The sequence below is a fragment of the Sus scrofa genome, chromosome 15, assembly GCF_054392235.1.
Source record: "Sus scrofa isolate SSC_HxYL_T2T_F1_AM1 chromosome 15, Sscrofa_HxYL_maternal_Yorkshire_Landrace_v2.0, whole genome shotgun sequence".
Taxonomy (NCBI): Eukaryota; Metazoa; Chordata; class Mammalia; order Artiodactyla; family Suidae; genus Sus; species Sus scrofa.
The window spans coordinates 151,276,766-151,337,713 of record NC_139397.1 but is presented as its reverse complement, the minus strand read 5'-3'; the positions used below and the strand labels follow the sequence as shown (position 1 = coordinate 151,337,713).

General features: G+C 47.0%; 2 long non-coding RNA genes and 1 other non-coding gene across 3 annotated transcripts; 1 reads left to right on the top strand and 2 right to left on the bottom strand.

Moving 5' to 3' along the window:
- Positions 1-10,175: 10,175 nt before the first annotated feature.
- On the top strand, positions 10,176-17,791 carry LOC146396229 (uncharacterized). The gene is made up of 2 exons (XR_014829624.1): positions 10,176-10,472; positions 12,251-17,791. It is a non-coding gene; the product is annotated as an uncharacterized LOC146396229 (long non-coding RNA).
- MIR7141 (microRNA mir-7141) lies at positions 11,709-11,778 on the bottom strand. Its single transcript, NR_128457.1, has one exon. It is a non-coding gene; the product is annotated as a microRNA mir-7141 (primary transcript).
- An 18,232-nt stretch (positions 17,792-36,023) lies between the features above and the next one.
- On the bottom strand, positions 36,024-42,176 carry LOC106506435 (uncharacterized). The gene is made up of 2 exons (XR_014830290.1): positions 42,056-42,176; positions 36,024-41,802 (listed from the first exon to the last, which is right to left on the bottom strand). It is a non-coding gene; the product is annotated as an uncharacterized LOC106506435 (long non-coding RNA).
- Between the last annotated feature and the right edge of the window lie 18,772 nt (positions 42,177-60,948).

The window sequence follows — 60,948 nt, the reverse complement described above, 5'->3', positions numbered from 1 at the left end:
TACCTGAGGCAGAGGATCCCAGGCGGGTAGAGATCTGGGTCAGAGGCTTTCTGCGTCTGGCATGTTGAGTCTGGCAAGTTGGAGCAACAGCAAGGTGGCTAGTGTGTCCCGAGCAAGCTGCGGTGAGGCGTTTTAGGAAGTGCAGCCCTGGTTGGAGATGACGGAGAGGGTGGAGAAGAGAGGATGGATCTGGACTTATTTTAGGAACAGAGTTAAGGAGACTTGCTTATGCCTCAGACATACGGGTAAGGAAAAGGAGCTGAGTGGTTGATGAGTTGCCCTTTACTGAGATGAAGAAAAATGAGGGAGAAATGGTGTTTTTCTGTGCATCACTTGGTTCTTTTTAGAAATGGGTGGTCACATTAAGAATTCCCTCATGTGCAGAGCTGTCTTCATGGCTCAGCAGTTAACAAACCCGACTAGGATCCATGAGGAGGTGGGTTCGATCCCTGGCCCCTTTCAGTGTGTTAAGGATCCAGTGTTGCCTCAAGCTGTGGTGTAGGTGGCAGATGGGGCTCAGATCCTGCGTTGCTGTGGCTGTGGTGTAGGCTGGCACCTGTAGCTCCGATTAGACCCTAGCCTGGGAACCTCCATATGCCAGTGAGTGTGGCCCTAAAAAACCAAAAAAAAAAAAAAAAAAAAAAAGGCAAAAGGAATTCCCTCATGTGCATTTTAATTTGGGATGCCTGTTGAATTTTCACATGGCAATGTCAGGAAGGCAGCTGAAGTGTCTAGGACTAGGATCATAGATCTGACAGTGTGGGGAACACATGGTATTTTAAGCCATGAGATAACCCAGTCTGCGAGTGTAGATAAAGAGGGCCAAGGAGGACAGCATAGAGGCCTCAGCACACTGACGGCGAGAAGTTGACCAGAGGGGCCAGGCCCAGCTGAAGAGTCTGAGACGGATCATCTAGGGAAATTAGAAGACCACCAGGAGGGAACAGTGTCTTGGAAAGCATGAAAAGAAGCCGTTTCAAGAAAAGAGCGTGTTCAGCTGTGTTGCTGAAATGAGGGCAGGGAAATTTCGAGGAGATTTGTGCGGATGTTGACGTGTGTATTAGATGCCCTCGGCAGCCAGGAACTGAAATCCCATCTCACGTGGGCTTTGCCGGTAAAGACAGGTTTCATCCCCATCCCCCAGGGAATCCAGAGCCTGGGCTGCGGGGTTGGCCAATTAGGTGGTTGAATGATGCCACCAAGGACCCAGGTTCTTCGCATCTTTTCTCCACTGTCTTCAGTGTGGGCTCCACCACCAGGCTGGCAAAGAGACGGCCTCATCTGGACACGGTAACATTTCAAGGGAAAGGAAGACCCTCTCCTTCCATGGCTTTCCTGGGAGAGAGCGCATGTCCCAGCAGACCTCCTGGGATTCCAGTGGTAGAACTGGCCTGGGTGGCCTTTCCTAAGCCAATTGTTGGCAAGAAGACAGAGGTGACTCTTAGACCGACGAGCTGATCCCTTCAGGCGCAGGACTCAAAGGTCAGTGGCAGTCTGGTCTGGGGAACGTGGGCTGACTGTACCCATTGCTGTGTGTGCATGGGTTTGTGCGCGTGTCCATAACATAGTGATATGGGCCGTTTAGCAAACCTTGTACACTTCACCAGAGGTGTAAGCTTAATTCTAAATGGACCCTCGATATTTTCCAAAGGGGGAAAAACAATAGAACAGCAGAAAGAAAACTACATAGTTTCTGTTAAAGCTGAAGAGCTATGAAGTTTTGGAACCAGTAGGACTTGCTGACATTGCCTGTCTACTATGGTCCAGGAGAAGTTATGACTGTCAACCTACCCGCCTCAGTGAGACACGACTCCTTTGCTGCATCTCTCGGCCTGGACATCAGTGGTCCTGGTCCATGCCTGACACTCTGCCCATATCGAATTCCCCAAGTTCTTGATTTTTTCTGGTGGCTTTCACTCATTCCTGGGCCAGACCTAATGTGACTCATGGCAATGCTTGGAAAACATGTGTGAAAAAATACTCCAAAAATTTCTCCATGTTTGTTTTTCTGCACTTCAGTGGGCAAACGAGGGCTCTGATATTAGAGGGCTTGGTCCTTATTGACATACAATAAATAGTTTGTTGAATTTTCCACATCATCAAGGGAAATGATGCTGCTTATAAGACACAACTTCAGGACAACAAAGATGAGAATTAACCATCTCCAGAAGCAAAAACTTATGCATGTTTTATACTTTTCAGAATAAAGTCCCAAATTAGAATATACTCTAATTCTATTCTATTCTATTCTGTTCTGTTCTATTCTGTTCTGTTCTGTTCTGTTCTGTTCTGTTCTGTTCCGTTCCGTTCCGTTTCGTTCCGTTCCATTCCATTCTGTTCCATTCATTTTATTCTGTCTTAGGATATATTCAGAAGACTGTTTCCTTCTGCGGGATCGCCCCGGGAAAGGCTTGAGCTGAGACAGGGCCTGTTGAGCATCAAGCTCTAACCCAATGGCCCAACAGCTTGGGTTTGTAAAGTACACGTCTGAGGGATTTACAGGAGTGACTCTCAAGTCACTGCCACGGGCGAATCACACACGCAAGGACAGTCTCTCCTCAGATGACCAGATTGCCCCGTCTATGGGCTCAGACCCTGGTCCCTACCTGCATTTCAGGATAAAACCCTGTTTTCCCCTAAAGGCTGCTTGTCAGGCCACTTGTCCCCGGAGAGCTCCATAGCATGGAGACTGGCCGCGTGCTTGGGGTCCCTGCTCCTGCTCCGTCTGATTTGACATTCTCATGCCTTTTAAGGAAACACTGGGCTTCTGGAAACGGTTCAGCCTCCGCGTTCCAGTCGGCACACATGGATCCCATTGCCTGCCTGCCCTTCAGCAGCAGAGCCTCGCCAGCGTGGCAGAGCAGAGGCTAAAAATAGCGGGCGGGGTGCCGTGGGCTTTGCCTTAGCGGCCCTTCTCGTCTGCTGTGAAAATACAGGATCTGCCTGCCCTGTTCCCCTGGGACTCTGTGATTCCCTCGTTCGGCAGAAGTTGTTACCCAAACCCCGCCCAGAATTAATTTTTTGGTTTCCAGAGAGGAGCTGACTGGCCCAAGGCTCCCAGGCCACACCTTCTTGTAATCCCCTTGACCTTGAGGCTTTGCCTTCCTCAGCCTCTGGGCCCTGGGACCCGCCCTTCTCACAATGGACTTTCAAAGCGGACAGAATGGGACAGTGTGGAGGAAATGCGTTAGCAGCCAGGGTGGCCCCTGTGCCTGCTTCAGAGATCGGCCCCCAGTCTCAGCCAGTGTCTGTTTGGAGTTCATGTAATATGTGGTGAGGGGGTAGTGGGGGCCCTCATGTTTGCAAATGCCAAGAGCCTGGCATGTGCATTTGTTTTCCTTCTTTCTTTCCTTTTTGGCTGCGCCTGAAGGATGTGGAAGTTCCTGGGCCAGGAATCGAACCCAAGGCACTGCAAGTAACGCCAGCTGCAGCAGTGACAGCACTGGATCCTTAACCTGCTGTGCCAGAAGAGAACTCCCTGGAAGTGTCACAGATGGGCAAGGCCAGGGAGGATCTGCTGGGGCTTGAGGCATAGAGGGGGGAGATATCCATTTTACAGGCATTCAGGTTTAAAGGTTTAAAATGCTGCTGTCCAATCCACATCCTCTGGACAAAGCTGGCCCTTGGCCGCCAGGTTGCAATGTCCGCTTTAGAGTTAAAATTCCGTGTTGCTCTGTCCTGCCTGCTGTATGCAACTCCGCAAAACTCTGAGCTGTGGCCTGGAAATAAATCCCAGCTTGAGCCCAGAATCCTTGGGCGGGACCCGCCCAGGAGGACAGGACAGGTGACAAGGTCTGCAGGTCTAGTGGTAAGCACCTGTCTGACTGTGAGCGCTGCCGGAGCCGTCTGAAGATTCCCTGTGTTCATGCAGCAAGGGTGTTTTCCCAAAGGATAAACAGGGTGCCTGACGCAATGCCATGAGTGTCCTGGGTGCTGGGCCGTCGGGGTCACAGGAAAGAGGACACTGACGTGTAACACGAACCAAATGCTCAAGACAGTATCGTGCGCGAAGTGTCCGGAAGAAGAAGCTTCTGGAAGGAACGCTCAGACCAGCTCCTCCCCGCTTGGGCCTTGGGGATTGAGCCCCTCTGGTCTCATCGCATCTGGTAATTACACAGTCCAGGCAGCTTTAGGAAGAGTCTGGCTGGCGTGGAGAGGGTTGGTAAGCGCGAGCTGTAAAGTCTAGCCACGCTCTTGGTGGGTGTGGTACCGGATCCTTGGGGCTGAGTGTACGTGCGCCTCCCTCAGCTGGACTCTGGGTTGCTGGGGAGAGAAACGGCGGAGGCTCTCTGGGTCTGGTCTGCAAGGGGAGACAGAGAGGCGCACGGGATTTGCGGGGCAGTGTGCAAGAGTTTGATGACGTCGTGCTCCCGATGGAGAGGCCGCTGCCAGCCAGGCCCCTGAAGGGCAGTGGGGGTGCAAAAATGAGCAATCCTGGCCCTGTTCTCAGTGGCTGAGGAAACAGGTGATGACATTTGTTCCAGTGGAGGTGAGAAGGAAATGAGTCCCCAAGCAGGTGCAAACACTCAATGGCTTTGGAGAGAGGCAGGTGCTGGGGAGACGTGACCCTTGTCATTGCTGGACCTTCCTGAGATGGTGGCCATGAGGCTGGACTGAGAGCCAGAGAGGAGGTGGTCTTCAGGGGCCCTGCTTGTCATGCAAAGGAGCGTGTGTTTAATGCGGTGAAGGCAGAGGGACTTGGACGCAAACTGTCAGCGGGCAGAAGACACCCCCGGGTTTCGGTGTAGCTGGGCCGTCTCCCCCCACTCTCTGCTGTCATGAACTGTTAGGTTCACGTCAAGGGTAGCAGGGAGGTAGGAAAGGAGCCTGTTCACAGCTCTTCATTTCGTAGGCAGGGGGATGGCGGCTCAGAGAGGTTTTGTGATCACCCTGAGCCCCACAGCTGCTGGTGGACACATTGGATTTTGAATTCAACATGCCTGGACGTCTTAACTGCTGGGCCTCTTTGTCTATTTTGCTTTCGGCCTATTTATTCCATTTTAAAGATTTCTTCATTTATTGAATGACTTTCACAAATATTGTACATTATTTTCTAATTTTTAGGGCTGCACTTATGGCATATGGGCCTTCCCAGGCCAAGGGCCGAATTGGAACTTCAGCTGCCGGCCTACACCACAGCCACAGCAACAAGGGATCCAGGCTGTGTCTACAACCTACACCTCAGCTCATGGCGATACTAGATCCTTAACCCACTGAGCGAGGCCAGGGATTGAACCCGAATCCTCATGGATACTTGTCGGGTTCGTTACTGTTAAGGGCTGCACCAGAGGCACATGGAGGTTCCCAGGCTAAGGGTCAAGTCGGAGCTGCAGCTGCTGCCCTACACCACAGCCACAGCATCGCTAGATCCAAGCCACATCTGCAACCTACACCAGAGCTCACAGCAGCACTGGATCCTTAACCCACTGAGCGAGGCCAGGGATCGAACCCATGTCCTCATGGATTCTAGTCGGGTTCATTACTGCTGAGCTGCCAAGGGAACTCATGGACATTTTTAGAGTCCTTACCATTTTCCCTTTATTGGTGAGGTTTTCCATGTTTCTGAGCTCATATCTATTGTTTTCCGTTTCCCCTTATAAACTTCATCTCTGCTACTGTGCTTATAAAGGCGACCTCTCTTTCCTGGTGAGAAAACGGTGAGGCAGATAACGCTTGGGCACCTGCCCAGGCCCTGGGCCCCTTCTCTGACAACTTCCCTGTGATCTGACGCCCCCTTCCCTGCACAGTGTCAGAAGGTGACCTGACCCTACCCCCAACCCCAAATGTCAGAAGCCATGTCTTCCTCAAGGGGTCATAGCAAAGAGCAAAATCCCCAGGTCCCTGGGTCAGCTATTTATCACTAGGAGCAAAGTGGGTTTTGATGGTCACCTTGGGCAGTGGGGGCTTAGGCATATCTGGCTCAGAGAAGACAGACAGGCCATGGCGTGAACACCTTGGGTACCAGAAACTGAAATGCAGAGGCAGCTCTCCAAGGTTCTGCTGCCAGGGAAACCCCAGGGTCTTGAAGGGAGACCTCAGGTTTCTCAGCATCTCAGGTCCTCCTTGGACCCAAGAACTAAGTGGCAGACCCCAGCTCTAAGTGGCCTGCAGGTGGAAGAAGAGAGGCCTCTGCAAATAGGGGCCCAGCAGGAGTAGCACATGGCGTCACGCGGCGTCTGTTGCAGCCGCAGCCCCCTCCTGCCCAGCCAGTTCCCTCCTGCCTGGACCAGGAGCAGGTCCTTAATTTGGGGCCCGAGAGAAGCGGCCGTGGGTGCCCCTTCTAGCATCTCTTTCTTGATTCTGACACCCCAGGGTTTCAGTTTCTTTTCTTCTTTGTAGGGTCTGGAAGAGGCCCTTATTTGGTTGAAACATGCAGGGCTAGGAGTATTGAACTGGGTTCCTTGTAAGGTTCGCAAGCAGCCCAGAAGCCCCGCTGTAGAAGCTCTGGACGGGCTGCTGTGAGGCTGTCTGACCTCCAGCTCCGTGCGCGGTCCTAGCCACCCCCCTCCCACCCGGGCTTTGTCCTCCCCTCTTCTCTCCGTCCAAATCTCTCCCCAAACCCAAGCCTTCTGGATCACTGCTTTCATCCGAAAACTCCCCTGGTAGCTTCCATAAAGTTTTCAGAGTGATTTTTTTTTAAAGCATTCATAGAACTTTTCTTTTCATTTTAAGCCGCACCTGTGGCGTGTGGAGGTTCCCAGGCTAGGGGCCGAATCAGAGCTGTAGCCGCCGGCGTACACCACAGCCACAGCAATGCCAGATCCGAGCCAGGTCTGTGACCTACACCACAGCTCATGGCAACACCAGATCCTTAACCCACGGAGCAAGTCCTTAAAACTGCATCCTCATGGACACTATGTTGGGTTCTTAACCTGCTGAGCCCCAGTGGGAACCCCCAGAGTGATTTTTTTTTCCTTCTATTTTCCTTACTTGAAAACTGGCCTTCCTCTCTGGGGACTGCTATCTGCCTCTGTCCTTTGGTGGTTTTCTTCAAAGCCCATCAGTGCAGGTGCCAGAGAACGGTTTTTGCTCCCTGTCACTACCTCCCAGAGCCATTCTGCCCTCGCCCTCATGAAAATGCCTCCTTTCCATTTGACTGCTGTCACCTCCTGCCTCTTCGTCACCGTCTTCAGCGACGGTGTTACGGCCCCTCCATCCGCATGACTCTGACATTTCCGGAGAAGGCACAGTTGATCCCCAGAGCACATCCCAGTAACCTTTCTGGGTGCAAATCTCTGCCTCAGACATGGGTTTGGTGCCCCTCACCCTGGCAGCAAGAACACTCCCAGGGGTCGGGCACCAGGAAAGAGACCTGGTGAGCAGGTGTGTGGCAGGGACTTTTTCGTTGAGATGCTCTCTATGTAATGCATTGCCTCCTGTGGCCCATACATTTTGAGTAAAACTATTAAAAAGGGACATTCATTCACAGCTTGCGTGGCCCCAAAGCGAAGTCACACGCACAGGCTGGGAGAAGCTCGGGCTGCAGGTCCATGGGGTGAAGAAAACAGACGTTAGGTTTCAGCGAGTTTCATGTGTAACTTTCCCCCCAATTATCTGAGGGTCTCGAGGGCCAGGATTTGGATTCCTTCCTTTCTGTCCCTCACAGACGGACAGACCCTCTTGCTCAATGCGGATGCCTGGGGCGGCGGGTGAACGAGGGGTCGCTGGCCGCCCGGCAGTGAGAGATAGGCCGTCTCTTGGGACGCGTGCGGCCATGTGCCAAAGGCCCGCTGAGGGCCAAGTGCCTCAACCGCCGAGGCTTCCAGCGTCCACATCCTGGCCGGAGTACAGCAGGGCGCCAAGCGTCTGACTGAGGCCCGTGTGAAGATACGGCCTGGTCTCCGCTCCGCGCTGGACCTCGGAGGGACCGAGGGCCCGTCGGGAGGGTCCGCTTCGTCTTTGCCGGGTAAAGCACTGGAATTCGAATTGCCGTCTTGTTTTGCAGCCATCTCTCTGCCCTCTTCAGCTTTACTCCTCGTCATCCGCCCTTAAGTTATTTTCATTTTATTCATCTTGAATCATTTGAAAACTTGATGTCATCTTTTAATCCTTTTTCACATCATTTTGGCTGTTCATAACCTCGGTTTACGCTACCTCATTTTTCCTTTTTATTTTTAAAAACTAAAAAAAATTAAACTTCTCCCACATAAATTTTTTTAAAAAAAAACTTCAGCAAGCAGACGTGCCCAGGATCAAACCCATGCTGCAGCAATAACCCGAGCCGGGGCGGTGATGACGCTGCTGCATCCTGAACCCCTGGCCACCAGGGAACCCCCCGTTTTTCCTTTTTCAGTGGAAAAACATTTTAGGTTGTTTCCTTACTCTGTCGTTTCTTCCAAAATTAACTTTGGAACCTTCAAAAGTAAACCTACATGTATTTTTACTGCTACGAGCTTATTTTCTTTCAAGGCTTTTGAGTTGCTCTTAGGACCGACACTACCATCTGGGTACCAGCTGGGAGACCCTCACGTGTCTCTTTGATCCAGCACAGCCGGTGCCCCCTGCCCCCAGCTCTGCATGGATGTGAGGGAGCTGTGAGGAGCTGGTGACAAGCCTGGAGTGGAGGGAGGCCCTGCAGAGCTCCAGTGGTTTGGAGCACCCACCTCCCCTCGACCACGTAAGGACTCTCCCTAGGAAGCAGCTCCTGTCATACAGGGAGTGAACGGTGGCCATGCCTCCGGGTTCCCAGTCGTGACTCAGATGCTTCCCAGCCCACCTAGCCACCGAGGCAGGGGAGCACAGCATCACCCCACCACTCGGTGGAAGATCCAGGTCAGTGCAAGCAGGGTGTGCAGACACGGAAACTTGACATGAGCTGGTTGCTCACATGGTCCCTCACAATGCCACCACCTGCTCAGCCTGTGCTTGTAACAGTTCATAACAGCCAAGACATGGAAGAAACTTAAATGTCTATCAACAGAGGGATGGATAAAGAAGATGTGGACTATACATAAAATGGAATATTACTCAGCCATATAAAAGAATGAAATCATGACATTTGCAGCAACATGGGTGGACCTAGAGATTGTCATACTAAGTGAGGAAGTCAGACAGTGAAAGACAAACATCATAGGATATCACTTGTATGTGGAATCTAAAAAAAATGATACCGATGAACTTACTTGCAGAACAGAAACAGACTCGCAGACTTGGAAAAACTCATGGTTGCCAAAGGGGACAGGCTGTGGGGTGGGAGAGGGAAGGACTGGGGGTTTGGGATTGGCATATGCACACTGAGGCATATGGAATAATCGGCTGATGGGGACTTGCTATTGAGCACAGAGAACTCTACCCAAAAGGGGAAGCATCCATCAGGACATTCTCAGCATGTTGGTGAAAATAATCAATAAACAATCTGTAACAGGAAAAAGACGGTTTTATCTGAGCACATCTGAGAACTATAGCCAGGGAGACGGCCTCTCAGATAACTGAGAAACTGCTCCAGAGAAGCATGGTTTTCAGCACAGTCTTATATCTTGTCAGAACAAAGGACATCAAAAAACTCAGAGAGTAGCCTAAATGTCCATCAACAGCTGGGTGGATAAAGAGGATAACACACACACACACATGCACACATGCACCATGGAATACTACTTAGCCGCACAAACAATGGAATGATGCCATTTGCAGCAACATGCATGGACCTAGAGATTCTCATACTAAGTGAAGTCAGACAGAGAAAGACAAATACCATATGGTATCATTTACATGTGAGATCTAACATAAGCTACAAATGAACTTAGCTAAAATCAGAAGAGACTTGTGGTTGCGGGCGGGGCGGGGGTGGATGCAGGGGGAGGGCGACTGAGAGTTTAGGATGAGCAGATGCAAACAATTACATAGAAGATGGACAAGCAACAAGGACCTGCTGTAGAGCATGGGGAACCAAATTCCACATCCTGTGATGAACTGCAATGGAAACGGATATGAAAAAAACCCAAACAAGTCACGGATACACTCCTTCAAGGTTTCAAAAAGAATAAGAAACGTCGAGTCAGCAAGTACCAAGCAAATCCGTGTGGCCTTGGCACCTGGGAAGGGATTCTTATCATGGAAGGAGCACCAGCATTGGTGTCCCGGGAAGGGAAGCATTTAATCTTTGTTTTTCACGTGGCCATTCTTTACTTCTGGCCAACGCACCCTTATTAAAGCAATCTATGTTTGATAGGCTGCTTGAAGTGGCGTAAAAGTCAAGGTCCCTCATGTATAAGCCAGAATGACTTCCCCAGACTCAATATGTGAACATTCTTTTATCAAGTAATAGGGGAGAAAGTGGCAAGAGGTGAGTTAAGACGTTGGAGGGGAGTCTGAGGTTAGAGAGAAAAGGCACAGACTTCGGAGCAGAACAGGTTGGACCTGTATCTCAGCTTGAATGTCTGCGTAGCACCGAGGAAGTTTCCCGACCTCTCTAAGCTTCAGTTTTCTCATCTGAAAAAGGGGTTCATTGAGGTCATGTACGTGGAAGATTCACGGTAAACTGCGTGACTCAGTATACATTTTTGTTTTAACTCTTTACTGTTTACTTTTCTATTACAAGGCAATGTTTTTCTTCGTTATCAAAAGGTATTATAAATATTCCTGTTAAAGCTGGAAGCTGCTTTGCATTTCTGTGATTTCATATTTTAGTGGAGAATGAATGGGCGCCCTGCCCTCTACTTGTAAACGGCTTTTTAAGTTTGGGATTTTGTTATTGCAAGTTCAGATAAGTCAGTTTATTTGGACGGGTTTATACATTACATAAAGTTTTATTTTAACCCAAGGGGGATCTGCTGGGGATTGTGGTATAATGAATGAAAGCGCTGATACCTAAAGAACATTAAGCTTGAGATCAAAAGCCACGTTCAGTCATCCAAGGAAGCTGGTCTTGTATGAATTAGCCATGATTCATCTCAAGGAAAACTTTTGTTGCTGGGTTAGTCATGGAAAAACCTATGGTCTAGTCTGGCTTTGGAGTTGGCAATTTCACATACATTGTCTCACTTAACCCTCACAACTGTTCTATAAAGAAGATGTGGTAGTGGAGACGGGACAGTGAACCCATTTTACAGGTGAGAAAATGAAGTTCTCAGACTGGAATGGCTGGGTCAAGGTCACGCACTTGATGAATGAAGACTCCTGGTCTTTTGTCTCTTATCTTTGTTTCACCACATTTTATCTTCTGTGAGCTCCTCTGTGTGTTCAGAGGAGAACTGGAGGAAACTCAACCGCCTTAGTTACTGAATGACACCAACCAGCAGGTGTGACCCCACATATACGAAAGGAATCCTTTCAGTGTGGTTGGCTAGCTCTTGTCTTTTGACAAACCACCCCAAAGATGTCACGGTTATGGCTTAAGCACCTTCATAAATACACATTAGGTTGCAAGGTATGAAATTTGTTCTATTTTAAAAAAGCAAGATTGCCTTTCTCTTGGGGTCAGTGCTACTAAAGTTTTCAGGTATGCGTATTTCTCTTTTTTTAAACTGAAGAATGGTTAATTTACAATGTGGTAGTTATTTCATGTGTACAGCAAAGTGTCTCAGATTTATATATATACACACACACGCACATATACATACATATATCTGAGTATTTTCAGACTTTTCCATTCTAGGTTAGGACAAGATATTGAATATAGCTCCCTATGCTATATAGTAGATCCTTCTTGTTTATTTTACACACATTAGTTCTAGTTACAATACGTCCCTTAAAAATGCACTTGCTGCCTAGGAACGGTTTGGACGTTAAGAAGGATTCATATAATAAAATATATGAATTGTTCTTAACGTCCAAACCGTCCCTAGGTAGCAGGTGCAGTTTTAAGGAATATATTGCAACTAGATCTCTCCTGAGGTTTGCACCCTGAGGGTATTCCTGAACTGGTTGAGAATGTTGAATCACGGCCATGAAAGTTGTTCTTGGATGATGTCATGATGCCCTTCCACGCACGATGCCCATGGCTTTCACAGCACAAGTTCATTTTCTTGGCTTAACTGACACTCGCTGTGGTCCAGGGAGATAGGCAGAGCAGGTACAGTATCTGTTTCATGGACAGAACGCTCACCTGTCCGAAGGCATGGAAGGGAGACCTGGCTCTGACTCTGCTCTTTCATGCTATAATTTCCACAATATTCAGGAAGATACTTATACTTTTGTGTAAGGCGGCTGGTTTGAGATCATTCCTCCTGCTGCATTTCAGTAAGGGGAAGATCTGGGGAAAATAACTACAGTACAGCTGCCACTACTCAGTTCTCCTGTCTCTCTTTCACAGGCGTTTGTCTGGGAACTGTGGTGAGCACGGCGAGCCATCTGCTCCTTGTCAAGCCAGTTGACTAGCTCCTTGTGACCTCCTTATGGATGTGCTTATGGAGAAATAGGGGGTGGAGCCTAGTGGAATGAGGTGAATTACTAGCTGACTAATGATGTCCAAAGGGACTGTTGACTCAGTCACCTCGAGGTCTCCAGGCTTTGTGCTGCTGCTCTCTGTCTCCAATTCTAGACTGCTCAGCATTTTTATAAGTGCCACGGATGGAAACACAGAAATCACTATTTTCACACTTATGAATAGCCTGGAACGGGAGGGAAGGTGATGAGAACTGGCTTGAAGGGGGCTGAATCTGTAAAAACCCACTCTAGAGGCATGAATGAAACACTTCTGTTTGGGTCTGTTTTCTACCTCCTTCCCATATAAGATGAAGGAATAATAGTTTGTAGCAGCGTGTGGCTAACATCTTAATAACTTTAATCAATGTGAATATCAGTTGAATCGGAGTAAACGCTGTGGTCTGCCCCCTGAGAAGCTGGTGTGAGATCTACGAGTTGGTAGAAACATGGCATTGAGGTGGAGGTCTTGTCAGACCAAAGGAACTGCCGCTCCATAAGGAGCCCATTGGTAAGCGGTGTCTGGTGCCTAGAGTGTGGGTGTGGTGCCAGGCCCTGGCCCGTGAGGTTGCTTCAAAGAAACACAGCTCTCCCACTTGGCAAAGAGAAGATGTGGGAATAAGAGGTCAGTGGTTCCTTCCTGAGTATCTGTGAAAAGCTTTCCTGTAGAATAAAGATTATTCCTGTTCTTTTTCACTCCTAAGGCTTAAAACCAGATGGGTAGATGGTTGACGATGAAGTGGGCTGTGTGGGTTCCAGTTTTTCCAGACTCTACAAACACTCGGAAGGGCAGACTGCAGATGTGGGTTGGACCGTGGCTTTGATGCTCACGGGGAGCGTTTACTCAGGAAATGCTCCACGGCAGAGATGAAAGCCACGCTGAGCTTTGAAGAAGGAAGAGGTTTTGGGTGCAGGCTTGAAGAGTCCCAAGAAGTCATTCAAGGGGCAGGAAGAGATGGTTATGCATAGGAGTTTTGTAGTTGAATTTGCATTTGAATGCCAGCTCTGCAGCGTGTTAGCTGTGCAACCTTGATGCCAACAGAGTGATGCTCCCCAAAGGTGAGCACCCACGTCCTAACCCCTGCAGCCAGGGAATATGTTACATCCCGTGGCAAAGGGGACCTGCGGTTGCAGTTGGAACTAAGTTGCTGTAAGTGGCTAGGGAGATGCTTTTGGATTATCCAGGTGGATCCAATATAATCACAGAGGTCTTTAGAAGTGGAAGAGGAAGCTGGAGATCAGAACCAGACTCGGGGATATAACGGAAACAAGGTCAGAGAGAGAATGTGTACTTAGCTTTGAAGGCAGAGGAAGGAGACCATGAGCCAAGGAGTGCGAGCCGCCTCTGAAGAAGGAAAGGGCAAGAGAACTGTCTCTCCTCGAGCGCCCAGGAAGGACCCAGTCCTGCCACATCTTGATTTTCACATGGGAAGATCTACTTCTGACTTCTGATTTCCAAACTGTGAAATGATAAATTCGTGTGGTTTTCAGCTACCGTGTCTGTGGTATTTGTCATAGCTGCAATGGAAAACCAGCACATTTGGTAAGACATTCTGGAGAGGGTGGAAAAAAGGGCACCTCCTACGCTGCTGGCAGGAATGTAAACTGGCACAACCACTCTGGAGGACAGTATGGAGGTTCCTCAGAAAACTAGATATAGAACTACCATATGAGCCTGCAATCCCGCTCCTGGGCATCTATCCGGACAAAACTCTAATCCAAAATATACATGCACCGCTATAGAAGCGCTATTCCAAAGAGCCAAGACGTGGAAGTAACCTAAGTGTCCACTGACAGATGAAGGGATTCAGAAGATGAGGTGAGGAGCTGCCATTGCAGCATCAGAAACGAATCCGACTAGTATCCATGAGGATGCAGGTTCGATCTCTGGCCTCGCTCAGGGGGTTAAGGATCCAGTGTTGCCGTGAGCTGTGGTGTAGGTGGCAGATGTGGCTCAGATCTGGCACTGCTGTGGCTGTGGCTGTGGTGTAGGCTGGCAGCTGCAGCTCTGATTCAACCCCTAGCCTGGGAACCTCCATATGCTGTGGGCACGGCCCTAAAAAGACAAAACGGGGGGGGGGGGACATATATATGGCTGAGTTACTTTCCTGTACAGCAAAAATTGGCATATCACTGCAAATCAACTAGAATAATAGAAAAAGAAAACTAGCACATTTGGGTTAGCCTGACTTCTCAGAGCCAGTTTATTTTTTATTTTAAAAATTAAATTGTCTTTATTTTATATTTTTTCCATTTTTAAACTTTTATCGCAGTATAGTTGATTTACAAGTTTGCGATAATTTCTTCTGTACAACAAAGTGAGTCAGGTACACATATACACACTTAGAATCAGTTTTTTTAATGTGTAAACTAGAGCTATAATAAAACCTATTTCCTGGGAGTTCCCTGGTGGCCTGGAGGGTTAAGGATCTGGCATTGATACTGTGGTGCACGTTCGATCCCTGGCTGGGGAACTTCTGCATGCCACAGGTGCACCCCAACAAACAAAAATACCTACTTCCTAGAATTCTTGCGAGTAAAGTTCCTAGTAGCCTACTTGACATAGTGTGTGTTTTCAGTAAAACAGCAGCCATCGTCACATTCTGAAAGACTGTTTTATGTGTGAGTTTTCCCCAGCATCATTAGCTGTCACACAGCGCCGTACCAGTGATTTGCTTAATCCTTTCCATCTTACGGGACCTCCCAACACATCCCTCGCTTCCCCTGCCTCAGAAAACATCACCACTAGGATACAGCCCCTCGGTTACTGGCTCTCTCATTTCAATTTCTAGGAAAAGACTCATTGACCCAGCTGCCCTGTTTGGGTCAAGGACCTACATACCCACTTCTAATATGATTGTGTAGATAACAGGAAACGGAAATTTCTAGAAAAGTGGGGCTAAGCATGTTGTGCAGTTTAGTCTAGAGTCCACTGCTTGGCTGCCTAGTACACAGGCGTGCGTGCAAGTGTGCACACACATATGCATACTCATAGCATCCAGAGGTAAATCACAGAGCTAGAGCTGCTGCTGCCAAGGGCAAGGTCTCTGGTCAAACCCACTTCTCCCCACACACAGCCTGACGAGCTGCAGGTACATGTCCTCACAACCTGCCACGCGGGCACTAAATGTCTGTATATCTGATGTGAACTGGGGGAGACAAAACACGATGGAAGTTGGGAAGCACCGTCTGAGGTCAAAGGGCCCACAGGCACTGCCTTCGTCCTGTCTGAAAAAGTACTGCTTGTCCCTTTGTTGACACGTTGCTCTGAACAGGGACTGAACTGCTTGGTAAGTCCAAGTAGTGGCTGCGGCCTCTGCCTGTCAGAACAATCTCCTTGTTCTACGCGCCTTCTGGGCCAGGCTTAAGTGAGGAAAGGATTTTCCTGTGGGTGTGTGTGTGTGTGGGGGGGTGTGGACCGCTCATCAGCCTAATCCATTCCTGGGCTGCGTGGAAAGATCAGGAAAGATAGGAGGGCATGCTGGAGAGGGATGGAGGAATCTTAAGACTCTCTGAGCTATGCTTGGACTTTTCCTAGTGCTTTAGGTACTTCAAATATTGCTAAGATTCCTTTCTAGCTTATTTTGTGGGTACACCCTTGTGAATTTTTAAGGCCAGACAATCTGGATGACCATGATGTCTGTTCATCAGGAAACTGCCCATGCTTGGGCACCTTCGGGGCTTTTGAGTCTCCTTAGTTCTGAATTTAATGACCAGCAGGAAGTAGGCGTGGGGAAATGAACAGGGTGAAACTTGGGGGTTTGCTCTCGAACACGCCCTGGACTGCAGCCCTGCCTCCTCAGGGAACGTTCAAATCAAATCTGCTTATGTTTATAGGTTCCCTTTGTTTAAAATAAATATGCTGGAGTTCCTGTTGCGGCTCAGCGAGTTAAGAACGCCGTGAGTGCCCATGAGGACCCAGGTTTGATCCCTGGGCTCGCTCAGTGGCTTAGGGATCGGGCACTGCTGCCAGCTGCACCGTAGGTTGCAGATCCAGATCGGATCTGGCATTGCTGGTTCCCATTCGACCCCTTAGCCTGGGAACTGCCATAGGCCGCAAGGGCAGCCCTAAACAGAAAGAGAGAAAGGAAAAGACAACAAAAGGAAAATTTCAAATGTCTACCATGTTCTAGGCACTGTTCTTGTCATTGTGAATGTACGCACACACATTTACATACATATGTGTGTGTGTGAATACACGCACATGAACAAAGTAGCTGTCTTCAAGTAGCTTCCATTTTAGGGGAAAACATTAGCTAGAGACTGAAAGCTGTTTGGTAAAAATCCATCCTGTCTCCTCTCCTTTGGACGCACACCCAAACTGTTTCTCAAGGTCCCTTAAAATCATGTACAGACATATGGCCAAATGGGCCAAAGCGCTAAGTCCCGATTTCAGGCCTGGACAGTGAAACCTCCCATGCACCCATCTCCCCATGGTTTATTGGCTTGTTTTCTGGATTCAGGGGGTGGTGCAGCCACACAATGAAAGGAGTTAGGATCCCCGAAGGACGACACGAAGGAGGGTTGAATGGTCAACTTGAATACCTCCCAGGCCTGTTATGTGAGCAAGAAACGAAAGCGTCTTATGTTGAGACACTGAACTTTTGAGCCTATTTATTATAACATCAGTTTTGCCTGCCCTAAATAGTCAACAGCAATCGGCAAATGAATGCATATTATGTTCAGCAGTGATAAGTGCCTGAAAGAAAAATATAGCAGAGGAGGAGAAATGAGAGCAGTGTGCGTGCGTGTGCCTGCATGCGTGCGTGCGTGTGTGTGCGTGCGTGTGTTATAAATGATGTTGACGGACGGCCTTTCCGAAAAGAAGCTGTTTCACATATACACGAGGGACTAGGACTCAGTCATAAAAAAGAGTGAAATGACGCCACCTGAGGCAACGTGGACGGACCTGGAAATGATGATACTGAGTCAGACGGAGAAAGAAAAATGATGTCACTGATACGTGGGATCTAATAAAAGTGATACGAATGAACTTATTTAAAAAATGGAAACTGACTCACGGACGTAGAAAACCAACTTATGGTTACCTCAGGGGAAACACTGGCAGGGGGTGGGTGAGGATGGGCTGGAGGTTTGGGGTTGGCGCATGTGCGCTGAGGGGTGTGGAACGGACGGTCAGCGGGCTCTGCTGTGCAGCACGGGGAACTCTACTCAATCTGCTGTGGTAACATATGTGGGAAACGCATCTGAAAAAGAACGGACATGTGTGTGTGTGTATATATATAAAACTCGGTCCTATAGCAGAAATTAACACAACATTGTAAATCAGCTCTGCTTCAATAACGTTTTTGAAAATGAAAAAAGCAAAAAAAAAAAAAGCCTTCAACCCCCCAAAAATAAACTACATTGAGATCACCGGTAAAAAAATAATAATAAAATAAATAAAATAAATATCAGAGTGTAAGTAAAACTAAGCCTATGGTTGGTCTTATGAAGATCATAAAACATATAGTAAAATATGTGGTTTGAGAAATATAAAGAGCTGATGAGAATAATTTACAGCTCCATTTTAAGCCAATAAGTGAGAAAAATGATGTTCCATGTATAAAGAAATAAATATAATATAGGTCATGGGGCCAGAGCTTACAGCATCCTCTGGTCTGTTTGTGTATGTGTGCCTCTGGGTGTGGTCTGCTTCTCTTAGAAGGATGGTATGTGGGTGGGTGTGTAGTGAACAGGGGAGCATCTATGAATAAATTTTGTACTTAATAAGGCCATTAGACTTAGTCTGGTCAAACAAACAAACAAACAAATAAACAAACCCAAAGGCAAAAACCCCCCAAAACACAAAACAATTTTAAAAAGAGAAAAGAAGCCATTTGTGTAGATACCCTGAAGGAAGTGGAGACGTGAGCCAACCTTGACAGCACCGGATGGGAGGGAGCTGGGGGTCACAAGGGAATATTCCAGGCAGATGTTTCCAGGTATGCATTTGGTTGGGCCAGGGCAGCTGGTGCCTTGACCTTCTCTGCCTCTTCCCAGATATCCTCTTTCCAATCACGAGGATCTCTCCCCCCCCCCCCGCCCCGCATCTCTCCGGAGGGGTGTGGAGAGAGAATGAGCCTAGGGAAACAGGCTTGCTAGTCCCCTTTTGCTGAACCTATTTCCTATCTGTTAGCACACAGGGGGACTCACTGGCTCCCACATGTACCCATCCATCTTGCAGGCGGTGGGTCCAGACAATGAGTTCTGGCCAAGGAAAAGGGGGTGTGGGGGTGTGGTCTATGCCACTGAGATAGTAAAAAGCCAAGCTCTTTCCTTCAGTCTCTCCATGGTGAAGAGGAAGCCCTGGGTTCTTACAATTGTGGAGGTTGCTTCCGTCTGGGTCCTTGAATGACTGTGTGGAGCAGAGGCCCCTGATGTGCTCAATAGGACAAGTAATGTGAGTAAAAACGAAATGTATGTTGGATTAAGTGCCTGAGATTTTGGAGTTGTTGGTTCCTGCAGCATAACCTAGCCTTCTCCTGGCTGCCACTGCTCCTCTAACCCATCTCCCGAAAAATGGTAGAGAGAGACTAGCTGGTCTCTCACAGCCAATGAATCAATGTACGTCTTTACAAAGTGCTGCCATTGGTAAGCATCCCACACGGTCTTTATGTCTGCCCCTGCAATGTCACTCTTTGCAGGGAAAGAAATTATTGAATGTACCCTTTCCCCCCTCCCCCAGCACCTGGCACTGTTTAGCATTTAATAAACATCAAGAATGATCACTGAATAGTCCTTATGTGGGTTATTGCACAATAATATAACTCAGGAACTAGAGCAGGACTCAGTGCCCTTTGCCTTAATTCACAGTTTCATTTTCTTATTTAAATTCCTCTGACGTCATTGACATTATGACCATGGGGGGCGGGGGAGGGAATATCTGATTGGCTTGCTCAGTTTTGGGGTTAAAATATTTTGACATTCATTTTATTTCTCTTATGACATATTGGTTAAGGCAATCTAGGCATCACATGTTTCTACGAAAAATAAAGAAATGGAACGCTTTTTAAATTTTTTTAAAATTAAATTTTTTTTTCTTTTTGTTTTTCAGGGTTGCACCCACACATATGGAGGTTCCCAGACTAGGAGTCGAATTGGAGCTGTAGCCACTGGCCTACACTGCAATGAGGGATCCAAGCCGAGTCTGTGATCTACACTGCAGCTCACAGCAACGCCATATCCTTGTCCCGTTGAGTGAGGCCAGGGATCGAACCTGCGTCCTCATGGATGCTAGTCAGATTCATTTCCACTGCACCACGACAGGAACTCCTGAACTCTTTTTTTTAAACCTTAACTCTACAGACAATGAAAAGACTTATCAGAAGTTTTCTGTAAACCTACACAGTCCTGCACTGAAACCTACCAGCATTACTAAGAAATGAGCCAATATTTGGAAACATTTGGAAGTGGCTCTCATGGTTCCGTTTACTTAACTTCTCTGTGCCTCAGTTTCCCCACCTGAGAAATGGGGGTAATTTCACAGTTGAAGAGACTAAGAAGCAGTTGAATCAGGTTCCTAGAGTGCAGCTGCTATGCCAGAGTTCTGGAATCTCCTCTCAGGACTGGCATTTACTCCTTGTGCAGGCAACGTACTTGTCTTTTCTGGGCCTCAGCTTCCATGTCTTTAAATGGGGTTAACTGTCCCTATTCTGTAGGGCTGTTGTGAGAGGGTTAACTTTTCAAGAGCCACCTGGCCCATGGCTATGATTAGGTATCAACTGCCTCTACTTCTGAAGAGTTTATTTAGGATCACAGATACCTTGTTTTGTTTTCTCAATGTACTAGGCATGGCCTTCTGACTTTTCACGACTTTCATTAATGGACTGGTAGGTTTTACCAGACTTGAATTTTGATACAATGTGTCAATGCCTTTTCAAAGTAAGCTTTCCTTTCGCCTACCTTTCAAAAACAAAAATTGAGAAACTCAGCCACTTAGAAGATGGCAGCAGACTCAAATTGACGGGCAAGGGACACTGTTCTTCTAAAAAGGAGCCACGCTGCGTACACAGACCCAAAGTGGTCCTGAATGTGTTCCAGATGAGTAATGATTTATGAACAGGAAATCTGGGTCGGCCGGGCTTCAGTTAAACAGTGTGGGGAGATGGAAACCAGATGTTGGATCTTCATCTTAGAGGCCCACAGAGTGAGAGCTGAGCAAAGAGGCAGGGGGAGGGGGCAGGGAAGGGAGGGACCAGCAGGCTGGAGAGAATGGGGGAGCGCTTGTGGCCTGGAGCCTGGAGAGGAAGGAGGGGGCGGCAGCAGGCAAGGGGACGGGGAGGGGATGGAGAAGGAGGGAGAGAGGTGGAGGGAAAGGGGGAAGGGGGTGGGGGGAGGGGCAGCCGGACAGACCTTGATGGAAAAGCAGCACCCTCCAAAGTCAACCCACAAAGTGTTTCATCAGCCAGAAAATCTGGTGCTTGATGAGGATATACATTTTGTTTTAACCTCTCTTCCCATGGAAACCAGCTGAAAAAGCTCAGATGTGTTTATGAACTTGGAGCACAGAGACGGTATGTGTGTGAGCCTGTGTCAGTACCCACAATGTATTTTGAAAGATATTTCAATGGAATACCTCTTCTCTTGCAGTGGCACCTCTGAAAGAGCCCAGTTTCCTAAAAACCTGAAAGCAAGGTTGACTCCTTTTTTTGGTCTTTTTAGGGCTGTACCCGCAGCATATGGAAATTCCCAGGCTAGGGGTCGAACTGGAGCTATAGCTGATGGCCCACACCACAGCCACAGCAACACCAGATCTGAGCCACATCTGTGACCTACACCACAGTTCACGGTAACGCCAGATCCTTTACCCACCTGAGCGAGGCCAGGGATTGAACCCGCATCCTCATGGATTCTCGTCAAGTTCGTTAACCACTGAGCCACGAAGGGAGCTCCCCATAGACTGTTTCTGCAGAGCCCCCAGGTTGAGAATTTTTAAAAAACCTTTAAAGGGCAGTAGAAAAAATCAGAGGAATATGAAATAGGATTGTGTGCAACCCACAAATCATGAAAGAGTTGCCCTCGGGTCCTGGAGAGAAAATCTGCTAACCCCTGATGTAAAAGATGACGTCGCTGCAAATGAAGTCGGCGTAGATGGTAACAGGTCAGCCTGATAATAACTGCTACACACCAAATGATCACAGACATATTTTGCAGCCCCCCCGCCCAGTGCTGCTTGGGTTAAAGTTCACATGACCACTTCATGCGAATCACAGTACGCTGTCCTCAAAAAATGGGCAGCGCTGACAAGTAGACACGTGGGTGGAAAGGCGGGGGGTGGAGAGCTTCTCTGGCTGCACCGCAGGGAAAGCACATGACGTTCTGGGTCTGTGTTGAGCTGTCCAGCTGCCAAGCTCAGAGCTGGCACTCACCTTCCAAACCTCAGAGAGGAGAATGAACAGCGGGTGTGAAAAGTCACAGAAGAATGTGTCTTGGACTTTGGAGAGACCCAAGGAATAAGGCAGAGAGGCAGTTCCCAGAGCATACCTTCGCTGAATAGTGAAAATAAAAATATAGTCAACAAAAAAATGCCAGTTCCGCTAACGGCAATGACAACTTACTGGGTGTTTATCATGTGCCGGACACTATGTTCAGCACGTCTCCTGAATTATAGCTCATCCTCATAATAAGTTTCTGCGGATGAAGGATCAGACTCAGAGGGAAAGGAACGTTTCCAAAGTCAAAGACGTTACGAGGCAGAGCCAGGGATGGAGCACAGATTCTTCGCCACGCTTTTATTGCTTCTTACACGTAGGTGGGTTGAGGGTAAAAACTTTGAGGACAAGTATGCAGGGCGCAGATGAAACTGAAAAATAAATGGTATTGCTTTCAGAGCAAAACAGCTAGGGTGTCAATTCATTCAGGTCCCTGCCGCTGGAGATCTAGGAGGCACCTTTTCAAGCCTTATAGCCTGCAGGTCCCAAGGAAGATGCCATGCCAGCTCAAGACCTTGCCTCAGAACTCAGCACCCAACACTCTTGCTTTATAATGCGCATCAGATGTTGAGTTGTTTTAATACCTGTTTGCCCAATCAGACTGTAAGCTCCAGGAGGACAAGAATTACATCTGCTTGTTCACTGGCAAATTCTTAGCACCCAGGGGGATGATTTGGAGTAAGACATTCTGGATAAAGATCTATGGCTGAATGAGTGAATAAATGGACAAAAGCACAAACACAGCCATAAAGGATGCAAGTGTCTCACAGATCCAGATCCCTGAAGTGCAGACAGGACACACACTTTTGACCAAGACAGGTTTCAGGACCTGAGACTCAGGGCACCTCTAGGGATTTGATCACGCTGTTCTTTTGGCCCCTTGGCAGCCAAAGTTGACTCCTCTGTTGCCTCTTCTGTTTTGTTGTCATCTCTTCTCATGGCTAACTTGTGAATCATCAGAACTTCTGGATTTAAATTCTGCAGGTTGTGGAGACTGAGAGTGGCCCTCTTAGATCTCCAGTGCCGGGACTTTAATGGATGATGCCTTAGCCGTTCTTCTCTGAAACTGACCCCATATTAACTCTGAAACTCTGCTTCTTTGTAACTGGGCAGGGAAGGAGCACTAAGACACACTGTTCCAGGAGATACTGATGCTTCTGATAGCTGATTTGGGCTCAAGGCATTACCAAACTTTCCCTTTTTTTGTCCACACTCATTACATGTGGAAGTCCCTGGGCCAGGGATTGAACCCGTGCCACAGCAGTGACTGATCTGCTGCAGTGACAACATGGGATCCTTAACCTGCTGAGCCCCAGGGAACTCCTTACCAAACTTTCTTGAACAGCACTGCAGTCTCTGACTTTTCCACTAGCTTCCTTTCCTCCCTCTTTCCTTGACAAAGCGTCAAACATTCTTTGTGGTCTGAGTTCCCTAGCCCCCTCTGGCCCCCTCCCCATTTCCCCTTGCAGACACTTCCCTGGTAAATCTCTTGCACATGCAATCCCTGCTTCTCAGAGGACACAGGCTGACACAAAGGCTAGCACCTGAAAGTGGAGCATTTGAGCCAGATGAGCAGGAACGGGTTCAGGGAGGGGTGTTCCAGGCAGAGAAGGAGCACATCCAGTCAGGTGGGAGGATGCTCAGAGAGCTTTCAAAGGACTGAGTGCCAACATACCCATCAACATGGCCGAACTCCAGGACTGACAACATAAAATGCTGTGCAGGACGTGGAGCCACAGGAATGCTCACTCACTGCTCATCGGAAGGCAAAGTGGGACTGCTAGTCTGGAAGACAGTTTAACATGTCTTATAAAACTAAACCCCTTTTACCATACGCAGTCCAGCAGCTGTGCTCCTAGGTGTGTACCCAAGGGAGCTGAAAACTCATGTCCGTGTAAAAATCTGCACGTGGCAGTTTATAGTAGCTTTAATCACTATTGCCAAGACCTGGAAGCCACCGAGATATCCTTCAGCAGGTGAGTGGACACATAAATGATGGTACTTACAGACAATGAAGTACTATTCAGCACCACAATAAGGGAACTTGAGAAACCATGAAAAACATGGAGGAAACTTAACTGCATATGACTAGGTGAGGAAAGCCAACCTTAAAAGGCTGCTTGAGACATGGTTCCAATTACATGACATTCTGGAAAAGGCAAAACTATCGAGACAGTAAGATCAGTGTTGCCAAGAGTTAGAGGGAGGGAGGGACTTCTCTGTATGATGCCAGAATGGCGAATACTTGTCATCACACGTGAGTCTGAAACCATAGACTATAAAACACCAAGAATAAAACCTAAAGTAAACCACAGATTTGGGCGATGATGGTGCCTGGATGTAGGTGCATCAATTGTTAACCAAGGTGCCATTCCTGTGAGTGATGGTAATGACAGGAGGGGCCCCGCGTGGAGGCGGAGGGTCTGCAGGAAATCACTGTTCCTCTGTGGACAAGAGGACCCTGTGGGGTTCCTGGACACAAAAGTCTTTCTAGGTCCCCCGTTTCTTTTTAGGAAATAGGCTTCACTCAACCTCCTTGAACTTCCCTGAGTTCCAAAGGGCAGGTTCATACAGGTGCCAATCGGGGAAGGGAGGAGATGCAGAGACCAGGGAGGAGACGTCTAGAAACAGGAGTGCAGCTTGGTTCCCCCTCAAGGAATATAGATAACCATGTCTTCGAGCCCTTCTGAAGAACTAAAACTCCCAGCACATGGAAGAGGCTAACTACTTGATAGAGCATTCTTCATTCCAGAAAGGAGGAGGACCCCCAGAACCAGTCCCGCTGCCAAACACCAGCTTTGGAAACAAGGCAAGCTTGCCTCTACCCTGATCCTTATCTGCGGCCCTCAGGGTGGGGATCAGAAGTGAGGTGTTTTGTTCTCCAGGAAAACTGCCAGACCAGGTTTTCAGATAATTAGTTACTTTCCGGAGAAGATGCTATGAGCCCAATTCTTGCATCTCCTCATATCTAGAAAATCATTAAAGTCTGCCATTGTGACGTCTGCTCTCGTGATGGGCAATGACCTTCATGAGACCAGCAGCAGCCTTCTGCAACATGTGTGCTTGGTTGCCTGTGCCTCCCCCTTCAGCAAAGTCACACGTGTGGTGACCTTCCCTCCATCCTTCCTTCCATCCCTCCCTGCCTTCCCTTCCTCCCTCCCCCCATCTCTCCTCCCTTCCATCCAGACATCCTTCCTCCCTCCCTCCCTCCCTTTCTTCCTTCTTCCCTCCCTCTCTTCCTCCCCCCCCCAATATTGAACGTCTTATGTCCCAAGTACTAAGGACACACCAGTGAACACACAGACAGAAATCCCTGCCCTCTTGAAATTTGTTTGCTATGTGGGAGACGATTCAATGGGATCATTAGATGAATTAAATTCAGGTGTTTTTTTTTGCCTGGTTGTGGATCCTGGAGACCTGCATTTGAATCTTCCCTCTGGTCACTTTCTGTATGATTTAAGTCACTTCCCATCGCTGAGCTTTAATTTATAAAGTTCTTGGGAGGCTGAAGTGTTGTTCACAACGTAGTCAGTGCCCCACGAGGTAATGTAGGATTATCCAGGCAGACATCACTGACACCGCCAATGTAGCCAGCGTTAAGGCATTTCAATGGTGGTTGGATTTGTAAGTCCTATAATCCATAGCCCTGTGTGTGGGCTCCTTTGTCTTTGAGATGAGATGTGAGTGATTTCCAAATTGAGCTCAAAGAACTTGGAACTCATTTCCTGGGCTCATCCCCAAACCAGCATTTCTTTGAGAAACCCTACCTTCTAGAAGCGGCTGAATTGCTGCCTGAGCTGTGGTCACAGGGGCCTCCATCCTCCTTGGAGCAGGAGTCAAAGGCTCGGCCGCAGCCTTACCATCCTCATCACTGCCTACTCTCCCCATGAGTCAGAGCCTTTAGGAAGCACAGCGACATTCCATTTGACACCGAACCCTTGTTAATAAAATGAAAGCTAAGCAAATGTGAGGCTAAGGAAGGGCGTTCTTCACATCACATCCAGGGCTAGATTGGTGATGAGTGGTTCAAGTCATTTCAAAGTCAGTGTAATTTCATTATGAGAAATAAAACGTTGCCTGCCATATCAACAAACAAAGGCTGTCGCAGCCATCAGAGATGGCAGCCCCCTCCGAGGGTGACCCGGTGAGCCCTGAGGGAACTCTGGAAGGAAACAAAGACTACCTGCCTCCTAGCAGCCCTCGGACAGCAGCCACTCGGGAAGGGAGCTCTGAGGACACTCAGGCTGTGAAAACACAGGACACTGGCCCCAGAGAGCAGAGGTGCACCTGAGAGAAATGACTGCAGTGAGCCCAGGCCTTGCATCTTCCCTTCCATAGAAAAGCATTACCTTCCTTAACTTCAGGTGTCTGGTTTTCTGTTATCAACTGTAATTTTTGTCCCGATGATCTGCTTTTTGTTGCAAAACGCCTAGCTCCCCTCTTGCCTCCTCAGAGCAGTTTTCTCAGGGTGACTTCAGATGCTACCTCCAGGCTTTAGTCCTTGGTTTTGTCCACTGAAAAAAACCTACTTTCAACTTTTTAGGTGGTGTATATTTTTTAGCCAACTGTTACTATTTTGACTGTATGATAAGAGAAGATGTAGACACGTTTGTCTAGGCGTCTAAAATTTTCCCTGCCTAGTGTGCAAAGGGACAGAATGTCTCTTCTATCGAAGGAAATCTTGGCGACTCCATTTCTCTCAGGTTTCGGCTGAAACGCCCTCCTGCCACCCCGTCCTCTTTCCCTCTTCTCCCAGGAACAACCTGTTTCAATGGCCCCCCGAGAAGAATGTGCGCCCTGCCCTGACCCCCGGGCAGGGGACAGGTCCACCCCCGCGTTAGGGGTAAACAGGGAGGGCCTTTTTCCCCCGCCCCGCGCTGTGTGAGCACCCGCGCCCTTCTGCAGAAGGAAGGAGCCTCATGGAGACCTCCTGTGTTCGTGGGTCTCACTTTACGACACGACGATCCCAGCCATCTCCCCAACACTAGGAGTCTCTTCTGTCCTGAATTTTTCTGATCTTAGTTATTAACCCGACCCCTCCCTCTGATGTTCACCTTTCTGCCCTCTGCTGTGGGAGAACTCCCATAGCACCCCGAGGCCTCTCCCCAAGCCAGTGAAGGCCTCTGGGCTTTGCCACCATGATAGACATTACATTAAAAAAGTTCTTCATTTGATTTATGCTTCAATTCCATGTACACAGAGAAGCCAGTTGTCTTCTCAAAACATTCTGATTTTCCATTTGAAGATAATTATTGTTTTGTGAAGATGGTGACACCTCGAATCATTGCAACCAATTAGAATATCAATCTTATTCCTTGTTACCTATTTCAAGGAAAAGAAGTAGAAACAAGAATAATATTGAGGGGAGTTCCCATCGTGACTCAGTGGTTAATGAACTTGACTAGTATCCATGAGGATGAGGGTTTGATCCCTGGCCTTGCTCAGCGGGTCAAGGATCTGGCATTGCCATGAGCTGTGGTATAGGTCAAAGACCCAGCTCAGATCCCGAGTTACTGTGGCTTTGGTCTAAGCCGGCAGCTACAGCTCCAATTCAACCCCTACCCTGGGAACCTCCATGTGCTGTGGATGCAGTCCTCAAAAGACCAAAAAAAAAAAAAAAAAAAAAGGCAACTTCTTCATGTAACAAAAATATTGTGCACCTCCTAAGGTAAGCTGCTGTGTTGGGTACAAGGATCCTGTTGAGAACGAGACAGACATGGCTGCTGTCTTCAGGAACGTTGTCGCAGAGGAAATTGGTTAGAAATGAAGCATCGTTGCTAATGGGACAATATTCCTTCTGTTCAGCTCCAACCTTTCATCCTTGACCCTGTGACCCTCAGCCAAGGGGGTTAAGAATTGCCTCCTAGATGGTGTTACTAAAGAGTGAAGGTGGACGAACATTTTAGAAACTTTTAAATATAGGTTGAAACAAAAAGTTTATTTGACTAACCCCCAAATTCAGTCAACCAGAAACCCATTCCCAATTGAACCAACTTAAGTGAGGCATTACACAGACCTTCAGCAAGGGCTAAAAATACCTTTTGGAGAACTTCTATGTTGGCAAGGACTCCCAGCTCTGTGTCTCCTTTGTGCCTCCTGATAACCTGATAAGCCTGGCAATGCAGATAATACGGGTCTTATTCTACAGTCAAGTAGAAACATAGCTTTGAGCGTTTAGTGTGTGTGTAAGAGTCCTGTTCGACTTGCCAAGAGGGCTTAAAGATGAGATTGAGAGGAAGACTTACTCAGTGACCTAGATTATGCTGCTCACGTAGGTAAATCTCAGTAAATGCCAGCACACAGGATGCAGATGGTCCAGAGAGAATTTCTCCCAGCCAGGGTATGTCAGCGTGACCTCATCCAGAGACTTTGGGTCAGCTGGCTTGTTAGGGTCAATTTATCTTCTCAAACCATTGAGATGTGGGTGTGAGTGACCACAGGAATTCCTGCAAGATGCAGATGAGGGCTGAGTCTCATGGTTTGCCTTGGTTGCTACTGAAGACATTTCCTTCTGGATGATTCACGGGGAGGATTTACTATGATGTGGGGCAGAGGGAAGTGGTCTCTGGTGTTTCCATTTACTAAAAGTTACCAATAGATCAGCTTCCCCCCCAAAAAAAATACACTCGTTTTCAAATTCTCTTTAATTACAAACATGCACAGAATTTTTTTCAAGTACAGAAATTCATATCCTATCCTTTTAAGTTCCAGCTGGTTAGTTTGAACTCACTCTTCTGGATTCCTACTCTGTAAAATGCAGGGATTAGATTGGGATTAGATCACACTATGGTGTATAGAATGGCTGGTCAGTGGGGCTACTCTACAGCATAGGGAACTCTATTCATATAACTTATATGGGAAAAGACGCTGAAAAATAATTATGTCTGTATGTTTAAATGAATCGACTTGTGCAGCAGAAACTATCACAACTTTGTAGGTCAACTATATTTCAATAAAGCTTTTTTGTTTCTTTTTTTTTTTCTTTTTTCTTTTTTTCTTTTTTTATTTTCCCACTGTACAGCAAGGGGGTCAGGTTATCCTTACATGTATACATTACAATTACAGTTTTCCCCCCACCCTTTCTTCTGTTGCAACATGAGTATCTAGACAAAGTTCTCAATGCTATTCAGCAGGATCTCCTTGTAAATCTATTCTAAGTTGTATCTGATAAGCCCAAGAATAAAGCTTTTTTAAAAAGTGAAAAAAAGAGGGCTTTTCCAGCTCTAACTTTCTCCAGAGCTGTCGTGCTAGGATCCTGCCGCAGCATGAGCTAGGATGTGAAGGGCCATGAGAAGTGCAGACACGACCTTGCCCTGGAACCACCAGTGAGGGAGGAGGGTAGAGCTCGGGGGGCAGGAGTCACGTTTTGTTTTTTCTTCAATGTGTGGTGAAGCTTCTGGCTCAGAACTATGGAAGGCATGAACTGCCAGCCCCATCCAGACTCCAAAATTTGCATCTAAAATAGAGGCTGTTGGAGTTCCTGTTGTGGCACAGTGGAAATGAATCCGACCAGGAACCATGAGGTTGTGAGTTCGATCCCTGGCCTCCCTCAGTGGGTTAAGGATCTGGCGTTGCCTATGAGCTGTGGTGTAGGTCACAGACAAGGCTCGGATCCTGGTTGCTGTGGCTGTGGTGTAGGCTGGCGGCTACAGCTCCAATTAGACCCCTAGCCTGGGCACCTTCATATGCCATGGGTGCAGACCTCAAAAGACAAAAAATAAAAATACAAGAGGGGATGTTTTTCTAGCTTCCATCAGTGTTAGGAGGGTGTGATGCACACCACCAATCAATTATTAAAATGATTAACACAAACAAATAGCAAACCACCGTTAACTGAAACATAAAGCAACCCTGTAGTAGCTTTCCTGAAGCTTATTGAGTTTAATCCTGGAAGGAAATGAAGGGCTGGGCCAAAGTCTGTCTGTCTGTCTTTCTTTTCTTTCTTTCTTTCTTTCTTTCTTTCTTTCTTTCTTTCTTTCTTTCTTTCTTTCTTTCTTTCTTTCTTTCTTTCTTTCTTTCTTTTCTTTCTTTCTTTTCTTTCTTTCTTTCTTTCTTTCTTTCTTTCTTTCTTTCTTTCTTTCTTTCTTTCTTTCTTTCTCTCTCTCTCTTTCCTTCCTTCCTTCCTTCCTTCCTTCCTTTCTTTCCTTCTTTATTTTTCTTTCTTTCTTTCCTTCCTTCCTTCTTTCCCTCCTTCCTTCCTTCTTTCTTTTGGCTTTTTAGGGCTGCCTCTGTGGTGTATGGAAGTTCCCAGGCTAGGAGTCAAATCAGAGTTGTAGCTGCCAGCCTACACCACAGCCACAGCAACACCAGATCTGAGCTGCATCTGCAACCTACACCACAGTTCATGGCAATGCTGGATCTTTAACCCACTGAGCGAGGCCAGGGATCAAACCCAAATCCTCATGGATACTAGTCGGGCTCATAGCTGAGCCACAACCAGAAATTCCAAAGTGCATGTTTTCAAATATCTATCTAACCTATGGAATTAGGGCGAACATTTTCATGTTCTAATGTAAGAAGTTCCTGAAAAAAAAATAAGAAAATTTTCCATGCATTCAACTTCATTTAAGTCTAAGGATCTATAGCCATAAACTAATCAACCTTCGGAGGTCACCGTTCCAGCTCCCAAAAACCATGTAAGTTCTGAACAATTTTAAAATCATGGGGTTTTGCACTGTGACTTAGCAAAGCAGGCTTGTTTTCATTCCTGGCTTCTAAACACGTATAAGTTCTTGTTGTGTTTGGGTCAAAAGCCTCATCTCATAAATTACTGTTATCACTCATGTGGGTGGAGTTTCTGCTCAGGTCCCAGATGCGTTCATGATAGCAAAGTTTCCAAGACGAAAGTAGGGAAGTATAGGAGTTTGTGAATGCTGAATCTGATCCAGCATTCCCCATGATGATAGAAAGTGTGATGGACAAATAATCAAGAGATCTAGATAGGTGACGGGTGATGGATGGATGGATAGAAGATAGATGGCTGACAGGTAGATAGACGAATGAATGGATGGAAGGATGGACAGACAGATGACAGATGGTTAGAAATGAAACCTAGGATGAACTATAGGGGGAACGCGGGGTGCCGAGAAAATGCAAGGACTCAAAAAAAAAAAAAAAAAAAGACCTTGCCTGATGGCAGAAAAACCTAAAGGCAAATTCCTAACCAAGGAAGGGAGCTCACCTGAACGGAACATGCCAAAGGTGGGCCTCTGGACAGGATAAAAGCTCACCTGAATGGTACAAGCCGAAGGTGGACTTCTGGTCAGGCTAAAAATCCTGCCTGTATGGTACAAGCCGAGGGCAGGCCTCAGGTTACACAGCTCTCATTTCGATGTTTATGGGGAAGAATTGGGGCTTTCCTGGGAAAGCAATTTCCATGTTTGCACTGGAGAACATGGATTGTTTCTCAGGTGACCTAGTCTGTCCTGTTGTTTTATTTATTATTCAGTTTTTCCTTAGTCTTTCCTGATTATTTGCTTATTATTCTTATTTCCCATTCTTATTTTCCTGTGGTGATTTGTGATTTAACAAAGTTACAACAATAATATAATAAGAATTTCATCCTGAAGGACTTTCCCCTATTTAAATCCAACTTAATTAAAACATAGTGTTTATCCATTAACTAGGTATATAGTAAACTTTAGAGTTAAGATTTTAATGAGGTTCATAGAAGTTAGACATATATTATTCTTGACCAAAAGACACGTAGCTATGAGTTATAGAAGCTTTTAAGTGATAGCTAGTTAAGTTGGTTTATATTTTCTTACACTGTCTCCCTGCCATAATGCTTTAAAGATAAGCACCAGTCTAAAAATAAGATTTGTGAATGCCCAATTCTTGTGTCTGTGACCGCTTCAACTTGTGGAGACTTGCTGGCCATGGGATGATTTGTACTGAGTCTCCTCCTTTCCACATGATGTATTGTACCTAACTGCCCCTAAATTGTACCCACTAAATTTAGTTAAGACAAAGATGTTAGAACGTGACGTACAGCTGCTATACCATGTAATAGTTAACCAATGTACTTTTAACACTGTGATGTAATCAGCAGCAAAAAGCTGTCTATATAATCAACCACTTATGCCAATAAAATTTGAGCAGTCCAGCGCCCTGAAAGAAGGGACAAAGAGGCTGTCTCCATTGCAAAAGCCGACGTCCGTCCCTCTCCTTTGGGAAAAGTGTACACCCCCTGGCCGCCGGAGCTGGCCTCCAGCAACAGGGGAAAACCAGGTATCACTGCCCATCCATCAAAGAACTTTTCGTTGATTTTCTTCTGATAAAGAAGAATCAGGGACCTTCTGATTCATGCACCTAATCAAGGCTTCCTCCTCTCCTGCCAGAAAGAGCAAACCCACATTTAATCTCAACTATATCAAGTATAAGATGCTCAGAGGCTGCATCTCAGGCCCTGGCTTCACTCTTGGATTTTTTTTTTTTTAATCATCATTATTATTACTCCCGGATCAGTATCACTTTTTCCCTCCTCCCATATACTCAGTTTTTAGTTTAATCCATTCCATTGTTTATCTTTACCAAATGCATTTTCTTTAAAGAGAAAAGGAGTTGGGAGGCGAGGCCGGGGGCTAGAACTCGGGAGGAAGAGAGATGATGGGTGGGGTGTGGACAGAAAGAGAAAGATTAGCAGTGGCCACAGGCAGGGCTTCTCCTGGGTCCCTGTCATTTTCCAGGATCACTTCTGTCTTCTCCGAGGTCCTGACCTTTTCTGAGATCCCTTCTCTTTTGCCCTGGGGCCTCACTTTGCAGCAAGGAGCCAAGGCTCACAGAGGATGCTGAGGTCATGCGGTCTAGGAAGTGACAGAATCTGCCTTCTGCCAGGCCGGGCTGACAGGATAGCTCACTCCAGTGGTTGCCGTGCCTTGCTCCCTCCTTAGACACCAGCCTCATCTCAGGACCGACCGCCGAGGCTGCGTCCTCAGTGTCCCCTCCTGCCACTGTCATGGGCCTTGTCCCCACTCATGCCCACTGGCTGTTCCTTGTCCTGCCAGGCCCCACTGGCACCTTGCCTCTGCTCACCCTCCTTCTCTCTGCAAAGGCTCTTTCCCCACAGCCTTTACCCTGCTTCAAACCGCAGCACAGCACCGCCTTCTCTGAGAACCTTCCCTGGCACTCGGGAGGGGGCCTCCAGCCTTCCGGGAGTGAGTGGGTGGGGGACAGAAGGTTAGAACCTGGGGTCTGCACAGCTGGGGGCCAGAGCAACCTCTCCTGGGGTGGGCTCAAGTCAGCATAAAAGTCCAAGAGGCTCTGCAGGTGAAGTGCTCGCCCCTGGGGAGGCACAGGATCACCGAGGAGTCTAAGAAACTGCGTTTGAGTGTCAACATCAGGAGATCCTTCATTGTTCCCACCAGGGGGTCCTAGGAGTCGATGTTTGCAGTGAGGCAGGGCCCAGGGGACTTGGATTGCCTGAGTCTCAGGGGTGTCGGCTATAAGGTGGTGGGTTGGCAGGCTGCCCGGAGGGGAGACCCAGGCCTGGGATGGCTGAAAACAGGCTGGCTCTTGTACCGTCACCCGTCACTGTGCTTAGGCCACAAACTGGTGAACGAACTGTTTTAATGACAAAAAGGCCTTTCTTCCCTAAATCCACATAATCTGTGCTGGGGCAATTCATCAAATTAAGGTAACTGTCACCCACAGGCCTGAACAGAAAGAACCCTCGCACCCCCCTCCCCACCAGCTGCCACCTTTACTCTCTGCTCAGATAAGCTCTGGTGTCCCCGAATACGCTCCCAGGGAACACTCTGCCTCTGACACAGAGTGGGTCACATGCTCTCCCATCGGCAGGGCTGTGCCTGCTCCCTGGACTCCACAGACTCCATAAGAGGGGTCCCAAGCCCCAGCTTACCAGCTTTGCAGGGGTGGAGGGCCTGGCGTGCTCCCTCCTCTCTTGGACGGGACCTTGGCCTCCAGGGACACTGCCAGAAGGCATGGGGAGGCCAACTCCCTCCCCCAGCTGGCAGCCAACTGCCCAGTATGGAAAAAGAATTCAAACTCCAATTGCGAGTTTTGCAACCAGACTTTCACAAATGAAAGGGCAACAGAAAAGCCACAGGGACCTCAGTAGACCCCCTTGTCCATGTTCATAAGGAGAAACACTAATATTTACTTAATCCTTTCAAACATAATCCTATGTCCTTTCCTTGGTGGCAGCATTTATATATTCCTTAACTGGCATTGCTTTTTTTTTTTTTTTTGCTTAGTTGTGATTATTTATTAGCCAAGTGAACAAATACTGAAGATCAAAGGACCTCATCACATAGTAATGACACCCAATGAATTGATGGTTATTTTATTACTTATGTGCAGTGGAGTGAAGTGCTTGGGGCAGATGTTCTGTTCAGAAAATTGTCTTTATAGTTTGAAACGAAAGTCCAAGGAAAGCAGAGTGTTACCTAAATCTGGTAGACAAGCATTGTTAGAAAGGTAAGGTTGCTTTACCCGGGAGGCTGGTAACCTGGGAGAAGGTGGACTCTTGTCCAAAGGCCAACTCTCCAGTGCCGATCAGGGGGCAATAGCTTTTTAAGGGGAGCTTTGGGGGTGCCTGGATGGAGGGAGGGGGCTACTTTCAAAGCATCACAGTCAGCTCTGATATTGGCCATGCAGTGGTCTGATCAGCATCATTTTGATTAAGGACATTCATCTTCAGTTCTAGGGTCAGTGTGCTCTCATTTCCTTGAGGCCAGGTTTCGGAATTACACAAGAGGTAGCAGCCTATGTCGTGGCTCCAATCTGGTCATCATGTAGTTAACTTCTTCCACTTGATGGGGTTTCAATGTCTGCAAAACAGCTCAGGGCCATGGCTTAGAATATGGTCCATAGCCCACAAGGAGGAACTAAAAGTCCTTGACTTTGTTTAATGGCTACACTCTGATTATCTGGTCATTTTCGACGTCTTTATTTTGCTTCTTCATGTTTCATTTCTCTGATCAAATTTATTCTTAAGCTAAAGTTTTTCTAGACAAAAGGCTGGTGGAGGACGTGGGGGAGGATCTGTCCTGGGAAGGTCCCCTAGGGTACCTTTGCTCGCCTTTAAGAGGAGAGGGTTGGGAGTGAGGTCTGTCTGGGACGGCACTAATCCTTGTCCCTGGAGTTGGAGTTGAGGTGTGCTGCAGAACCTCTCTGAGCCTTAGCACTATAATATGTCCATAATGCACATTGCGGAGGATTTTTCTAAGGTGTATATAAAACACCTGTAAGCAGGTGCTCAAAAAATGACTCTGCTTCCTTCTTTTCACCATGGGCAGGATCTGGTGCCTGCAGACACCAGGCTCAGCACCTGAAAAGCTTTAGCTCTTCTCTTCCCTGGAGACTCTATGGAGCTGGGTGCCCTCACTGTCCCCTTGTCTGGAGAAGTTGAAGGATTTCTCCAGGCTCACACAGATGGTGAGGGCCTCTCAGGGATTTGAAACCCAGGCTGTGTGGATCCAGGATCCGAGCTCTTTGCTTTATTGAGAGCTCCTGCGAGCAAGGGGTGCTGGTGAGTTTTGAGACTTTCCCCTGCCACCTGCCCAAAGGAGGCAGTGACGAGTGCAGAAGACAGGGCAGAATGAAGACCTGCCAAAAAGAAGGGCAGAGCTGAGCATTTGGGCACCTGGGGGAGAGCAGTCCCAGGGTCACAGGAGATGGGGGTACGGTTCCTGACAGACCCTGCCCTGGGGGAGGCCTGTGCACAGAACAGACCCCTGGACTAAAGCTGCACCAGGGTCAGAACTGAAGTCATTTCAAGAGTCTTTGATATATAAGAGAGGAGATCTGGAAATTCCCCGAAGAGGCAAATGCCTTGCCCAAAGTGGCAGCTTCTGAGTTATTTTTCTTGGCAGATGATCCTTTGCAGGCAGTCTAAACTCACCATCACCCCTTGGTGACAGTTCCAAAAAGGGCATCAAGTCTAGAAGTGGCATTGGACCTGGGCAGCCAGACCGCTCTATGAAAGAGCTATTTCCATAGATACAGACTCTTTACAGGGAAACTGCGTGAGGTCACTTGGGACAGAAATAGAATCACTTGCATCTTATTTATTCCAGAATAAAGTGACTTTTAGGAGTTCCTCTCAGACAACAGAAGAATTAAAGACTTTCTGCCTTTCTATATGAGGATAAAGTATATAAAATTCTTTTTACATCTATCTGAATGATCCTCCCAAAGAAAGCTGTTAATCATTTCATTGCAGATAAAGCATAATGACTGCATATCCAAGAAAAATGAGATTTATGATTTATAGTTTGAAATATAATATTTATTTGAAGAAAAGGAAATCTGTAAACACATGAACAGTAGAATTTATTTCCCACGATTATGCAAATGTTTCCTGCATCCTTTCCCAGGCTATTTCATTTTGTTTATAAAGAAGTGAATGCAAAAACCATTTTTAACATATTTTTTTATTATAAAAGTAATAACTATTCATTGAAGAGCCCTGGAAGCATAAAGAGGAACATAAAAGAGGAAACAAAAACCAACCTAACTTTCATGACCCAGCCTGGACTCTGGGTGTCATTCTTTTATTCACTCCTTTTATTCCTCGTTCTGTGCTTTTTTAAAAAAAGATGCATTAATTTATATAATTTTTTGCCTTTCTTAAGATTATACTCTGGATAGTAGTAACATACCTACTTTTAATTCTGTTTTTAAATAAAATCATAATACATAATTCTAAACAAAGTTAAAATGTGATTGTATTATAGTCATTCCTAAATTTGTGTTTTTCTTCATATAACATTTATATATATATATATTTCCCCATGTCATTACATTTGCTGTAGCCTATCACCTCACCACAAGCATCATTAATACTTGGTATAAGATCTTCAAATGTTTGTTCATATGTGATTGTGTATGTAAGCGGACAAATTTTTAACTCAAAGTTAAAGGGGAAGTGTTTGCTGGAGCCATGGGACATTTTCCTGCAACAGGATTCATACGGCGGTTACATGGAATCTTGGCTTTTCAGTTGTTTTTCCTTTCTTTTAATTTTGGAGGGCATGTGGATTTCTTCCCATTCTTCATTATTATGACAGTGAGCAGCCAGATTTGTTGAGCAGTAGGACATGAACTGTTCCATAGCTACATTCCCCCAAGCCTCCTACGGTTTCAGTTGCCATCAATCACCGTTTGCATCCTGTATGGGAATCAGATAGTTCTTAGAGTCTTCTCGTGCCCCCAAATGCCAAAATAAAGAACAAGAAGACCAGTGGTTCCGAGAAGAAAAATTCGAGCAAAACAACTGATGCATAAACATGAGAAAAAAATTCTATACCTTTACTTGGCAAAGTGTGTGTGTGTTCAGAAGGAATGCAAATTAAGACAGCATTATAAAATAAATAATAGTAATAAGAACTATGACTAATAGGCAAAAGAAATATACGGCTGAAAATTTAAGAAATTATTAAAAAAGAAAAACTTCAATAGGCCTTTTACATTTTAATGTCATAACTGATGTGGCTGAGGGAAATGCACCTGGAATTAAGTGAAAAAAATTGTCCAACATTATGGCAAGTTCATGAAAGAGCTTCATTTGAGTGCAGTAAAGGCGCTGTGTTCTGAATAGAGAAAAACACTTAGAAATGAAAATCTAACTGAAAATACTGTTGTTCATTCTGCTATAGTGACAGCCAAGAACTTACAGGCCAAGTTATAAAGTAAGAATAAGTTCATCATTGTAGCATTTTTTTGTAACTTATGAGAGTCCAGAAATAAATAATGTTCCCTAAGAGGCCACATGTATATTCCAGGTGTCAGGGGGAACCTTTGTGAGTACAGAACTTTGGGACTTGTTACGCAAGGAAACCCAGATATCTGAGAAGTGATTTGGTTTGAAATATTGAGAAAAATCTTAAACTTTAATATGAACTAGCCAAAATTAATGTATGTGACCACACACCAGGCTCCCTCCACAGCTGCTCCAAATGCTGGGCCTGGTAGCCAGTCTAAGATGTTCGATCCACAATGGCAGTGCTTTCCCCAAGGATGGAATTGATTAGCGTCTATTACGTGCCATGCCCTGGGAGATGCTTTGTGCTAAAGCAAGATGTGTCCTGGACATGGAGTTAACTCAGTAAATACCATGCTTTCCTGTGCAGAACCCCCTGGGTCTGTGAGTTTGCATGTGCAATGTCACCCTTGGCTGTGCTGTGGGACAGTCAGGGGCGTCGGCCTTGCTGTGGTGCCAGGAAGGTGGTTTAAACATGAAAGGTAGCATCTTACACAGAGAAACCCCCATCCCCAAGAGCAAACTTAGACTCAAAACTCAGCTTTCTCGTAAACTCAGCCATCTATCTCACACTTGGGTTTTTGTGTTTTTTCCCCTCTTCCGGGCATTCAAAGGGTGTTACACAAATCCGTGGTTTGGTTCACGTATTGCAGCAAAATGTCTTTAAGAAGCTCATGGAGAATATGGCCCATTTTCCTTGGCCCGGCCTGGATGACAGCCCTCATGTTGCAGAGCTGAACCATGAGATCCAGAAAAGGTTTTCTGACGTCAAGCCTTCTGGAGGCGACTCAGCATGGTTCAGTTTGCCATGAGATCCAGAAAAGGTTTTCTGACGTCAAGCCTTCTGGAGGTGACTCAGCATGGTTCAGTTTGCCATGAGATCCAGAAAAGGTTTTCTGACGTCAAGCCTTCTGGAGGTGACTCAGCATGGTTCAGTTTGCCATGAGATCCAGAAAAGGTTTTCTGACGTCAAGCCTTCTGGAGGTGACTCAGCATGGTTCAGTTTGCCATGAGATCCAGAAAAGGTTTTCTGACGTCAAGCCTTCTGAAGGTGACTCAGCATGGTTCAGTTTGCCTGCATTGTCTGCCTGGCTGTGTGGGGGAAAGCTAGAAATAGAAGGTGTTGAGCTGCTGTTCCATTTAGCATAGAAAACTAAAGGACAATTTAAAATCCCAAAGGATAACTTTGGAATACCAGAGAATACCACCATTATTTTGGTAGAGGTACCATTCTGCAAAGCCCACGTTCAGACGTGCCAAACACAATGCCTGTCGTTGACACCTTAGTACCGGGAAAAAAAAAATCAGGATTTTGATTCCAAAGGAAGAGAGTAATAAATTTCAAATAGGGAGTCCTTGTGGCTCAGTGGGTTAAGGAACTGATGCTGTCTCTGCGAGGATGTGACCTCAGTGGGTTAAGTATCCTGTGTGGCTGCGGCTGCGGCGCAGTCCACAGTTGCAGCTCTGATTTGACCCCTGGGCTGGGAACGTCCGTGTGCCATAGGTGCAGCCATAAGAGGAGAAAAAATATTCAAATAAACAATTGAATAAAAGGCGATTTCTCTTTTTCTATTGTATTTTTTCAGTTTAGACTTTAAAATCCTTACTATCCAGTTGCGCTATTATTCAGTAATGTTAAAGTTTTGATTTGCTCTTTGGTTGTGGCTCATCCACGGGCTCCTTTACTTATTTATGTCCCTGCCTGGCATCTGAGGTTGTGACTCCTGGCTAAGGATCCCTTGGAGCCTTAAGGAGTCCCCAGTCTGTGTGGGTGGAGGGCTTTAGGAAACAAGGGTACAAGGGATGACTGTGAAGCTTCGGGAGAGCTTGGGACCCAAGAGAGCATCCCACAGTGGCCTGGGGAGGGCGTGGATGAGCTGGAGGGCCCCGACAAGTGACAAGCAATAAGGCATCAGTGAGGGTGCTTGCCAGGCCCAATGGCAAGACCTCAGGGCAGGGAGTGCACTGGGGGTGTTCCCAGCCTTTCCAGGTCTCTCCTCCGGGAGTCTGGAGTTTGGAGACAGGATGGAGCTGGTTTCCTGACAACAGTGGTAAAGGAGTGGCAAATAACTGCTTTAAAAAATCAGAGTTTTGACCACCCTGGAACCCCTGGCTAATGCAATAGTTTGACCAGGTTATATTTCTTTTGAGATATGAACTTCTACTTTTAGAACAGCCTTAGATGTACAGAAAAGGCTGTGAAGACTGCTGTATTAGCTCAGGCTGCTATAGCAAAACACTGGCTTCAACAAAGGACATTTATTTTCTCAAAGTTCTGGAGGCTGGAAGTCTGAGATCAGGTGCCAGCCGGGTTGGGTTCTGCTGAGAGCCCCTTCCCCAGCTTTTAGGAGGCCAGCTTCTCACCATGTCCCACAGGACACAAAACCATACATTCTTTAACGTGTTTAAGTGCACCTGGCATTCATGTTTAAATATTTCATTTAAAGTCACCCTGAAAGATGCAACCACGCCAAGCTCTGCCAGGATGTGGAGTCAGAAAACAAATAACCAACCAACAAAGCAACTGGTCAAACAAGCAACTAACCAGCCAAGCAACCAATCGACAGGTGAAATTGCTTTTTGGTCTCTGATGGACTTGAGGTTATAAGTGTACGGTTCTACTGTGCCCAGGAAGTGACCCCACCTCTCAGAGACCAGAGTCCTGAGCAACATGTAGGAAGACAGGTTATATCGAGCAAACAGCAGGCTTCTTTCCCGCGTCCACCTTGTTCCTCACTTCTTCCCTCCCTTTCTGACTTTCTGCTCCCTTATGTCTCAAAGGAAATAGAATGAGAAACACTTTTCTCTAGGAAACCCTCAGACTTTGCATATAAGACCCCTCCAGGGTCTGTGATGGCTGTGGAAGCCTGGTGCACGTCTGTTGTACCCAATTTCCTGCCCATGAACTCGCTTCCACTGAAGGCAACTCTGAGTCATGGCTGTCAGGAACACTTGTCAGAGTTATTTAAAAAAAAATGCTTCCTGAAATATGTTAAGCCATATATTCAGATTTGACCCCTTTTGCCCCTTTCTTATTTTGTTTTTCCAAGATGTGACATCAATTATGCTTATAGAAGTAAGAAGTTCATCTTAGAGCCTTCAGTATTCTGCAAAATGTGGAGGTTAACTCTAAAGCTGCCAGGTGGGACTAGGATGACAAACTAAGAGAATCAATGTAATACCCGGCACACAGCCTGGCACGGATGTTCTTTAAAGTTTATTTTTAAGCATCCATTGTGTTTTGAGTTAAAAAAAAATGCAAGTTTGAAAGTCTGAAAAATCGACATCGCATAAACAATCCTGGGAAATTGAAACATTCTTAACTGAGTTATATATTTGGTTCCTACATGTCTTACTTTCTACGTGTATTCCTAAAACAGCTTATAAGACATTATTTAAAGGCAGGACTCTGTCTTACAGGATTCGCCATATGTTTCGACTCAGAGACTCTGATAGCCAGGATACACATTGGGCAAAGGGTGAGAGTTTCTTCATTTCTTCATAGCTATGTCTTGTTAGAGGAATACATGGTGGTTTTTCAGTTATCTGGGAGTTTGGTTTGTACAGAGGGAGGTATGAAAGCAGAGCATCAGCTCACAGTTTGCCTCTCAGCCCCAAGTTTGCCCTCACAGCTGGATCTGCAGAAGGCAAGATGAACGTTTTGCATATTTTCACTGGCCCTCTGGCACCACACTGTCGGTAGTGGCCACTGGAGGGACATTGCGAGAGGAAGGGACTTTCCTTCCTGGCTCTAGAGTGGCCTCCAAATGGGCTCCTGCAGGGGGTGTGGCCTCTCCAGCAGCCCAGCTCCTGAGACCTGGGGCATGTTCCTGCGTGAGCCTTCTGCTGCGTGGACCGCTGCCCGGCACCGGCTCGTGGGTGCCGGGTAGCCAGCCCTGGGCTTGGGCACCTGCAGCAGCACACCTGTCCATGGATGGCTTTCCCTGGCGCTCCCCAGCAGGCTCCATAGGGCTGACTCCCAGCCGGTTCTACTTGTGTAATACCTCAGCATCTCCTCTGCCAGCCCCGAGACTGTCCTGCGGGTGCCCTGTCCTATAGGCCTGGTGGGGGCTTATCTCAGCGCAGCAGGGGCTGCCCCCTCCCGCCTGCTACCCCGTATCCTCTGGAGGCCTCCTCCCGTCTCACTGGGTAATCCTCCTCTCTCTGGCCCCACTTCCAACTCAATTCCTGATGTTAAACTTTCCCCTTCTAAGTTGCCCCCTTCTACGTTACCGTGTGGTTTCTGTCTCCTGCTTGGACTCTAGCTGACACCAAGACGATCATCTGTTGAGAAACAGAAATCCAAGTTTGAAAATTAAAACAACAACAACAACAAGCAAACAAACAAAAACCAGCAACAAATAAAGAGCATAGGGCTCCCACTCAAGCCCCTGAATCCTATTCCTCATCGGTTGGGGTATGTGGTTTGTGTGTATCTTTTCTTCTGCTCCTTTTGCTAAAATAGCTTCACAAATATTTCAAGGCAGTTTGCGTGCTTCATCTTCCCCAACGCTGATCAGCTTAAGGCATAAAATACCTCCGCTCCAGGAAAGCGTTGGGCGCTGGGTCCCTCAATCGAGGGCTTGCCAGCCCGAGCTTGGTCAAGCTGGAAGCAATCTGGGAGTTAGGACAACTGAAAATGGGGCTGCGGGGGATGGAATTTTACCCAAGCTCATGTATATGTGTTTGTGAATTCCTTGTGTCTCATTTTCTGACCTCAACCCGTAATCTCAAATGAAAAAAAAACAAAAAAAAAACAAAAAACAAAAACCCAAAACACCCTCCAGAGCTTCAAAGGAAAATTGCTTTTTAATTTCTTGGTGGAATGGCAGTGAAGAGCAGAGACCTCACAGCTGTACCGGATATGGATCTGGGCAATCACTAATGTTAGGTCTCTCCCGCGGAAGCCATCAGGACCCGCCAAGGTTAGGGTTTCCCGCTGCCCGGCAGCCAGACCGGGCATGACTGTCTGATTCTGATTTCTGGGAGTTGTTTTTCTCTCAGTAAGACTGGCTTTCCTCTCCCTCATATGCGAAATAAAATAGAATTTGGATCCCTGTTTTTTAACTTTTAAAGGGAGCGGCGGTCCTCATTGCATTCGCATCCCTGAATTCCCCCCAAGTCCTCCCCCGATCGGCTTGCAGCCGCCTTGCACATCTGCATGTGTGGATCAGGAGCCAGAAAACCTTTACGTGTGTGTGTGTGTGTGTGTGTGTGTCCCGTGTCTACTCATGAAGCCTCGTAGATGGGACGTGTGTGACCAGGAGACCAAATGAAATGAAAGGAGCAGCATCTCCACAGCTGAAGGCCATAAAGCTGCACCCCCCTGTGTTTTCTGGAACATTGTCTTTCTTCCAAATGAGCCTGGGATTTTTCTGGGAAGGAGAGGGTGTGGTGTGTAAAGAGGAAAATGTGAGTTTCCCCTGGGGTCACTCACCGTGTGATCTTGGGGAGCCACTGCCCCACTCGGGGCGTGTCCACATGGGCAACAAGAAGGGTTGGGATTCCTTCGAGTTCAGGAATGTTATTACCTGAAGTTTCCTCCTAAATTCCTCGTAAAGGACCCCACCCTGGAAAGACTATGGCAGCCACGGGTCCCCTGCCAAGGGTCTGTGTAGCCGTGTGCTGTGAAGGAAGCCATGCCCACCCACACTGGCCATGAGGATGAAGGTGGCCGAGCTCCTTGAGAATGTTCCACAGGTCGGAGTCCCCACAAGATGGTCTAGAAAAAAAGCGGGGTTGTGATTGAGGCTTTGGAAATAAAATTGGCAGAAGTCTCCAAGTAGGAGAGGGCTGGGGACAGGGGGCAGCTGGCACGCAGACGCCAGTCTGGGGGTTGGGGGGAGTGGGCTGTGAACGAGAAGGGGGAGGGCTCTGAGATGCCTGTGTGGCTAAGCGCCCCTCTCTCGGGATTTGGAGCGTTTGCCGGGAGACCCTGCTGTGCACTAAATGGATTCTCAGGAGTGTCCCAACCTTCTTAGGAGATGCTGAGGCCCCAGTGTCTGGGGAAGCCCTCACGTCATTTTCCAAAGAAGAAAGAGATTATGCAACAAGGTGGTTGGGAAGACTTGAGCCCAATTCCCAGTCGTGTTGAGAGGGGCTGTTCCTCCACCCGCCCCCCACCATATTCCTACCCCCATTTGCTCTGCCCCTGGTTACCACCTCCTACAAGTCTAGTGAATGGGAAACTCCAAGGGGACCAGGAGATGTGTGGTCCCCTGGCGGGGGGGGGGGGGGTAGCTCATTTCAATAAGGCTTTCTTGAGCATCTCTGTGCCTATGCTCGGTGCTGGCCAGCTGTGTGATCCTGAGAGATCTACTTCCCTTCTTGAATCTTAGCTTTCTTTTTTTGTGAAAAGGGGGTGAAACTAACTTCTGCTAGTGTGTTGGAAATATTAAATGAAGTAATGCAGATGGGGCTGGACCTGAAAAGCCTGTGAAGCATATATTGTAACATATAATAACACTTAGAGATGTATCTATCAATTTCACCACTGTTTATTGAGCATTCTCTATGGACAAGATACTACGCACATTCTGGAGACACAGCAGTGGAAGAGGAGGGCATGACACTCACCCCATAATCCTTACAATCCGGTGACACAAGTCACAGAGCAAAGATACCCAAGTTTCATGAGTGCTTTATATGGTTTCAAATGGCTTTGTAGAGGCAACAATTTCAGAACTGATTCTAGGGCTCGCATTCAGGATAATGGGATGCTAAATCCCTCGGTATATATTTGTGACTCTCTAGGCTCCTCTCCGGATAAAGAGATCACCGTGCTTACGTCGCTCCATTGCCAAGGATGATGTAGAGGATTTTTTGGATGAAAAACTTTCTGAACTCCTTGGCAAGCCCACTACCCACAGTTACGGTTTATCATACAAGAATCTGCTGTTTTTAAATGTTGGAACGTTTAGACACACAAACCAAACATTTAACGTCAATTGAGATTCAAACTAAATCTAAGGTTTTTCTCCTCTGTCTTTCTGGTGCTCCTGGTGCCATGAATAGTTTTGGATGGAAAGGAAAAGACATCACCACACAGTTCACAAAAGGGACTGGACAGCCAAAATACCAAAGTGACTGGTCAGCCTCCTATAAATGTCAGTGGCCAGTCTCTCCCACTCCTGTCTGAGATTTTCAGGGACTCTGACAATACTCAGGATTCCAGGATAACTTAATATATGGTTAGCCTTTCAATTAAAAAAAAAAATGAGACTCAAGAATGCAACTGGCTTCCACTTTCTTTGGAGGAAAAAAACCAACACTTCTTGTTTGGTGTTTGTGCCTTACAACCAAAAGCTAGTGTCTGGCTTTAGTGATTCTTGGGAATATTTTTGTAAAAAAGACATGGCAACGCCCCCTTAAACACATAATATTTATGTATTATTAATCCCTCACCAACTCATGGCATTTGGTTCAAAAAGTAATGAATGTAATGGTGACTACCTTGGAAACAAGCAAACAAGACATCCATTAAAAAAAAAAGGCAACTAAATAGAGATAACAGAATACATTGTTTCCAGTACATTTAGTTCCTTAGAAGAAGAGGGCTTGACATTTAGTTAATATCAATCAGTGAATTATTCAAATTACTGTTTAAGATGATCTATTTCCAAGATATCCCTCATGCGTTGCATCTATTTTTGGTGTGAATTTCCAGTGTAGCCGGCTTGAGGATTGTTTACTTTCTTCTAGCGGTTTGTGCCTAGCAAACATTTTAGTAATGTCTGTGGGTTTCACTTCCTAGAAGAAGTGCCTCTAAGGAGTTCTAGCTCCTGTGTGTTCCCATGTAGGTATTTTCCCCAAACTAGTTAGTCACCCCCATTTGTAACTGGGGAGAAGAAAGGCGTTTGCATTATTCTTCATAATTGGGTTACTTACTGGGTAGTTTGCTCATAAATTCAATAAGGATTTAGATGATTGTCGTATAACGCCGTGAGGACACAGGCCCAGAGGATGGGGTTGAGGGTGAGGACAGCTCGCATTTGTGTTCGCAAACGTGATATATACGTGCTCATGGAATTCTCGAAACCACCCTGTAACATGGATTCCCAGTGTTTCTCAGCTTACTGTGCCCTTAGCATCTTAAGAGACTTTCCCAGTGTTCCTAGAACCAAAACACTACCAACCAACCAGTTTTCAGTAGTTTGGTCTAACCAACCCAAGAGTGCTAGACCTGGGATCTGTGCCCATCAAGGGCCATCTGTACCCAGCAGACATCTCCACAATTCCCTGAAGACTGCAAACACCCATGGGTGCCTCTGGGAGTTTTTTTGTGGTACCCCAGGCAGCCTGGGTGAGGAATCTGGAAACCCTGGCCTCAGGAGGAACGTCCTGTTAAGATCTTGATCTTACTGATGGGAAACTGAGTTTGAAGGAGTTTAGGTACTTCGCCAAGGTTGCACAACTGATAAAAGGAATGTTGAGCCTCACAGTTGATTCCAGAGAGCACATTCTCAGCTGCTATGCTCATAGCCCAACTTCCTGCAGGGAGAATGTCAGTTTCCAAAGCTCAGGTGGCACAAGGGAAAAGGGAATTGGGGATGGATGTCAAGGGCATCTGAGGCCACAGGATGGTCTGGAACCAATTCATCCATGTGTCTTTTATCTTTTTTTCCCTTTCATTTATTTGCTTATGTTATTTGAAAAGTGTGTATGGCTTCTCACTGAGCTGAGGGCCAGGGAGCTCCCAGACCCCTGGGGGAGAGAGAGCTGACAGTGATGAATCAGTGCCAGGCTGGGGTGGTGGTGGGGGGCAGGCAGGGTTATGAGCCACAAGGATGGGACTTGTTGTACAGAGCAATGTCAGTAAAGAACACAGGAGCTTCTGGAAATGAGTGCAGCCCTGCCAGGTGGTCCTTATGTTTCATGACCGAGTGGCCTGTGCTCTGCTGATTCAGTCCTATGGTCTGACCTTCATCAGATGTTCTATTTACGAACTTCTTAGGTGCAAACCCACCTGATAGGCAGGCTCTAAGATGAGTAAGTCTCCTTCTGTTTAACGGCAGTGAAGTTCACACTTGGCTCCACATGAAATTTGAAAATAGAATTTCAGTGCCTTAGCAACTTTGACTTTGCCTGTGTTTTTCCTTTTTAAAACCAGCAAGTCATGAATGACTCCACCCTTTGATCAAATAATGCGTGACTTTTCCTTATTGCCAGGTCATTTTTTTCCTCCCAGGAGGCCATTATTTCACAAATGTAGCAATTCAACAGGTCTTTCTTGAGCACCTGTGTGGAAGGGGATTCAGAAGCAGTCACTTCTCAGGCTGGTGGGGAAAAGCCAAGCAAACTTTCAGGTATGGGGTCCATGGCTGGGGTAGGGGTTGGGCTTGAGTAGAGTCTTTAGGAATAAACAGAGTAAGGACACAAGGGGGCAAGATCCAGCCAGAGGGAAAAGCAGATGCAAGACCAGGGGCCTGAGATAAGAGGCCATCAAATGGATTCCCATGGTGGCACAGAGGTAATGAACCCGAATAGTATCCGTGAAGACTCGGGTTCAATCCCTGGCCTCGCTCAGTGGGTAAAGGATCCGGCGTTGCTGCGAGCTGTGGTGTAGATCAAAGACTCAGCTAGGATTTTACGTTGCTGTGGCTCTGGCATAGGCCAGGCAGCTACAGCTCTGATTAGACCCCTAGCCTGGGAACTTCCATATGCTGCAGTTGCAGCCCTAAAAAGACCAAAAAAAAAAAAAAAAAAAAAAAAAGGGAGGGGGCATCAAGAAGTGACCTTGGCTCCTGGGCATGGCTGACCTGGAGGGGGTGGTTGAGGGATTATTTGGAGGAGAAACAGGCAGGCACGATCTGATTATAAGGAGGCGGGTTAACTAGCTGGGAGACTGGCATTTTCTCAAAGCCATGAAAAATTTTTAAGCAGATGAGTGTGATGACCTTGGCAATCTGGCCCATCAAGGAGCCACAGACAGGCAAAGCCAGATCTTAGTACATACGTTATTCTGCTTAAAATGCATTTGCACAACTCTTCCTATTTTCCATCACTCAACAGATATTGATTAACACCATGCTTGCCAGTCACCCTGTCGGGGATGGTGGGAGGGCTGTGAGGGTGACTTCCTTCTGCTCAGAATAGCTGGAGGGCCCCAGAATAATCAGAAGAGCAACAATAATCAAAGCAGAAAAAGAGAAACATAAACCACCTGTGGATGCTGGGGACTTTTAGGAAAATCCCTTGATGACATTTGCTCCAGCTTAAAAGAGCTTCTGTTTACTTCAGTTGGCATACAGCAGTCCCTGAGTCACCATCTCCTGAAGACTGCATGGCCCTGTCCTTTGGAAAAAAAAGAAAACCCAAAAACAAAAACCAAACAACAACCAAAAAAAACCCTTGTCTGCTATATGTCTTCTAAAACATTTAACAGGGCACAGAACATTTTTCCTTTCTCCTAAAAAGGGAACAAAGTGCCTTCTTCACATTGCCAGACCCAGGCAGAATCTTTACTAGGCTTCTCTGCCTTTTTTCCTTGATTTTGCACAGTAAATATGCATTTAAGTTTGTTTTTTCATGGCTTAATAACTATTTTATTTTTATCACCAAATAATGCTTTTTTGGTATGACGTACCAATACATGCACTTCTTCTAGTACCAGAATTCTCTGGGGATGACAAACTAGTTTGAGAAAAGATAGCTACATAGGAATGGGCATCTAGGAATAAAGATGTATTTCTTACTTCCTTTCCACCTGGATGCCTTTTATTTCTTTTCTTGTCTTATTGCACTGACTAGTTCCTCTAGTACAGTGTTAACTATCTAGGACTCTTGCTATATGGCTGCATGGGGCCATATGAGGAAGGCTTGACAGAAAATACACAGTACATATTTGTGGCAGTGACGCAGCATCCTTATGCAGGACACCAGCTTCCTCTTTAATCAAGTGGCTTCAATATAAGAACTGGATGAGATCCTGATATGAGATAAATAAGTACAAGGAATGTACAACATGATGGCGGCAAGTAACACTGTGGTGTAAAACACAGGAAACATAAGAAAGTTGTTTTTTTTAGTTTGTTTTGTTCTTTTTTTTTTTTTTTTTTTGGCTTCACCCATGGCATATGAAATTTCCTGGGTGAGGGATTGAACTTGTGTCACAGCAGTGACCTGAGCCACACCATTGACAATGCTAGATCCTCAACCACTAGGCCACCAGGGAACTCCTGAAATGGGAAATTTCTTAAAAGAGGAGTTCTCATCACAAGGAGAAAAATTTTTTTTCTTTTGATCGTATCTACATGAAATGATGGATGTTAACTAACCTGATTGTGGTCTTCATTTCATAATATATGTAAATCAAGCCATCATGCTCTACACCTCAAACTTTGACAGTGATGTATTTCATTTCTTTCTCAATAAAATTTGAAAAAAAGGACCAAGGGAGATGCCAGGGCTGGCTACTAGGTGACTCAGTTGTATTTCTGCTCACTTGACTCAAAATATTTCTAAATATATAGAGTAAGTAAAACTTTAGTAGGTTTCTCATCTATTTCGTCTATAGGAAACACTTGATAAATTAGCCATCATCTAATTCCCTGCAGTACAAAGCCTATCACCACTGCTGCCCCCTTCAACCTTGATGGTGAGGTGCTGCCCTCTGGCCTCAGTCACTCTGAATTCTGTCTTTCCTATTGTAATCAGGTCAGGGAGTCTATTTCTATTTCCTTTCATCCTCAGTTACCAAGGATGCTGTAACAGAGATCTTCAAGAATGCTGGTCCCCAGTTCCTTATTTAGTGTCCTTTGGGTCCACCTGAGGACATGGTCAAGATGAAGATGAGTGGGCTGCACATCATAAAACCTACTTCTTTATTCTCATCTCCTTCAGCATGTGGATTCCTTTCTCCACACAAAGGGGCAGAAGTTCTGACACCATGACCTCACTGAAAGTAGGTCATCACAAAATCCAAGTTTCAGTCAATGAAAAATGCCAGCGAGCAAAGCCATTCCAGCTGTGGAAGCTAGAACAGTAAATCCTGAATCTCATTCAAGTGTTCCCATATCAGCAAGTTCAACCAGTTAAGATCCAGTTAAATTTCCTCCGCCTTGTTTTGATGCTCTTGAAATCCACACGTGTCTCAGGTTCCCACCTATGTGAATCATTGCAATGCTTTTGGTGCATAAGACACTTCCTTCTCCTGTAGACCTTGGGGTTGTCGCTTGGGTCATGACGGATCTGAGTTAGAGATCAGATCTGTCATGACCTCTAGTGATGGGCATGATGGGCAATGAGAGGCAGTGGGGATGGTCTTGAGGCAAAGAGTCATTCCAAGTGCCCCAACTGCTGTCCTTCAAACACGCACAGGGCGCCTCCTCAGACCGGGAGAAAGTCTAGTTCTTCTGGGAAGGGGGGCTCAAGAGGATGTGGAGGTTCAAGGTTTCCAGATTATTCTACGTCTACCCAATTTCCCACCCCATATCTCAATGCGCCACTTATTCTAAATAGGCGTCTTTTTCTTAACCTAGGAGTCTTGTCAAAGTTGCACTGGGAGGGGCACTACATTCTTGGGGGTGTGGGAGGTCAAACTCCTGGGGATAAGATGGGCCACAAGGATGTAATGTACAAAGGGCAAATATAGCCAATATTTTCTAATAACTGCCACTGGAGAGTGACTTCAAAAATTGAATTAAAGAACTGCATTGGAACTTTGGAATTCTGTTCACTCACTAGATTTGTGACTAAGTTTCAATCATGTCTGTCATATTAACACATACACATAGGCATTCCTGTCATGGCTCAGTGGGTTAAGAACCCGACATAGTGTTTGTGAGGATGTAGGTTTGATCTCTGTCCTAGCTCAGTGGGTTAAGGATCTGGCATTGCCACAAGCTGTGGCGTGGGTCACAGCTGCAATTCCAATTCAGCCCCTGGCCAGGAACTTCCATCTGCCACAGGTGCAGCCATAAAAAGGAAAATAACCACAGCACACAAATAAGTAATTCTTTTCATCTACTGTAGACAGTTTCTCCCTGTGCACACATGTTTTAGCTGAGAGTCTAAAGCCCTGAGTATATCATTTTCTTTTTGAAAGATCTCTAACACAGTAAGGAGGAACTATCCCACCTCACCTTTGAAAGCTGCAAATACCTGGAGGACCTAGAGACTTCTCAGAAGATCAGGAAATACACCCTCATCCTCTGGTATATTAAGGAGTCAGTAATGCTTGGCTTATGCCCAGTTAGCACAGGTATTAGGGTGGCCTCTTAAACGGAGAGGCTGCCTCACCATTACATCAGCATATTATCAAGGTAAGAATTGAAGAGACCTCAGATAGCTTATTCCTTACACAGACAGCAAAAACAGGAGTAGCCAGCATGCCACTTCCCCTTGTCCCTTGTCCCACAGGATGGTACCAAATCAGCAGAGACCAGAGGATGGCATGTTACTTTTGACACCCTTTTGCTGAGCAACCGATTTCATGCTGATCCAGACAGTTATATGGACTGCAGCTGGACCCTAAAGGAGGCAGTTGGGGATGGAGCGGAGGCAGGGGAAGTGGAGAGCCTCAGACCTCATCAGAACCTGGGAAGTGATGAGATACTGCCTCATGAGTGGGAAACGGCCTGCTTCTAGCTCCTCACAAGCCACCCATGCTCTCCTATTCTGGTACAATCACAGGTGTTCTGCCAAGGCTGGTGACAGTCATGAATGAGCTTTGCCTACATGGTCCTCATGGAGATGTCCAAGGTCACTAGGCACCGTGGTGGAGCCATTCCCCAAGTTACACTTACTTTATCTGTTCCTGCCGAAAACTAAAAGATTACTCTTTGAAATCCAATATTGCCATCAATGTAATTCTACAGTCTTTCACCTTCCAGGCCAGCATGTGCCTCTTTATTGATGTACCCAAGCCTACCTGGAGCAAAAGAAGCCCAGAAACCCAGGTATATAGTGGAAGATCCCCTGGGCCCCTCCTGCTATGAAAAATGCTTGCATGTCCTCAGACTTGGTCCTCTTATATTACAGAAACTTGGTTAGTAGACTAGGGAGCTCTTTTTAGCTCTAAGCTCCCATATTATGCAACAAGCTTTCTTGTTCTTTCTATAGAACCCAGAGTTCCCGCTGAGGCTAAGTGGGTTAAGAACCTGACTAGTATCCATGAGGATGTGGGTACGATCCCTGAGTAAAGGATCTAGCATTTCTGCAAGCTGCATTATAGGTTGCAGATGCGACTTGGATCTGGTGTTGCTGTGGCTGTGGTGTAGGCTGGCAGCTGCAGCTCCAATTCAACCCCTAGCCTGGGAACCTCCATATGCCCCAGGGAATTAAGAAAAAAAGAAAAGAATATAGAATCTGTCCTCTACTTCCTTGTCCGTCCTTGCTGCTGGCCTGGTAGGGGCTTCTTCTTATGAGGACTCTTTGCTAAACTCTGTTAGGGTTCTCACACAGTACACCTACCCTTTCTGGGGAGAGCAGGAGGGGCGTCCAACGACCTGCACCATGGTATCAACCCATGGTAATACACACTCACGTGGGTCATGGAAGGAAGCAGTGAACACCCAGGTTACGTGTTACTGCCTCACCTTCTTCCCTGTTGCCCTGGGTTGTCTTCATGGTCTTGGATTCCTGGTTCTACACTTGAACACTGCTAAGAAGGAAGTGAAAGGAAAAAAGCAGGAAACAGAACAAGTGTAAGGATTAGGAAAAGGGAGGGAAGATCCTACCATGGCTCAAGTTCATGACTCTTTCGTTGTCCCTTCACAGATAAATCTGCAGAAGGTGTCATCTTCACTTGGTACCCTCATTTCTCCACTATCCATTGATTTCCCCAAAAATGAGAAACTGGATTCCCTCCACCCACACTACTCTTTCTCCAGACCACTGAAGAGATTCTTGAAAGTCTAGCGACCTTTTCTCCATCTTTGTTCTATCAGAACTGTTCACCACGTTTGGCTCTGTTATAATTCCCTGTCTTAGAACTTTCCTCAAGCACAAGCATCTGGCATGTCATACTTTTATTTTGCTGTCTGATCTCTTCTTGCTAATGGGCAGTGCTGGGCAGGAGACAGTGTTGACTCACAGGACATGAGAAAAGTGTGGAAGGATGGGGAAACCTCATTGTTCTCATGAGGCACAGAGTGGAGTGTGAGAGCGGGATGTCCTGTTCCAGAGAAGGAGCTGAATGAAGGAGGCAAAAACAGTGATCAAGCAAGAAGGTAGACAGTGAGGAAGAGGTGGTGAGGCATGAGGAAATTCCAACAGGAGGTAACTGGGAGGGCCCTGTAGGGATGGGCTATCTACAGGAGGTAGCTGGGACCCAGAGGGGATGGGCTGTCTACAGGAGGTAGCTGGGAGGGCCCTGTAGGGATGGCTGTCTACAGGAGGTAGCTTGGAGGGCCCAGAGGGGATGGGCTATCTACAGGACGTAGCTGGGAGGGCCCAGCGGGGATGGGTTGTCTACAGGAGGTAACTGGGAGGGCCCAGTGGGGATGGGCTGTCTACAGGAGGTAACTGGGAGGACCCAGAGGGGATGGGCTGTCTACAGGAGGTAGCTGGGAGGGCCCAGTGGGGATGGGCTGTCTACAGGAGGTAGCTGGGAGGACCCAGAGGGGATGGGCTGTCTACAGGAGGTAACTGGGAGGACCCAGAGGGGATGGGCTGTCTACAGGAGGTAGCTGGGAGGGCCCAGTGGGGATGGGCTGTCTACAGGAGGTAGCTGGGAGGGCCCAGTGGGGTTGGACTGTCTACAGGAGGTAACTGGGAGGGCCCTGTAGGGATGGGCTGTCTACAGGAGGTAGCTGGGAGGGCCCAGTGGGGATGGACTGTCTACAGGAGGTAGCACGGAGGGCCCAGAGCGGATGGGCTGTCTACGGGGGTAACTGAGAGGGCCCAGTGGGAATGGGCTGTCTACAGGAGGTAACTGGGAGGGCCCAGTGGGGATGGGCTGTCTACATGGGTAACTGAGGGCCCGGGGGGGGGGGGGATGGGCTGTCTACGGGGGTAACTGAGAGGGCCCAGAGGGGATTCTTTGTCTGGATATGTTCTCATGCCGTAGTACACATGCCTCTGGTTCTTTCTATACCCTCTCCTCCCCAACTCTATTGTAGGTTGAAGGAGAGACCTAATCCTCACCGTACCCTTTGCACACTTGGTCAGGAGAAGTTTGTGTTCATCTTCTGGGACTTAGGGGTGTGGAATCCACATGTTTACCTGGATCTTTATAGCATCTGAGACAGTGGGCAGCTTTGATCTCAACAAGCCTGCTGCCCACCTGAGCTAAAGTCTGTAGTCTGGGAAGCCAGGGCAGACGCTGGAGGTGCTGCACCCCAGGATGCAGGATATGGACTGAGCTCACAGCCAGTGGATGGGTCACATTAGCTAGAACATATGGGTGTGGGCACCGGTGGTGGCGGAGGGGTGAGGGGGGAGTTTCTGTTGCTTCCAGTGGAAACTGTGCTTGTAACACCAGGCTCTTCTAGAATATAGGTCCTGATTTCCAGGCAAGGATATTCCTCCAGGGACTGGCTCAGAAGCTCTGAGTACATCTTGCTCACTTTGGCCCGGTCATGCCTGTGGACCAGCAGGCGAGTAGGGAGGGATAATTGACTCTTTTTGTCATCAGGAGCCAGACTTGCTCCTGGGGGAAAAGAATTTCTGGAGCCTTCAGGATGTGCTGGAGCATCTCCCAGTGTTTTTAAGCCAGCGATGCAGCAGAAAATGGTTAGCGATTGTGACTTGGCAGAGGCAAGCCGAGCCTCACACCCTTCAGGAGGGAATGTCTAGGTCGTCTGATCAGGCAATTAACCTACACCTGCCAAACTGTTAGCCGAGGTGAGAGAGGTCTGGAAAGGAATGGTGACAGTAGGAGTGATGTGGTGATGAGGGTCCCTGGACCATTGTAGCAGGTGGGCTGTACCTCGTTCCACTCATTGCGTGTGTTACGTCTTGAAGGCCATCTTGGTTGGAATGGATCTAAAGGGCAGGAGTGGATCCAAGAAGGGCAAGGGGTTTCTGTAACAGACCCCTCTGGGTTCTTCCCACACCTTCTTGGCCTTTCTTAGATTCTAGCTGTAACTGTGGTGGGACACTCTGCGGGAGTCTCCGCTCATGCTTTGCAGACCCCTCTGGCCTCAGGCATGAGAACACATCCTGCTTTCTCTGCCTTGGATCTCCTCCAGGGCTGTGGATGTGGCTGGTTCCAGGTGGCACACATGTGAGAGCAGCCTAGACGTGGGGGAGGAGTCATGCCCCTGTGGGCACCCGGGTGGCAGGGTCTCTAAAGAAGTACTTTCCCTCTGGATCCTGGGGGAGCTGGGTGATTCGAAGAGGCGTTCTGTGTGCTAAGGTGGGGCTGAACACCGTGGGACTGAGGGCCAGTGGCCTCAGCCGAGACCCTCACAGTGCACTTGACATGGACTGACTTTTCCTCTTTCCTTTGCTCTTCCTGATCCTTCACGTACGTTCTTTGAGGTCACATCTCAATTAAGATTTCTATACGCAAGTCCTTGAGTCAAACTCTGCTTGCAGGGCAGTGAGTTGGCGGGGAGGTGGCTGGGCACATTCTTTTCCAGAGATGGGCTGAGAGGTTAAAAAAGGCACACCAGGAGTTCCCCGGGGGGCCTAGCAGTTAAGGATCTGGTGTTGTCTTTGCTCTGACTTGGGTCACTACCGTGGCACGGGTTTGAACCCTGGCCACATGGGAACTTCTGCATGGTGCAGGCACAATGGTGGGTGAGGCAGAGAGAAAAGCCAACCGCCTAAGGGAGCCAATAGGACAGTATCCGTGGGGCACCAAGGTTGCAGGGTGGGTTGACAGTAGGGCCGGAGAGCTGTCTCTGGAAATCCTTGCTCACATTATCGCTGTGCCCTCCTGGCGTGGCTTCACCACCCCTGGTCTCTCTCTTGAGCACTGGGAGTGCACTGACACGTCTATTCCGGCACATTCACAGCCAGACCGAGTGTGTTCTCTTCCAAACCCACCTCTCCCCGTGGGTCTCCGTGGCTGTCCGACTTTTTCATGACATGGGAGGACCTCGGCAACTGCCCTCACTTCCCCATGATCAGCGGTCAGTCCCACCTCCTCAAAGTCCCTCCACCTCACCTCCATCTGTTCCACGCGCCCCGGCCCAGGCCAGACCCTCTCATCTGCCTTGGGGTTCGATTATTTCAGAACCAGCATGTCTTCCTAGAGCACCCAGCCTGCCCCTCACTCGCCACAGTCACTCTCTATCATCACCAGAACTTCTGCTCTAAAACGTCGTCTTCATCCCTGCACAAGGATTTGTTGATTTCCCATTTTCTAGCAGCAGTGAAAAGAGCAAAATCTGGACTCCCTGGCTTCCAGAGCGTCTCCAAGCTCACTCAGACTTGTTTCCTTGGGATCATTTCCAGCCTTCACATCTTATGCCACAGCTCCGTGGTGACAACGGGGCCTCCCCAGCCCTCTCTCCATTTGTCTTCCCATTTTTTAGTTTTATTGAAGCCGAGCTGATTTACAAGGTTGTGATAATTCCTGCTGTATGACAAAGTGATTCAGTTTTATGTGTGCACACATCTCAGATTCTTTTCCCGCTTAGACTGTCACAGAATATTGGGTAGAGTTCTCTGTGCTATGCAGCAGGTCCCCGTTGGCCAATCATTCCATAGACCTCAGTGTGCTTGTGTCAATCCCTAACCCCAGTCCACCCCTCCCTGCCCTCCACCTGTCCCCTTTGGTAACCGTAAGTTTTTCAAAGTCTGTGAGTCTGTTTCTGTTCTGCAAATAAGTTCGTTTGTATCCCTTTTTAAGATTCCACATGTAAGTAATAATCACATGATGTTTGTCTTTCACTGTCTAACCTTACTTAGTGTGATAATCTCTGGGTCCATCCACATTGCTGCAAACGGCATGATTTCATTCTTTTCTGATGGCAGATTAATACTCCATTGTTTATATGTATCACATCTTCCTTATCCATACCTCTGTTGGGGGCACTCAAGTGGCTTCCCTGTCTTGTCAGCCCTCTCTTTAATCCAGATCATAACCCAAAGTGAAAGAGAAAGAAGATGTTTTCTGAACCAAGACCATTCTTAGATGGAAAAAAAAAAAAAAAAGGAAAAAAAAACAGGTTTCCATGGTGGCCAAATTTGACAGTCATGGAAAACAGATTCTGTAATACCCGAAACTGGGGGTCTAAGGTGGTGTTCACTCTGAGAAAGGGCCTTCTCCACCAAGGTGATAGATGTTCGGATGAATAGGGCTGTGCCTGGAAGGAGGCAGGCGAAGAGGGAGTATGATGGACAGGGAGACACCAGGCTCAAAGGAATGGAGGCCAGAGAGGGAAGGGCATGTCTGAAGAACTAAAAGAAGCCCAGGAGAGGTGAGCGAGGGGCTGAGTGCAGACAGCAGAGAGGCTGGAGAGCGTGGTGGAGAAAGGCAGGTTGACAAAGGAAGCCAGCACCCTTTCTGTGAAAACCTTGAGAACGTATCCTGTGGACAATGGGACAGCACCGAGGGGTTCTGAGTAGCATTGTCCTTATTCAAGAGTGCATGTGGGAAGATCAGTTGAACGGTGATGTGATTGTCTAAGCAGAAGACCAAGATGGTGGCACCCACTAGAGTGGTGGCAGGTGAGGATAGAGAAAAGCTAAAAAATTAGAGAAGTGCTCATACGTAGAAAAATCTCAATTTTTATGGTTAAAATGGGAATAGGATTGTTGGAAATTAATTATAAGAATAAAATTTGTCAAAAGAGGGGCTTCCTGTTGTGGCTCAGCAGAAATGAATCTGACTCGTACTCATGAGGATATGGGTTCGATCCCTGGCTTAGTGGGTCAGGGATCTGGCATTGCCGTGAGCTGTGGTGTAGGTCACAGGCTCGGCTTGGATCTGGCATTGCTGTGCCTGTGGCGTAGGCCAGTAGCTGTAGCTCTGATTTGACCTCCTAGCCTGGAAAATTCCATATGCTGTGGGTGCAGACCTAAAAAGCAAAAAAAATATTGTCAAAAGATTCTACATAGGCTGTCTGTCACGTGTGTGAAAACTTCACTTGTTTTCCTAGCATGTTTTGCTCCTTGTGATTTTCTTTGATGGTGAAATTTCTAATTAATGTTAGAGTAGATCAAGACAGTCCACTCATACATGATATAAACCTAAAATTTTCATTTTGGCATAGGTAAAAATACGGAAAATTTCCACTTGACCAGTGAGATCAGAATTCAAGTTCCATCTGTAACTTACTGGCAAGGTACTCTTAGGCACGTCACTGGACAATTCTAGGTCCTTTTGAAAATCAGTCAATCAATCAACCATCGGTGGGGTTAACACCACCTGTATTTTGTGTACCTGGGAGTTATCATTTTTGACAAGAATGAAACAAGATGATGGGCATGAGGTGCCAAACACAGTGCCTGGCACCGGGAGATAATTGAAGTTGGTAACTATTATTTGGTGTATCTTTGAATACTAATCAGGAACCCCTCTCAAACCCTGTTGAAATCACTACCCTAAAACCATCCACTCTTGAAAACTGCAATTTCCTATTCTCTCTCACTTCTCTTTCAGTCTGTTGGTCCTGAATGACTCGCCTGTTCTCTCATCTACCACTTGCACTGGCAATTCCAGATCAGGCTCTCCTCCCTTCCCGTAATTATATCCTGAGATGCGCTGTTACTTCTCCTCAATATGCCTGAAACACCTCCTCACCTCTGCCTCTGCCCAGGTCTCATCTTGGCTAGTCAAGGGCTACTGCCTTCTTCTGTGCCACTGCGGTTGTAGCCACCATGATGAAGGCAGAGCCCTGTGCTGCTGCCATTGATGGGAGATAAGGCACTCACCCAACTCAACTTAGCTGTCCCAGGTCACATGGCACCCAGCATCCCAGCATCCTTGGGGGGCGGGGCCCCAAGCTTGCTCTGAGTGTCCTCCCAGAAGAGGTTCTTTTTCATTGGAACCCTTGGCAATAGTCTCACACACTTTCAGACTCCATTAACTTTATCCGTTAGTTGAGTCATGCTTACACATATGGTGGTACAGAGTCAGTATAATTGGGCTTTCAGCTCAGATTCCTTAGAAAATAGCTTCCATGACTACGTGCATTTTGCCAGCGGAGAGTTGCCAGCTGGGAGAGCCAGGGATCATGACAAAGTAGAACCAGACTTGCAGTGAGTTTCCATCTTGGAAAACTCCCAAGGGTTGAGTCCATCGAAGCAGTGGTCTTTAATCTTTATTTTTAGTAAAGAAGTGCCATGTGTCAAATAAATTTAATACAGACAATATATGGCACAGATAAAAGAGGAGCAATTCTGATGAAGTGGCAGGGAGGCAAGGAGCCCCAGTCGGTCCCTTACTCTCCCTCTTCAAATAACCGCAGAGGGACCGCCACTGAATTTAGAGCATCTAAGCCACTGCGCTGAAGACCACAGCCTTCCCCCCAAAGGCCACCAAAGCAGCAGTGACACGTGGGTGTGGTTTGGGGTGGGATACTAGGGACAGCAGAGTGCGCCTGGTCAACCTCCACCTCCCAAAATATCTCAGAGGCAAAGAGCTTCTCCTTGGCCCAGTCCCTCCTCCAAACTCATTTCTAATTCTTGGTAGACAAGACAAGCATGGTGCAGGTCTCGGGCAAGGCACAGCCAGGCTGGGCCTGGATGTAGCTGATCAGAGCCTAGTGTTGTGCACATGGAGCGTCACTGCGGTGCCTGGAGCAGGTGATGGTTGCTGCATTGTGTCTGAAGAGTCCCTTTGGGTCTCTCATACCTGTACATTCTATCTTCATCCAATTCTAAAAATGCCACCTCGTTGATTATTGGAATGAGATATCCTCACTCCTTTTTTTGGAAAAGGGGAGCTCTTGTGGGATCTGTAACAGAGTCTGCTTAAATGTGGGGGCCAGACCCAGTCTCTGAAGGTTTAAACAAGAGGGTTAGGGAAACGATGCACAGTTCCTGAAACCGCCTATTGGTAACCCAGAATTGAGACTCTCCCCCCTTTTCCATTGCTCCGCCTATATTTTCCTCCCCCCACAGAAGGACTGTTTCTGGGCTGCTTGCCTGGTTTGAGGGAATTAGATGTGCGTCCTCATCAGCAGACTTCCTCTTGCCCAGTGATTCCGGCTGCAATTTCCGCCTGTGGTTATCTCCAGGGAACCCTGGACACCTCTGAGCATGGCTCCTCAGTTCCAGAAACATCCTTCCCTGTCTCCATTGTGTAGAACGTTCTCAGTGTGAGATTTGCAGACTTCTAGGAGGGCCCCAAGACCCTTTCAGGATTCTCTAAGGTCAAATCTATTTTCCAAATGATATGAAGAAAATATCCTGTTTCAGAGGATTACAGGTAATCCAAGCAGATAATTCACCCTCAAAGGGGTGGAACATGATTCCCTGCCCCTTAGGTGTGGGCTGCACAGAGCAACCTCCTCCCAGAGGGAACAGTGTGGAAAGGGGGAAAGACAGAGTCAGCTGAACAGTGGAAACACTCGAGAAGCATTTCCCCAGGTAATCAAGGTGAACATCCACTGCGACAGGTCATCTGAAACTGTGCACCCTTGCCACGATATGATGAGAATGATGTCTATGTGCTCTTCCTTCCCCCAAACCCATGAGCCCGCTCTACGCAAGAGGAAACGTCAGACCCGTCCCAACCAAGGGATGTTCCGCAAAATAGCCGCCCAACATTCTGCAGACTGATGAAGTCATCAGAACCAAAGGAAGTTCTGAGAAACTGACGCCGTCAAGCCCAAGGGCACATGAAAACTAAACGCAATGAGGTATTTTGGATGAGATCCTGGAACTGAAAAGGGACCTTGGGTAAGGACGAGGGAACTCTGTGTATAGAATGGACTTTCATTGACAATAATGTGTCAGTATTGGTTCTTTAGTTGACGTGCATGTCCACGGTAATGGAAGATGTTAATAACGGGAAAATGGGTGCAGGATTTATGAGAACTCTCTGTGCTATCTCTGAAATGTTCCTGCAAATCTGAAAGTATTCTAAAATAAAAATAATTATTTTTAAAAACCCACCAAGACATTTTTTTGCTTTTTCCACTGTGCTGACATTTTTCCTGATGTGTGAAAACAATGGTGCCAACGTGTTGGCTGGAATCTAGGTAGTGACGTCAAATTCTTTCAGGGAAACTGTGTCCTCCATTGCCACAGCAGTATAAATTATTGATTTTATTAAGTCTCTATCTTTGAGTACTTTTCCTTTGAATGTTTTGAGTGATAAAATGAGAAGTACCTGTAAAGCATCTCAACACACCAAAATATAAAGGTAGGTTATCTTGGCAAAGTGCTCTTGTGTGATGGTAAGCTGAACGAATCTCTTTCTTTCATGAGATGCCATTTTTACTCGAGAGAATAATTGAAAAATGGTAATTATCCAGATGTAGGTTTTTGTCTAAGTATTGCTCAAAAATGATTGCAGCGAGCCTGTCACCTCAAGGAAAAATTTGACTGTCTGTGGCCAATGATAAAATTTGAAGAGTCGTTGAGCCC